A 72,089-nucleotide genomic window follows, 5' to 3' on the forward strand; every position below is an offset into this window, starting at 1 on the left:
AATAACTTAAAAAATTTGAGTGCTCATGATCAAACCTATATTTATCAGTATATATGTAACCTGGATGTCAGCTTCTGTGTAGAGGAAAGGATATCAGCCGCGGCATTTTCTGGACCTGCATGTGTTTGAAACATGTGATCTCAGTTCTGCACCAAAGAGTCAGGTGCTAATTTTAGTAATGAGTGTTCCAAACTCAAGACTGTTAAAGGACCGAAATTCCCTCAATAAAACAATGTCTCTAGTTTGTTCACTTACTATTATGATAGGCTCTCAAAAGATTCTATTTCCTGCATTATAACTTACATTATTAACCAATCCTGGTCAGCCTAACCCATATATATTCTATTTTAGGGTCACCCATTTCCAAGCTGGTTCCCATTTTTCCATACCATTAGTACCGTGTGTCCTTCAGGACTGTTTCCGCAGAAACAGACGAAAAAGTATTGTTATGTATATTTGATTGAATTTAATTTTTTGTGAGTTTTAAGATCTTTTTATTTTTATATCATTATATGTTAAGTAATGTGATTTTGTGTACTGGAATTAAATACTTTCCAGAAATTAGTATGATTTTATTATGTTGGAAACACCGAACTTTGCATCTAAAATTTGACCTAGTTCCTGCCCTTGATTGAGAATCAAGTAAACAACTTCTTTTTTTTATTGTGTGATCCATAGAGTGACCTTAGACATGTAAATAGCTTCTAAACTGTTCTGGAAGGTGATCACCTGACCCTCATACGGGTATCTATTTTGCGTCCTTTTTGACTGTATAACCTTTGTCTATAGAGAAAATATTCAGTTGACTTTTTACTTTGGACACTGGAAAGTGTTTCGTTGTGACTAGATGAGTCCAGATTTTATTTTTTGGAATTATTGATACTTTTTCCTGGAAATATTTGAGTGCTCATACAGAATTCTTGGACAAAGACATTTCTTGACATTTTGTTCGGAAATTCAAACATCGGAATATTGTTTGTGGATCAACAAAGAACTGTTAACACATCCGTATTATAAAGGTTACAGTATACGTCATCGCCTTCCATTTTGGATTTTTCCGTCGGAACTCGAACTTGAATTCATTAGAACATTTCATTACTAGGACTTCTAAAATTTAATTCATGGATTTTTCTTGGATTGTTTCTGGATTTGATTTTTTTTTTTCATTTTTACATAGTTTTTCCAGAGATATAAATTATTTGTTAAAAGTTTCACTCTTTCTTTGTTACTGTTTATTAGAGCCTAAACACGTAACTGTATAAACACATTACCGTTTTAACTGTTTCCGGTCATAACAGTTTTACGAATTTTCCTGTCGTCGATGAACGTATCAAGAAGAAAAAGCACAGACATACAAATTACTATAAATCACCATTTTTACTACATTATTTTAGATGCATCGGAATACATATTAAGCAGCTGCTAAGTGGGTAGATTTATTATTCCTCAAAGTAAATAAATTAAATTCAATTAACACTGATCCGTTGTTTGAACGTGAGTTACAATTATAACGTACATTTACCGATTCTAAAGATGTAAAATATATTTAGGAGGTTGATCTCTAGTTGCAAAGAAAATTAGAGATAACTAAACTTTTGATATGGTCTCTAAGAAAAGATAACGAATATGACAAATCTAAGTTATCCGCGTCGTGTTGGAAAAGAGGCGTTGGCCAAGCATAGTATGAAACGATTAACACTGAGTAAAACACTAGGCTTTATTTCTTTACAAGAAAATCACAGTCACTGCAATTACATATGCACTACAGTTGCAAACTTAACTAATTAGGCCATATTACTTTGCTGTATTTAGAGATTAAAAAATGTTTCTTGTATACTAATTTGTCACCTTCAACTTATCAATAAGCGATTGCGACTTAGGTTTTCTTTTGTTTTGTTGGTTTATAATGTCACTTTCAAACAATTATTGGCAATATCATGCTAAGGAAATGGGAGCTAAGTGCCCTTCCCATTAACACGCCAAAGTGACTGACCCTGGCTGATATTGGGTGGATATCGAACATGCAACCACTGGATTACGAACGCGACGATCTACCAATTGAGCCACCACGGTTTCTTATTGTAATGGCCACATTGTTAGCAAATACATCTCTGTACAACACGACAGGAAACAAAGGGATTTAAAGTTTATGTAACTTCTTCATGCTGTTTGGAATGGCATGTCTGAATCACTCATTTATGAAGTCCCATTTAACAGTCAGATCAGATGGAGACTAAGGAAGTGTAGAATACCTCTAGACATCATATTCTTGGATATTGTTTCATACCTTGCATGTGTGTTTCGCGCCCATCTGTAGGTAAAACTAAAAGAACAAAACAAAAAGTACATTTTCTACCTCGTAAGCTGCGTACTGACTAAAGGCAATTGAAAGAGCATTATTGGGAACAAAAACTAACTACTTCTTAACATCGCATCATTACGTGTTTGTGTTGCTTACTGTCAACAGTTCGAATTTGTGAAAATGCAAGGAGGCAGAATTCATTTCATAATGTGTCCCGAAATCACCAGTATCCAGTTCCAAACAATAGCCCAGGTTTGTTTAGAGTTCCTCTTTAGATGATCTTCATTTGTAATTCCCAAAATTCTAATTCTTTCGATGTTTTTAAAGAAGAGACAAAATTAAAGGACTCGATCCGTAAAATGTTGCTAATGCACGACGTGATAACTAGTGAAGTAATACATGCTTTGATTCCAAAATCTCGTCACCACTATTCACTTTGCCGCGTAAAGAAGGAAGATTGCAGAGGTTATGACAGGTATATGGTCATCCCTGCTCAAAGACTCCTGATATATCTTTATGATATTAAAGCTTCTATTTCTCCTGAAAAAGAATAAAAACGGGTATTAGACCTTTTGAAACTAATCTTTTTCCTGGTACTTTCTCAGCACTACAGTAAACCTCAAGCAGTCAGAGATGAAATCTAAAAATTGTGACGGGATTAGGAAGACAACAGTTGGTGAAAAGTAAAATACGTGGATCAAATGAAGAGAATGAAACATCATACCCTGGATAGATATGAGAGGTGTTTGTTTAAATACAGGCGACCGTTATCGTTGATTACACTATATTATTTCTCGAATAGTTAGCGAATCCTGAAAAATCATCTATTCTCGTCTACTAATACGATTGATTGATTGACTGATTGGTTGATTGATTGATTTTATTTATTTATTTATTTATTTCAACACAAGAGGAGGATGGATATATTTTTTTAATATATTATTCAAGATGACCAGGATATTTAACACCAATTCCATGAATCATTTGTAATCGTAGGACGTGTAGTAGCATATATAAAAAGTCCAATCTCATGGCTTTACATGTCACAAGCTGTGCAAATTGTATCAGATTAATTGTTATATGATATAAATGTTTTCTAAGCGGATGAAGAGTCTATTATATATTGGGTTGCTAAAATATTCTTTTCTTTTCATGAATGACTGTGTGAAAAGTGGAAAATGAAATGCTTGATTTGGAAGAATAAGACACGAAAGTCAAGCTCTTACTTGATAAAACATCAAATCTAGATTTTTTCAGTACACTGGCAAGTTCTGTAATGGATGCGTTTTCTCCCCGTTTGTCCTTCCACATCTCCAAGGTAATATAGCATTTCTCCTGGCCCGAGGCTGCCTTCTCGTTTACCACCCGTATGTCGTCTGCAGATAGTCCAAGAGATAGCGCGAGCTCCTTCCACTCGTTTACCACAGCAAGCGTCTTGGCAACCTTGATAAATGCTTGCCGGAGGTGGGTGGCTGGAAAAAATGTGTAGGAAACATAATAAGTATAATTAAGGAAAAGAATGTTTACGCAGACAGAAGGCTCGGTGTAAAGCCCATTACTCATCTTTGATGTAACAATAAAACAATATAAATATTTTGTACAATTGTCTGACTTATTAGGTACACACCGTTCAAATGTAAATACCTGATTTCAGTTATGTCGCTTTCACGATACAAATAAAGTCGATATTTTATTCACGACTAAAGGCTACGGAAATGTAACAGGGCACAACCGCCTATGTCAATACAATTTTGAATATGACCCAAGATAGAGTATCGGGGGGGGGGGGGGGGTCAAGCCTGGTAATGGGGATGTGTTATGCCGTCGAGAGTGAGAACTTACATCTTGAAATGACGATCTGCTGCTGACGAAAGTCCTCACTTTTATCTCTGATTTCTTCAGCCAAGTCGTTACGTCCTGCCGCGGCTAGGGCCTGGCACAGCAGAATAGACTGTAAGAAAGGCAAACATGGAATTTTGAATTCGTTTCCCTATCCTGAATAGTTAGTACAAACCGATCTGGTTAATTTTATATATATATATATATATATATATATATATATATATATATATATATATATATATATATATATATATATATATATATATATATATATATATATATATATATATATATATAAATTTATATATATATATAAAGTCGCTATTGACAGTCATTTAGCTTGGTGAAGTAAAAATTACTTATTACTGATTACCTTGTCTGTTGATCGTGGTTGTCTCTTAGCCCAGGCCATCAACATATCGTACCGAGTCTGTACGTTGTCGTTGTGGACATTTTGTCTTAAGATGGCCTGTATCCGCACCGGCCGCAAACTTAGAAACTGTGCCAGTTTTTTCCACTCATCCCCTAACTCTTGCGCAACATGGAGGAGAACGGTACTAGTAATGGGACCTTAAAATAGAGAGACACGTATATAATTTTATTAACATAATTATAGACTCTAATGATTTAAAACCAGAAACGTAAATGATGACTATAACTATGTTTTTTATTTTCCTTTGTCGTCTTCTTTGTTCGTATGGAATTTCATAATTTCTCTGTGACTTTCACTAGACAGCCAATGTAGGTAAATACCACTAAGGTAACATTCACGTGTGTTCTTTCTCTTCAGTGTTACACCTAGTCCTATAAAATAGGCTAGACGTCAGTCATCGGCGTCAACGTTCAGCATGTTACCTTTTGACGTTTATATTTCCTACGATTTAGAAGTTTGTATTCCCTAATCAAGTGAAATGAGAATAGCTTATAAATTTATATAACGCTCTGGAATGAAAAATATCATGGACCATATTACACTCAATACAACTGAGTATTATGCATTATATTTCAATGGAAGCTATTAAAAATCGTTTCACAGTAAGAATATGTCTAACATGGATTTCGGTTACGATGGAACATTAAATGTTAAAAAGACAACTAAGATTTTTAATACCATGGGTCAGATTTACCTGGAATTTCGTCGCTTATATAACAATTTGGGAACTACTGCAAAAAAAGATTCTTCATGGATTCAGTTTACCTGCAATATGGCTTTCATCAAATCAGTCATTTACTATACATCAATACATGTGAAATATGTACGTAAATAAACAGAGCTCGCGAGTCCGTTTCGGAAAGTAATCAGGTAAACTATGTGGCTTCAGGTGTACTAATCAATCGCCTTGGAAACGGCACATGTTGCCAATAAACTAATGTATATAATTAGGGGTAGTACAATGTTCTGTTTGACAGTAATATTGACTGTTTACGAATTTCAACTTACCAGAATATAAAAGAACACAACTTTATTTATTTAATATTTCTCAGGCCCACCACCCCAAGGCTTTGCTTCTTGGTCACCTGAGGTTGCCTGTACTAAGATTTCCAATTTTTCATGAGCATGCATAAACCATAGCATATCACGAACAACATAATATAACGATCAATGAACATGTTGGTTTTATAGCTCGCCAAGTGGTTTTACTTGTAATAAAAACTTGTATTGGCCCACTCACACAGCAAAGAGAATTATGCAAGGTCACGCTAGCAAAAAAGCTTACTCGCGCTGGCAGAGATTGGTTAAATAATAGTATGCATACTAAAAGAGGATGGATGATACAGGTGCGTAGCGAATTGTTTTCCGTGCCCAGTGACCACATGGCTAGTATTGTTGCTTAAAATTTACATATTGTTATGGAAATTTAATTTACATTGTTGTATAGTTAGTTTTTTTTTATTTAAAAAAAATGTTTTTCAATATATGCTGTTGATAATGTAACATTGTATTATTGACTTAACCTTGTCAAAAATCAAGTTCATTTTCTACTTTATCCTGAATCATTGATTTATTTTTAATTCTGTAAACAACTAATACATAGCTAAAATATTCTCTAAGTGTATGGTTTGATATTTGGATCATTTTTAACAGAAGTAAATATATTTATTTGGGTCTAAGTCTACGTTATTGGAATCCCCCTATAACTATACATGGCCTACTTGATATATAACACATTTTATGTTACAATTTTAGTAATAGACCTTCTAATTATAACTAAGATTTTATTTTGTAAACATTACTAAGCTTCTAGAAGGTTATATTCCATTAGGTAATAGTTTCTTTTAGAAAATTATCATTTTGAACTGCGGTAGACTTAAGGACTGTATACTCTTGTTTGTCTAGAAATTATTCATTTGTACATTAAGATCTTAGCAAAATCAGTTATATTATTGTTGTGTCCAGTAATTCATTGGACTGGAATTTTATTATTCAAAATATTTATTCACTGGAAATACGAATTGCTCTTCCTAAATAACATTCTTGGAAAAAGAGATTTGAATTTATAGAGAATGTTTGGATTGTTTTATTGTGATCCACCAAAAGACTGTTGGTACAGAATCAGTCCACGGGCCATCACAGGCACATCAATACTCCCAGCGTTCGATTGGATTTCCACTAAAGTTTAATAATTAGGATTTGTGTCTGTAATTTTATGATTATTTGGGGTTTAATTCGCAACACCATACGTTGATCATTTATTTACATTTTCACTTCATATTTTTGGGATATAAATCATTTATTGAATTTTACTACGCTTGTTGCTCCTTTTGTTTTATTTGTTTAAGACCAAAGAATCATATTACTGTAAGGCAAAAATATACTATATATAATATTTCAAGGGGGGACGCTTCTTCCACTTCTCCTGCGATCTAGTTAAGAATGATCACAGCTATTCCAGACTATACTTTGCGTAGTGTAATAACTTTAGACTGTTGTTTAGCTCAGAAATTCATCCTTTTAGGCTTACATAACAATATCCTCACTTCCTCACCTTTAAGGAATGATAGCCCATATTCCAATGTTACCCTTGGTCACAGCCATGATCGCGCCTGCTTAATATGCAAGTGCACTGCACTGAATGTAATATCGCTATCTCATTGGTCGACCATGAATAAGATACTGAGCCTACTGATAACTTCATTTTCTGTACACAGCTGAAATAAATCTGGCATATATCTATGTTACTTTCATGCAGTGTGACTGAAATTTATTTATTTGAAGTAAGTATATAAACTATGCACCATCTTAAGTAGGCTGCTGATCAAAATGACTTGTGCGCGAAAACTGAGCCTTTACTAGTCTAAAGTACAGTAACCTAACCTTAGCAGTTACGGAAATAGGAAGATGGATTTTGTTAGAGTAGACAAAAAGTGCAATAATTGTATTATAGAATATATAAAAAGTAAACAAAGTTATCGGCTCTTTCTTATTTCTTCTAATTTACCTTTGAAGAAAATGAAGTAAAAATGGCGCAGCGAAGCATAACAGTCCTTTGAGACATGTACATCTACGTAAGACCAATCTGTATACACTCCAAACCCAAATTACACCAGCCAATCATAAACAATTAAGAGAGTTAAAAATTATTTTAACAGTCTATAAGATATGCAAGTTCGTTTGTATTTTAAAAAAAATCCAGGATAACCAGCGAGGAAAATCGAGGAATTTACGTTACTTTAAAAAAAATAAAAAATAAAAAAATAAAACCTTACGCAAAACACGAATTTGTAAAGTGGGAACTAACCAAACGTAAAATACGCATAGTTACCTCCCATTATTATCAGCTTTTGTTACTGTTTTGTAGGTTTTTGTTTATTTACTTTATTTTCTTTATTATTATTTTTTTCAATTTTTATTCTAGCACCTATAAATGGGCTTTTAAAAGTCTCATCCAAATGAAAATCGAGGAAATTACATCAAACCTTATGCAAAGCCCGATTTGTAAAGCGGGACCTAACCAAAGGTAACTTTAGCAGAGTTACCTCCCATAAAAAACAACAGTTTTTGTTGCTGTTTTGTAGTTGGTTTGGCTGTTTTATTTTTTGCGGGGGGGGGGGGGGGCGGGGTTATTTTGTTTTTTAATCTGGCATCCTTACATTAGCTTTTAAATGATTACAGAACCTACATACATAAACTTTCAAAAATCTCATCCTGTAAATGAGTATGCAATTTGATTATGTGCAAAACGATATATTTTACATGACGCCAAAGATACACATAATTACTCAGTAAAAACAGAGCCAGCTAGCTTATCATACCTATAGCAGTGAGCTTCACTGGAGCGGTAGGAAGCGGTTTTGGGGGCTCTGGTTCAGGCTGTGGAAAAAAGGAAGGAAAATAAAAACAATACAGTTCTTTATTACAAATTGAGCCTAGCTATCAACTGCAAGCAATATATATATATATATATATATATATATATATATATATATATATATATATATATATATATATATATATATATATATATATATATATATATATATATATATAAAGACGTGAAAAGCAAATCTTGACAAACAATAAATAATATATATGTGTGTGTATGTATACATATAGATGCAAGTCTAATTCTCGAAGAAGGTCAAATGATGGAGGTCGGTCAATGACTTTATTCAATGACACACCTAATTTGGGTGTATCTTCTTTATTTCTTTTTTTATTTCTGTGTGTGTGTGTGTGTGTGTGTGTGTGTGTGTGTGTGTGTGTTAGCTTTGAGGTATGGAACCATTACCCTACCTTAGGTATGCTGATCAAGAGTTCAGCCAGCAAAACCTCCGCTTCAACCATTTCCACCTTGTCACCTGGTTTAGGTTGAGTCTGCGACGGTCTTGGAATCAACGATTTTGTTGTTATCTTAGCGAATCCCCGATAACTGTCGAAACTCTTCTGTGCAAACTTGTCATTTTCCTGCACTTCAAACGCACATTTTGAGATCATATGACTATTAAAAACAAATTTCAGCTCTTTGTTGTCGGAAGAACAGTGGATATTTCCTCTAAATCCGATCTCCAGAATTTGACCTTCTTTGAGAATCAGATCCTTTGAAAGGGGTGGTCCCTCGACGAACCCGTCTTTAGCAAATGACTGAAGTGCGGCCTCCACTCGGCTGGACGTTGCGCATGATACTACTACGGTATTTGGATCGTCATGACGTTGACGGAGGAAGACTTGCACGTTTCGCTGAAGAAGTGACGTTTCTAAGAAACCTGCAATCTTCTCGGATGTCGTTTCACGTGCACCTTGCTTCAGTCGAAGAACAAGGAACCTTGTACACATGAAAACACATCAGGTAATATATATATATATATATATATATATATATATATATATATATATATATATATATATATATATATATATATATATATATATATATATATCAGGGCTCGAAATTAGCGGTAGTTCGCTATCCCGAGGCTAGCAAATTTCATGTCGGACTAGTAACTTTCAAAATGTTAATATTCCGATGGGCTAGTAAGTTTCGGTTATCAATAGTCAGCGTTTATTTACGCCATTCCCTAATAAAGACTTGACTTCAGCAGATGTTCTGTAGAATCAAAGCAGTGGCCATTGTAAATAGTCATAAAATATTAGCATGAGAAGATAAAGTCAATTTCTGCCTCGGAAAGGTGCGTTTCTATAACAAGAATCGATTCGATTTTGTGCATTTCACTTAACAGCGCAAATTATGGTCCCGTCATTAACAAAGGAAGTTTGCTAATTGATCCTATTTAATCTGACAACAAATTAAATGAAAAAAATGACGTGGTATCATACTTTCTTCACTCGACCACAGTAACAAACTAAAAAGCGGTATACCACGCAAAAGAACACGGCAAAAAGTATTCAAATAATTCGTTCGCACGTTTTTTTTTTTTTGTTTTAGTTTTTTTTTTTTTTTTGCCCGCTACCCAAACGCTCCAACAGTCACAAACAGAAAACTACATATTTTATATTTCCATCGAAATAATTATAAGAATCAGATCAACTTATTACAATTACGTTATTGACACGTCCTATCGATAAAACTATTTTTCTATGATAAGAATATTTTTTTATATTTTTCCTTTAGAAGAATGAACAAATAATTGAATACACGTGGAAATATCCAAGCAGAATGCCGTACATTTGTTGGGAATTAAAATATCTGAGCATGGGCATCTAAGATTTGAAAATTTTCTGCCTTATTATTAATTTCAACAATACATTGAGGTTCGATTAATTAGGAACAATTACCAAACTTACGACTTGATACCATAATTGGAGCTGTTAAATACAACGCGCCGAGTGTCAGATAGCTTCGTTTGATGGGAACACACCTTTTCCAAGCTGAAACTAACAGTATGTTCTGATGCTAATATTTTATTACAGTGTTTACAATGGCCACTGCTTTGATCATGCAGAACATGCGCTGACGTTAAGTCTTTGTTAGGGAGGGGCCATTTAATTGTGGAAGGGGGCAAAGACACGTGTTGTGAAACGTGTTTCTTGCTCTGACTTTTTTATATAAAGGACACTGTGCCATTCCCTTTTTTGCTTTAAATAATTCACGTCAACTATACTATAACATTTCGTATTTGAAAACAAGGCGCAATTCCCTCCTTCTAAGACAGGCAAAATGTGGCATTTGATAGAAGGTGTTCAGCCACCGGGGAAAAAAAAGCAAAAGTTGAAGAGAATGATGAGGAATAATTCTTATGATAGGAAAAGCGTAATGGAAAATTTCAGAAGAAATGGACAAAAGACGGGGAATGGCTGAATTGTGACGATGAAAGGAATGTTATGTGGTGTAACTGGTGTACGCAATTCACAAAAACAAACACAGAGAAGACATCCAGTTTTGTTGCGGGTTGTTCGAACTTTAAAATTGAATCGGTAAACATACATGAAAGTTGTGTGACATTGTTTTGTGAACAGGACTAGTAAAGATCTGGCAGGACTAATAAATTTCTCAATATACTAGTCCTCCTGGCTACAAAGAAATTCGTGTTAAATTCTAGCCCTGTATACACAGAATGAAAGTGAAACTGAGACAGAGACAGAAAAAGATAGAGAGACAGAGATGGGAGGTAGAGACAGAGACAGGGAGAAATAGCTTTACAGTTCCAATTATGACTAAGATTGACTATGGCAATCTATGTACCGACGGATTGACGGATGAAGAAAAAAACGCTTTACATTCGTACCGAATGCGTCCGCTACAAAATACATTTCTTCAATTAATACTGATCTTGCTGTAAATTTGTAATTTACTCCTTTTGAAGAACTTCTTTTTTTTTACATCGGTTGAATAAAAAAAAATACGCTTGAGATTTCAAAGTGAAAGTTGATTTAAACAAAGACAGTATAAACAATGAAACTGCAGCAAATTGTATCATTCCGCAGCCAAGCAGCGAATAGGCAAAGCAAAATTTAGAAGAAAACAGGATGAGCTGAGACAATTATAAAACAATTTAAATTGTAGTTTTTTAATCTTGTTATATGTTTTTAAACAAAACGACATAGATTGCAGTTGGTGTATGCCACTTGGCCAAGAATGACGGTATGGTCCTTCTCACTTAGTATCGTGTAAGAAATATACTTAACAGACTTGTACCACTGGCATCCTTTTTTAAAAATACACAAAGAACGCATCTCTCTCTCTCTCTCTCTCTCTCTCTCTCTCTCTCTCTCTCTCTCTCTATATATATATATATATATATATATATATATATATATATATATATATATATATATATATATATATATATGTGTGTGTGTGTGTGTGTGTGTGTGTGTGTGTGTAAAGACGTGAAAAGCAAATCTTGACAAACAATAAATTAATGAGGAAGAAATAAAGAAAATACACCTAAATTAGGTGTGTCGGTGATTAAAATCATTTGCCACATTTCTAGCTAGTTATAAAATTCATGTTACTTCATCAAAAGGCTTGTTAAGAAACCAGACGCATATATGACGCGGTATAAATCAGTTGCTACAATTTCAGTAAGCCATGCTGTAGATAATTAAAAATGGCTATGTTGTTCACGAAAGTCATACTGAAACCTGAAACCATTAATTGCGAGTGATCTTCTGCGAAAAGGAATAATTAATTATACTTACTATAATAATTATTAATTAATAATTAATAATTATTATAGTAAGTATTTTAATACCTATGCTATAATTTGCCCCATTGTATCGATCGCATATTGATTGCAGACATGCTTAAGGACCGACCATGTAGTTTAGTTTCCATTGGGCTGGGGGGGGGGGGTGTACTTAATTCTTTGGAAGAAATTTAGCCCCCCCCCCCCCCCATAGCTTGAGAAAATATTCTAGCTCTGATTTGTAGAAAAAATTATATTGTTTTAAATTTTTATCTTGAGGTAAAACAAATAGCCGGGTTCAAAACAAGCATATAGATACTGCCCCTTCCATTTTAGATTGCAAATAAGTCATCAGAGCAGGATTTTTTTTTTAACTACATGGCGTTGCCCATGGCGAGTGTTAAGACTTAAGATGGATCGAATAACAGTTTACTTTAGATTTAATCAACGCTAATATTCACTTTATCGGAACCTGCGCATCTTGGATGTAATATTACCGGTAGATATGTGCAACATTTTTTCCGGTGTTAATAACAATCTGTAGGAAAAAAAGCAACAAAGAAATCGCACAAACTTAGCTAAAATAAGGCAAATTAGGCGCACGGTGTACTACCGCACAGATTACAGGCGCATAGCTCACCGGAAAATGAAAAATTACAGGTGGGAAGATATGGATCCTGTGAACGATGCTGTTGCTGTTTCTAGGTCTAACGATAATGCTGATGACGATTTGACTGCTCATGTATTAGATGACGATGACGAGAATAATAATAACCATCGTCGTCATCTTCATCATCTCGCGACGAAGATAAAAATAACGATGGAGTTAATTGCCGCTGTGGTGTGGTCGATAATCCTTTTAGTTAATGTTAATAAAAGAGCTCAGCATAAGAAAATTACAATGAAAATTTTATATAAAAAAATGAGAGTAAACAAATTACAATAAATAAAATTGCAATCAAAATTAAACAATGAAACTACTCAAATTTTTTGCTGTTGTTGGGGTTTAACGCCATTTTTCAGCACACGATAGGTTATACATGGCGACCAGTATTAATGGTGGAGGAAGAACCCGGGAAAACCCCAGAAAGAACCACCGACCCACGATAAGATGCTGGCAAGCTTTCTCACATACCCACATTAGCCGAATCCGAGACTCGAACACACGCAGACAGAAGTGAGATGGCATTGATCCGTAACGGAGAGCGCTTTAGACCACTCAGCCACTCGGGGCCCCTTCTATTAATCATGTATGCAAACGACTAACATCAATCACAAATAGATAATAAGCAGATAAGAATAATGATTCTTAAAATGAGTTACCCACAAGGATTTAGTTATTAATTCGCCTTAAAATCTGGCTCTTTTATATGGTACAAAGACTTCAGATTAGCCCATTGTCAACCCTAATCTGTGTCTGCGCGCGTGTCAAATAACATTTGGACCTCACGTGCACTTGGGAAAATGTGCGGGTCTTTATGTCATATAATTAGCCCACTAAAGTACTTGCTAACCGTAATTAATCTGTTACAGCGAGTATATGGAATTTAGCAGCTAAAATATATTTCCAAGTTTGGGTTAAGTTTCTAAGCAAGCAAGCGCGTGGGTGGGTGGGTGGGTGGGTGTGTGTGTGTGATTTGGATTTTTTAACGTAGTTTCAACAATTTTTCAGTCATATCGCTACGATGTCTGCAGTGTGCCAGTTTATAATGATGTCTAGCACTGGGGCATCATTGCCGCAGACATGTAGCATGATGTCCGACCCAGTCACATTATCCTGACACCAGGCCGACCAGTCTAAATACTAACTTCTTAATGCTGAGCGCCAAGCGAGGAAGCTGTTAGTACCATTTTTATAAGTCTTTGGTATGACTCGGCCGTGGATCGAACCCACGACCTCCCGCATCCGAGGCGGACACTCTAACCAATAGGCCACCGGAAGTTTGAGGGGATTTTTTTAATAAAAATTAAAAATTTGAGGATAGAAATTTGTTTCGGTATTCGGGGTTAAGGAGTTTCGAATTACAAGGGAAAACATTATATTAAAGAAGCAAACAGTCGGGATAAGAGAAGAGTTAGGTCCTGAGGAGATTGCGGTAAACCGAGTTTCACTGTACAAAATTAAAAAATTACACAAAAGAAATTACAGTTCAAAAGCTGTGTAAGAAAATTACAATAAAGAAATGACAATAAAGTAAATTGTCATTAAAAAGAACAATATAAAATTTCTTCTGTCGACAAAACAGAGGATTTGCCAGATAATTCTCCTAAATGTTCATACAATACAGCTACCTTTCAAATGGTTCCTCCATCTCGAACATGACGATGTCTTTATTTTTTATGTATGTCACATCCTGTGTTTTTGCTTTGGTCCAACCATTGGAAGCATCATGTTGGAGTAAATAGAAACACTCCTCCGGCTCGTCTAAATAAAGACAGAAATCAGCTACATGTGTACAAGATATCTTCAAATTACACATCTAAAACAAATTAATTACGATAAATACTGTATGATTCGTGTCTCTGTTACCTGTTCAATTACATCTTTATATCGAATATATGTACTCGAAGTAATATTATAAATTAACGAACGCCGAGCACGGTGTATATTTACTGTATTTTCATGACATGTAATCAATCTGCATTTTTTTAAATAAAGAAAGGGCACTCTTTTCCTGCGACACCAAAACTTATGTCAAAGATATTTCTGCCGTAACGATGGGAAATACAGTTTCTCAATTGTGTATACCGGAAAAGTATAAAGTTCGTAAGACCAGGTTGAAATTCAAAAGGTGGGACTTTAAAGTTGGGGGCACAATTATTACTTGTTGATGAAATTGCCGCCATCTTACATTTAAATACTGATTTACAATTGCGTATAATATAATCGACGACTGGGTATAATAAAATTACACTAGGCACAAGATACTGTCCATTTTAACTCCCAGTGTGTACATTTGCATAATTATTAATTACTTATACTGGCAATCACTTAAAAACAAGAAAAAGTGGTGACCTTCTTTTGTCGGCGCAAAACTTGTCAGGGGTCGTTCAGAAACGGGGAGCTTCTCTATATCTTTCGGATCACCTCCCCGCGGGGTGCCGGTCGTGCTGGGTCTTTTGGGTCGCGCGGCCACAGGGGGGAGAGGCAAAGTAACCTGTATAGGTTTCTTGCAGGCTTTGTTGGTAATGGAGAAACGGACAATAGGACTGCAGGACAGAACACACTCGCACTCCTTCGGTCTCCGGTGTTTCAGATCACTAATGGATGTCATGTCAACTGATAGATACTAATGGGAAGAAGAAAAAAAATAATTGTAACTTAAAATGTTTGGCGCATATTATCCACCCACCTACTCACCCAAATACACAGACAACATATATATATATATATATATATATATATATATATATATATATATATATATATATATATATATATATATATATATATATATATATGGTAGCATAAAAGATTTCATTACGAATAATATCTTGACATGTTTATGTATTTGTTAGGGTTTATTCATTAGCAGTAAATTAATGTGTGTTACGCAAGATTATCCAGTTTTTGTTCAATATAAGCGACACAAAAATATCTTCCCAAATCACCTTCGGTTATACCATATTTTCTGAAACTAATTGCTCTTGGATGAAATGGACTCTATTTTCAAATAAAAGTGAACCAGCCAAATTACTTCTGACAACTATATCCTCCTGCGCAAACAAACGGGCGCATTACAATTCACGACCCTTCTATCAGATCGGAACCCTAACTAGTTTATAGCTGTTGGACAAGACGAAACAAAACAAACAGTTCAGCGCAAGTACATGGGAACAATCCAGAATATAGAGGGGGGAAATTAAATTAAAATGAACCAAATAACGTATTGATAAATTTTTACGCTTTATAGACAAATGAATCCAATAACACGTTTACATTTTACTTTCTTCACGAATGTAGATGGTTAGTGAGATTTACACATTGCCATATTTCCATGTTTTAAAGTTTGAATCCGAGTCAACGAGCTGATAGCTGATAGCTAGTTTAAACGGTTATCTTATTCAAACAGAAATAGTAAATACACAACTGCCTGCAGAAATCGATTTTGTTGAAGTTTAATGGTTTAGTTATACTTAATTACCTGTAACTACGTGACGAACATGTAAGGAATTTCTCTTTGAAGTAAAGATATGTACCTACGATCTAGAATTTTCCACTTTGAAATTCAAAGGTGGACGCAGAAACTAACAAGATTTGTTGTAGTCCTTTGTTTAAAACGTCCAATGTTTATAATCATTTGGATGTGTACAAGTTTAAAAATTATATCTGTTAAACTTACTAACTTTGACAGTAATTTAATTTTCGCGAATCTTGCAGTCTTGATGCGAAACACAAGCATTTATAGCAAAATAAAATCCAATTATAAAATTTTTAAGATGGCATTCTTCGCAAAATCCCATGATTTAAAGATTGTATCATTTTGTTATAGTTTGCAAATGACCGCTATATAAGGTTGGGCTGGTGGGGCAAGATAATACGTTTTAAGGATCTTTAGCCACACAAAAATTTCTTAGCTAATACGCTTTTCTCTATATTAAGAAACGATATATTTGGTCCAAACTTAATCGAACTGATTCCCATAACGGTTACAATATCGTTTCATTTAAAATACTTTCATAGGAATTAAAATCATATCTGATAACTGGAAGAAACAATATGTTTGTCATAAATAATAATACTCTGCGAAGGTATAGAGCGGGCTACCTCAAGATGAAAACTGGTATTGACTTTGAAAGTCCCTGGTTTACACGTGAAGGAGATCCTGGAATCAGAGGATGCCGACACTTTGTTTCCGTTCCTGTTGAATGTTAACGTGTCTCTCTTGTTCCTCAGAACTACAGCGAACATGCCGAATGACTTGGTTCGAGTCTCAAACAATTTTGTTTCCTGTAAACAAAATGATTATTTGTCTGAATGTTAAAGGGTTAAAACCATGACATAATTGTGATGATTAGAGGAAAAGCACTGTCTATAATATTTGCTGGATTTACTCCATAATCTGTTTAAAAAAGGTGCGTCCTATCTTGTACCTATAACAGTGTATTCTGAGAAATGCAAATATGCTAAAGTTGTGAGACATAAAAACATAATTTAATTGGACATTTAATGTAAGATATAGGGCATATCTGCCACAGGTCTATAAATATTGTAGGTTTGAAAAGTGCCACCGTAGAACATAAAACAAAATGTGTATTCCCCACTTGATAATAATAAGCAGGTATTACATAAAGGAAATCCATTCAAGAAGGCGTATACTTCTGGCAGAAGTACTTATTACAATGTAATTAACCTATTTCACTGTCTATGAAAATCATCCTGATACTAATAACATCCTGATACTCAATATATATATATATATATATATATATATATATATATATATATATATATATATATATATATATATATATATATATATATATATATATATATATATATATATATATATGCAGTTGCATTTCATTGATCCTAATGAAAAGTAATGAAAAATTCACAATAGAATCAGACAGCCTAAGCCAAACTAATTTTCCCCACCCCAACCCCCATTCTCCAGTACAGTAGCTCCACACGCATAAATTGAAACGATTTATGATTTATGCATCCAATTAGTTATTCGTAAATACTTCTATGTCTGAAAAAGAAATCCTTGCTTCATGAAATTTAGAGATTTTCACACTGTCGTGTTTAGGTAAAGATAGTTATAAAATGTCAGTGGAATATTAAAGGGCAAATAAATTTTCGCAGTCATTTCTTCAAAAAATCAATGCAATGTGTCTGCTGGACAGAGCAGTCCAGTTGCAGCTTTCACATATTTTACTTCAGCGTGAACTGGGTGATTAAAATTTGGCAGACATAGTTTGTAAGGTAAGATTATAAGAAATGAACGAACAAAAACAATCTTGCCATTTTATCAAGGTCAGGGTCATAAATCCAAATTGAAGTTCAAGCAAAACTTTAAAGGATATAAACTGTATTTCATGAGCTTTCATGTTGTTGTAAACAACTCCATATATTCACAACATCTAATTTTGTACTAAGTAACCCGAAGTACTGTAAGAAAAGGTAAATAACATATTACTCAATTATCAATTCACCCGTTTTGGTTGGATGCATGATATTACGTCTTTGCTGTCAGTAAAAATTAAAATCTAATCCATACATTTTAAGTTGTTTGATTTTTTTTTATCTGAAAGTAGAATGTGACTTTAATTTTCCTAACAGTTTCCATGACCATTGCTTAGTATACACAACGCGGACTATGTTGCACTTGTGCTGGTTTTGAGAGCACCTAAGTGTAGTTGAACGTAGTTCACCGGCTGTACTACACTCACCAGACTAAAATCATAGCGCAACATGCACAAGTTGCAGCTACCTTGCTAATGTATGGATTACCTTGTAAAATAGCTTATAATCCCCATTCTCGTACAATCATAGACCTAATCCATGTACCTCGAACACAGTCATCCGAGGTAAGAGGATTAAGTTAAAATTTTAACGGGAATGATCTCAAGGACATGCAGTAGGAAGTAACTCCATGGTTTGAGAATCAATCGAAGACTATCAGCAAAAGCATAGTGTAACTTGGGCCTGACTTAACTTGTAAAGCCCTGTTATTGTAAAGAGTAATGGGGTGCAAATAGGTGGCAACTACGCTTGCGTGGGTGGCAAATAGTCAATATACTCGGTGCGCCCTATGTCGCTATGTATATGCAGCACTTAGCAATAAATACATTATTGCAAGGACTGTTATTTACTCCACCAATAAATACATTATTGCAAGGACTGTTATTTACTCCAGCTAAAACTGCATTATTTGACCTCTCACATTATCAGTGCTGCAATGATGTTCTCACTCTTTAAACAAATATAGAATAGTAAGTTCTAAAAGAACAATCATGTACAGCTTAGTAGAAATTCGTACAATATCATGGGCGCCCGCACATTGAAACTTAGTGTTTAAAGTTTGTCATATATATCATTTTTTGTAAGCTAGGATTATAAGGATTTCACCTTTCAACATGGTTTGGCCTATATCTGTAAAACGTAACAGCTGACCACTACATTTTGGCGTCCCCACAACCCCCTCCTCCCGAAAAAATTATTTAGTTACCCCTGTACAGTAGTGCGAATCTTACAGTGATATGCATACATTTTACATTGAATACTTAGATTTTACTTTGAAACTTGACCTTAACCTTGAGGTAAAGATGGAAACATTTTTTTACATTTCTTATTCCTTAGGGTTTCGAATAATATATACCGCCATCTATCCTCGCAAACAAAATAGTAAAACTGATCCAGAACTGTAGAAGTCTTCTATGGTGATTATCAATAATAACTTGTCCTAGTTCAGGTTAATGACAAGAATTAGTCCTATAATCTTCTTCAGGATTCTAGAATCAATCTTAGTAAACTTACTTTGATATCCTCAAAGAGGACATCGTTTGCAGAATGTTCTTTCCAGGTTCCCAAACTGAAGGTCTTGATAACAGCTTCACGTCCAAATGGTACTCGGTTCAGACAACAGGGGATGGCAATGCACATGGGTTCTTCAAACTGACAAGAGAGATAGAGAGAGGGAAAAAACATATATTTAAATATGCGATGAAAAATTAAAATACATGAAGTAGGTTTCCCCAAAGTTCGCAATAAAATGTATTATGCCAAAACACTGGAAATGTCGATAACCATACATGAAATAACCGGACGAAAGAGATATGTGACACCAGATATACCTCAACAGACGAAAGAGATATGTGACACCAGATATACCTCAACAGACGAAAGAGATATGTGACACCAGACATACCTCAACAGACGAAAGAGATATGTGACACCAGATATACCTCAACAGACGAAAGAGATATCTGACACCAGATATACCTCAACAGACGAAAGAGATATGTGACACCAGATATACCTCACCAGACGAAAGAGATACGTGACACCAGATATACATCAACAGACGAAAGAGATATGTGACACCAGATATACCTCAACAGACGAAAGAGATATCTGACACCAGATATACCTCAACAGACGAAAGAGATATCTGACACCAGATATACCTCAACAGACGAAAGAGATATCTGACACCAGATATACCTCAACAGACGAAAGAGATATGTGACACCAGATATACCTCAACAGACGAAAGAGATATGTGACACCAGATATACCTCAACAGACGAAAAAGATATCTGACACCAGATATACCTCAACAGACAAAAGAGATATGTGACACCAGATATACCTCACCAGACGAAAGAGATATGTGACACCAGACATACCTCAACAGACGAAAGAGATATCTGACACCAGATATACCTCAACAGACGAAAGAGATATGTGACACCAGATATACCTCAACAGACGAAAGAGATATCTAACACACCAGATGTACCTCAACATAGGCTGATATGAAGAACATACCTTTCTTATACGTTTAAATATTATGGGCTTGGGCAAATATCTACTGCTATGCAACAAATTATTTTGATGGTGGTGTGGACGGAACCTAAAAAGCATTGCTATGCATTTAAATTGACACATGTGACAATGAAGAAATATCGCCATGACAGACTACCTATTACAAGAAAGCACTCACGCAGAAACACATTAAAAAAAAACTGTGATGTGAAGTTATTTGAAATACAGTTTCATAGTTCCACAAGTATTTATACGAATACCCCAATGAAAAGGATACATAATAATCACTCTAGCCATCTGAACACATTATTTGTTAATTTCAGTTTAGTTTGATCTTGTTTTATAAATATATGTGACACGGTGAGAAACGTATAGAATAGATGTCATCGATAATCTGTTATTGACACCTGTTGACACGATATAGTGCAGATGTAAATGAAATATTTAAAATGGTGACAATCAAAGTATTAAGTGGGTGGGAACCGAACAATTTAGTTTTCAAAAATGGTGTTCTCAATTAATCAAAACTTTTTGTTGAAAAAGCCTACCTTAATTATTTTGTTGAGGCTACTTTGCTTGACCTCTATTATGTTACTAATCAGCTCTTCATTGTCCAGCAACTCCAGGACCCCGGTCAGCTGATTAATGCGCGTGCATTCGACATAATCTTTCTTCATACTTCCCTCAATTACCCGGATGACACACCCTATACAGTTGTCAAAGTCTCCACCGCTCTGGATACTGTATCTAAATTAGCAAAGAAGTAAGACCAAGCAAAATAAAATTAATTAAATGCAGCAACTCATTAGTGATAAGTTTATTTAATTAATCCAATAATATCGTGACATTTTACGGAGAAGATTTTAATTGATTTAATTGTGCGAGGTTTCTTTGAATGTTCATCGTGTTCGTAAAGTTTGAAGTCGCCCATATTTATTCTGAAGGTCTATCGGATTTCTTTGCTTTGAAACAAATCACGTATAAAGTTTTGAAGAGAATCGTAGTATAAGGGTACAATTTATAGACAGGTAGCATGTGAAATGAAGTCCTGAAGGAAGTATATCTTTTACCATTATAGAGACAGCAGCTCATGTTCAAAGGCCAGCTACAAAAGTGATAAATGATACCAACTACTCATTCTGTATCATCTACCAAATGGAGACGTGTAAGGTATTGGTGGGGAAACCAATACCTGGTGCTCTTGAGAAAGCACTGAACATTATTAAACAGCGTGTTCACCATGATGATAAGAATCATCCTGAGAAAACCAGAACAATCTTTTTGAGAACAGTCTTTTTGATGTCTCTTGCCATGATCTTGAATCAAGTGATCAGCCACATAGCACAGGAGGTACTATCAAGAAACAGTCCATTGCAAGTGGGCAGCAGAGCCAAACAACGGTATAACATGCGAATGGCTTCCAATAGTACCAGATCAGGAACGTCTTCCAGTCATTCATCCGGTATTGTCACTTTCATTCACTCGAATTCAGCCCCTTACAGCAAGAATCTGTAACTCATCGGTGAAAATGGGACTTCATAAAAGAATAATTGCTACAGAAAATGCTAGTATTTCTCTCTAAGGAGCCATCGAGAAAAGTGGATGCGAAAAGCTGTATAGTCAAGCTCTGCACAAGCTCTCCAACACGATGCACATGCAATTACATCAGATTCCACAAGCGGTACTGGTCACTGCACGTGACAAAAATGTAACATTAGTGTTACGTGTTAATAAATGTTATATTATTTGTGTAGTTTGAGATGTTCGTCTTCGATCTTTCGGTGATTATCGTCCCTCCTAAACATTCACTCTCCCTTATCGTTAGTATCTAATTGAGTGTTTGGGAGTTACACCCATGAGAGTAAAGAATACCACTGAGGAGAGGAGCTTGTGAAGAGAGGAGTCAAGGCACATATAGTTCGTTCCAGTGTAGGTCCTGTTCATTATATACCAGGACGTCTTCTTCCAGAAGCATCCAGATCTGATAAGAAGGCTTACTAACGCAGCGTAAGATCTTGATCGATCATGTGTGAAGAGATACAGCAACCACACTTGGAAATGTTGAAGGCGATTGAGTCTTGAAAGTGATGGAAAAGATGACTCGCCTCGACTCCCAGCCACTGCCAGTCAGGATGTGTCAGCGTATGCAGATGGTTATGGAAATGATACTCTTCGTCAGATCTGTCAGATCAGGTGACTGTAAACTAAAGTTGATGGCACTCGGCGGATTCCCAATCACTTACTCGCTTATGACAAGCTTGTCTATGTACTGATGATTCCACTGTACTTTGCAGAGCTGGAATGACTGAAGGAGTCGGACAGTGGCATCTACGAGGAGTTTCTGCATGGCAACTGGGTTTGTACACTAGAATCCAGGTATACCACTTGAGCTGCTAATGCATCAAATTATATCAACCGGTCAATGAAAGTAGCTGGTGGACTCATAGGTATCACCCCGAATTTAATTGCTCACAGAATGTTCTTTCTAATCTCGTCAGAACGAGCGATTCTTTGCTCGCTCGAGAAGCTCAACAGATTGCTGACATTTTACCAGCTACGCAAATACATCATCATGCATTCTGAACTCTGTATTCTTGCGGCAAGAGAATAACATGGACAGTGAACATCTGAGACAATAAATACTCTACTTGGTGAAGTGTGGTTGCACCAAAAACAGATGCTAAACAGCGAAGTGCATCTGTTGGAAAGCAGGGATCAGCTACACTGACATATGTGACTGTTCCGACATTGAGGAGACGCCTAACAACGTGGAACAGGCGAATCCAGTACATGGCGCAGGAGTATGGAGAAGTTGATGACATGTCCCTCTGAACTTGCCGGTGCGCTTGCAGGCGTGAACATTGCTTGTGTGGTAGCATTACAGTCGTAAACATTAAGCCCTCATTAAATATACGTTTTCCTGTAACACTGAAACAACTTTCAACAAAGAATTAGATGCAGATCGGTCAGAATTTAAGTCAATCAATGCACGAAGTTTATATGACGGGTGATAGCCATACTCAGAATAATTGCTTGACATATTGTTATATTTAACATCTTTGATAAGCCTTTCAAATGTGATAATTTTTTTCTTCATGAAAGTTAAAATTTGTTTCTCACAAACTATTGTAATAAAGGCATAGTCAGTGTTATGTTGTCACCTCTGATTGCTGTAGTTTCATTTGGAATACATACTGTCATATTTAGTGTAAAAAAGAGAGTCAGATTTATATATTTACAGCTGTTTATCTCTTTGACTAAAGTGGCCTTCAGACTGGTATCTTGGATTTATTTTATCAGCAATTCACAGATGATACTAGAGCAAAGTCCCAGACTTCCAACAAATGTTTTATTGTTATTTGGGGTCCACCTAATATATCTAGACACGTGGTTTGCTTTCGTCACAAAATTCCTATGGGACTCTCTTAGACTACACGCTGGATAGCTTTCATTGAAATTGATAATCAATATAGCAGGTTTAAATGTGCTAGAACTCTACAAACTAAAATTATAACGCTTTAAAATCCAAACCATCACTTTTGTTAACATTACCTATGAAAAAGAAAATTGAATTTCGTCAAATTTCGTTAACCTAATTAACAATCATTCGAATGTCCCCTCTCCATTCAAATGACTCCGTAAGGGTCGATTAGTTCTATGAATCTGCCCCAAAATCTGCATTTGTATTTTGGTGGTCAAGATGCCAGTGAAGTCTGTGGGTTGATTATCGGCCTAAGTTCTGATAATACAGTTTCTTGTCTACCACCTTTGAATTGCTCGAAAGAACCGAAAACTCGAATATAATATTTTGGTCCCAGCACTTGAAGTTTTCGATGTTTTACTTTTTGAGGTCATCCTAGAATACTGGTCCTGATTATATACTTTTTTCAAGAATAGATTGTACACTGTAAAGCCAGACTGATAAATTTGATATATGTAATTACTAAGAACAACAAACAAGTGCATCCTATTTTGCAAAGATCATGTCAATATGAAAAACAAGGTATTGCCTTCGCTTTAAAATCACAAAATGTTAAACATGAGCACTCTTTATTGCAAAATAAATGTTTGTTTATTGGTTCATTATGGATATATTGGTAGATTGGAAAGTGGACTCTGTTTAACAATGTCTATGTTTTAGGACTTTAAAGCGCCGTACAGCTTAGTATCTTTGTGACCTGTTGACAGTGAGAAATAAAATATAAGGTCGATTGTTTACAAAGAAATCTTCAACCATGAGCAAGAAACGAAACAAACATTTTATCCAAACATTATAGATTTACAATGTTAGGTACTATATAACATGTATTCACCATTTCTCTTAGGAATGATCGTAAAATCAGAATACTTTCAGGACAGCTTCAATAGACGTTATTTATTGAGTAGACAGTGACATGTTTTTTTATGACGATGACTTCGATCGGCCAAAATAAACCCTAAAAAACTATTTTCAATTACTGACAAATGATTAGAAGAAAATCCTTATTATGATCGGGTTGCAATTAACAACAAATGGAAAGAGCCATATAAATATCCAGCAAAGATGATTAATAATTAACAAAAAAATTGATAACAATAATATCAATAATTCTAGAGAGTTTCCTTAAAACGGCAATTTTCTCAAAACTCAATACATACATGTATCTGGGCCAGTTCTTGGGATTTTTACGTTCCTTCTCTGTCCAAGCTTTTTCCTCTGCAAAATGTTTTCTTTCGTCTGCCAATGATATTCCTTTTGTTCTGGCTGCCTCTGCGATTCGTTTCTCCTCATCTTCTTTCTTCTTTCTGTCCTCCGCAGCTTTTTGTCTCGCTTTCTCTTCTTCTTTCTTTCGTGCTATTTCCTCCGCTTTCCGTTTTTCCTCGGCAGCAATTCGGGCCTCTTCGGCTGCTTTCAAAGCGGCCTTAGCGTCGGCACGTGCCTTCTTCGCCTCAACCTCGGCCTCGGCTGCGTCTGCCTCTGTCCGTGCTACCAGCTCTTGCGCTTGCGCGATCCCGGAAACTGTTTTGGCAACAGCGGTACGTGCATCGGCTGCTCTCTTCGCAGCAACTCTTTGAGCGGCAATGGCTTCCTCCTTCAGTTGTATCTTTTCTGTAAATTTGTATATGCAACAATTTTTAACGGATGCATTCCTTAATGATGTGATTCAGGATTCAGGATGATGTGATTCAGGATTACAAGCTTTGACCGACATTCAAAGTTTGTTTTATGAAGAATAGGAAAAAGTATTTTGTAAAAGCACTAAACTACATAAGTGAATTTTCCCATGGTTTATATAGAAACCTTGTAGAGAATCCGATGATTCTAAAGCTGAGCTTCGATTTTGCAAATAATCTGATTTTGTAAGATCATATATTCACCGATTAAACATGTGTTTCATAAAGGTCAGTACCGGTAAGGTTTTTGCCCGATTTTTGCAGAATATTACGGCGTTGTAATTGTAATTATGTGTAGTATGTATACTTAATTACTAGGATCGTTTAGTACGTAGAATTACGTTTGTAGTGTTCATTAGAGGGGTATTTGAGTATTATGTAGAGAATTGTGTAGATTGGTAGCTTGTGGTCAGAATTAATTTTGTAATTCGCTATTAGATTACTCGTAGTAAACTAGTGCACTCATTCATGTGATAGGTTAGAATTTACACATGCTTGGATTGTGAATTTGGAAAATGGTTAAAGTGTATAAGATTAGTTAATATGGATGCATGGATATTTGTATGTTTGTGTACTCGGTATGAGTTGTAATGTATAGAAATGCGTCTGATTGATGTAATAATGTTTAGTATAATGGGATTAGGAATATGTACTGATGTGATGCAATTTATTGATGTATGTATTAGAAGTAATTGATACCGTGCTTTTACTGCGAAGTTGTTTTACCAAACAAGAACGTATGAGTATTTCGATGTGAATGAGTGCGTGACTGAAGAAATTTTATAGCCGTTATCTGTTGATAGGCTGGGTGTACTGTGAGATGAGAGTGCTAAGGAAAATATTGTACCGTCCTTGTGTTTTCACAGGAAGCTTTTGGGGGGACAGAACTTCCGGTTCAGTTGAGTCCTGAGTCTCTAAGAGGGGAGACGGAAGTGAGACTAGCAGCGCAGTTGGAGTCGACAAGTCTAGTCGGTGGAGAGAGTCGAGGAGGAGGAGGAAAAGGAGTCGATGAGGAGAGAGGGGAGAAGGAGGAAAAATATAGAGAAGTCGAGGAGGAGAAGGAATTTGGAGAACGTCGGGAGGAAGATGAAAAGGAATTGGAGGAATAGGAGAGAAGAATACTGAGATGAGTAGAATACAAGGACAGGTGGAAAGCTGTCTCACACTGCTAATCAAACGATAGAATAGGCTATCACATGGTCGAGCGGAAGGAGAGTACTGGGGAAATTTTAAACATTTGACTAATGAATTGTCGTTAAATTGTTATTCGTTGGATTTCACTTTTTTGTATATTCAATAATTCAACCGTCGGCATTGCTGGATGGGGGCTAGGAGCTTTACATCTATCTTTCTCTAATTTAACTTCCAACCAAAATCGAACCTGGATGTGACTTCTATAATAATTGAAATAAAGTATTGGGAGCACACACACACCCCCAACCATAATACACCTACCACAGTGGCGGCATAACAACCCGTCACGCCACACACAACACAAATATTTAGAAAAAAATTATCCAATTAGGAAAATAAAATTCCAATAGCATGATTGTGCTGCAAAAATATCATAATTGCTGTTCAGTTTGCAACAATTAGCATATTTAAATGACTGAAAACAAATGTAATTCACCAAAACACAAAGGTATCAGCAACTTATTTCAGGCGTTTTTTTTTTCTTGTTTTTTTTTTTTTTGTCTGTGTGAATTTGATTATTTCAAACACTTCAATCAATTTGCAGAGAGTTCACGCAAATGCAGAAAAGCCCGATCTAATCGAAATGACCTTAACGTAGGGCGGTAAAACTGTATATATGTACAAGGTAACACGTAACAAAATTTAGACGACATTTTCAAAACTAATCAGAGAATAGCGACACTAAATCAGTAATATAATAGGCATGTCAAGGCTAATTATTTTATGATTAAACCCCCTCCCCCCATTTAGCGTCAAACTAACCCCTCTCTCCAAGCATGACGTAAATTTCCCTAAAACTTGCGTTTTTCTACTCAACACTGAACTGATAATTACCAAATTCGGAAATATTTCAGATATAAGTTGGTAGCAATTGCGTTCCAGATATTAATTTCACGATGAACATGCCTACTTCCTATAAAATCACTCACTATGAAATTTATATTGCGTGTAGAAACAGAGCTTTAAATAGACAGTCGCTCATGCCCGTTGTAGGTCAAAACTTATATATGAATCCAACTAGTAACAGTGTATTTTTGTACTAGAATAGTCACCTTATACATACAACACGAAAGCTTGCATTCTTACCACGACTGTAAATAACGAAGGGAAACACGGAAATTAAGTACGAATGTCTCTTCAATCCAAAACTTACTCCCATTATCATTCATAAAGATAATTGTTTAGTGCTACCTTAAGAAACCGTTTGCCAAATCTCACTTTCCCTACTACACGATAATGCAGTTGAAAATGAGTAATATGTACCTTCGTACAAGCATTCGGCCTTTGGGCTAATCTAAAATACCTTATATTCGATCGATTTCACGAATGAATTAAAATCCGAAGAAGTATGTCTGAATTGAATGTATAATGCTCATTAAGGTAGCATTAAACAGGCTTCGGTCGCCATCGAGCATGTTTCCTCAAGTTTATCGCTATCAAAATAAACCTCAATAACCATCAACATATATACATTTTGAAATTGATCGGTGAATAGAAAAACCGAATCAGCATGAAATTTGCATGGCAATGCCAATCCATTGCTGATTTCAGGGTCACATCAATGCCCTCTCCGCAAGTCGTGAAAAAGCCATACTCAATACAATGCGTTACCTCCCCCGGGAGAATAATACAACGCTGTAAATTTGGTGGTCAAAAGACCACCTATCGAAAAGCGTACGCTGTGATAATTGTATCACACTCACGTTAGCCTGTATTTCTACATATTTTCATTACACTGGCTGTAGTGCAAAGTGTGATGATTTTACTTACTTTGTAGGAGAAACAAGACAGAAATTCTCTACTTGAAAAGTTACACAGTAACACGCGGCAGACACAATATCTGAGCCGTCCTACGGAATCTGGTTTTCTAAACATCGATTTTTGATTATATATTATTTTGTGATTGGAGAAGTAAGGTAGGAACTTGTCAACATGTTTGTGTCCTAATACGCAGAGACTATCGACTAAGACTTTCATGACCAGGGTTCAAACAATCTTTTGGCACTGATATATTCTAAAAGAGTATTAACCGTAAAGAATGTTGCAAATATCCCTGAACCTGTACTGAATCAAATATATTACATTGGTGAACATTAAAGTGGACCGATTTCCTACAAAATCACTCACTAGGAAACTAATATCCGTAAACGCATAAAACAGATCTACGAGAAAATATACCGCCGTTAATGCATATTTAAAGACCAAAATTTAATATCGAACACGGATAACACAAACGCGTTCCTGAAGTAGAATCCTCGTCCACACAAAATAACATCAACATTTCTTTTATATTAGCTGAGAAATACGAAGGAGACAGAAGGCTAAAATTACTGCTGTCTCCTCAGTCAACTGTTTAGTGACTCCTACGCAACCAGTAACTATTACTGTTAATCATAATGACATGGAGGGTCTACCAGGAATATGGCCAACACCTATTCCGAGGGAGTCAAGATAAGTGAAATGGACCCGGTTTCATTCAATTTCTGAACATTTTGAGGTTTGATATTTTCCTACCTCTAACAGTGATATAGGCAATATCGATAACACTGGACAACAAATTTTTACAAAAGTCATGTTACTGAAATAAAATTAGTCAATTCTTATCAATTTTTATGTGCTGAACACGAATATGACAGTCAGATTGCAAAATTGGCTCTAGTTTTTTTGTAATCTGCAAGAAATTAATGTTTACATACCGAAATGCATTCCAATAGTAAAAGGTCAACTGTAATAGCCTACCTATAAAAAATCAAGTCATTGACTACATCTTAGATTTCTTCGCCTGTCTCTTGTACAGCTGTTCGGGAGCATCTCTGAGGAGTGTCCAGCAGTAGTCAGCCAGCATTGTAGTGGACCATTTTCCCTGGTATCTTTGTTCCATTGTTGCGATATCTTGATGAAAACGTTCGCCGTGTTCATCACTAACAATACCACAGTTGCTAGGAAAGAAATCCAAATGGGAATGAAGGAAGTGAATCTTTAGAGACATATTGCAGCCAAGTTTCTTATACTTCATCAACATGTCTTCTACTAGTTCCTTATAGTTTTCTGCCCTAACATTTCCGAGGAAGTTTGTAGAAACTAGGCGAAAAGCATTCCATGCTTGTTTCGCGTCACCTTCCAGCAAGTTGTTGAACCGGTCATCTTTGAAAAGCTCTCGAATCTGAGGACCCACAAAAACTCCCTCTTTAATCTTTGCTTCGCTGAGTCGAGGGAATTTTTCATGCAGGTATCGGAATGCTGGCAAAGTCCGGTCAATGGCTTTCACGAAGTTCTTCATCAAACCTAGTTTGATGTGAAGGGGTGGTAGCAAGATTTTCTGAGCCTCAACCAGAGCTGGGTGTTGGATATTCTTCTCTCCAATGGCTACATTCTGCCTGTGAGTCCATTCCTTCCTCATGTAGTGCATTTCCCTTGCTCGGCTATCCCACTCGCATAAGAAACACATGTATTTTGTATATCCTTGCTGCAGTCCCATTAAAAGGGCAACTACCTTCAAATCACCACAGAGGTGCCAGCTGTACTTGTTATACTCAATGGAATTCAGTAGCTGCCTTAAGTTATCGTATGTCTCTTTCATGTGGACAGCATATGCTACTGGAATAGATGGAAGAATGTTTTCATTGTGCAAAAGCACAGCCTTGAGACTCAGTTTCGAAGAGTCCACAAATAGTCTCCATTCTTGTGGGTCATGAGTGATTTTTAAAGCATTCATGAGGCCCTCAATATCGGAACAGAATATCAGATTACTTTCCTTTCTGAAGAAAGGCTCCAATTGCTGGTGGCGCTTTCGATATGCAGTAATTGTGACATCTTCTTCTAGAAGATTCCATTGTTGGAGTCTTGATCCTAGCAATTCTGCCTTGTTCTTTGATAAGTCCAAATCACGAATCAGGTCATTTAGTTCTTCCTGTGTTATTCTGTGTGGGGTTGATGATGCACCACAGTGAAAATCTGGATCACTGCATGCTGATGGACCAGGAGAAGAACAGGTCGACTCACCTTTGTCTTCGTCAGATGAATCAAGAGAATATTCTGCTGGAGGTTCTGGAATAGGAAGTCCCTCACCATGTGGAACTGGTCTCAATGCAGACGGAATGTTTGGGTAGACTATTCTCGACTTCTTTCGCTTCGTTATTCCGCCGGAAAGAGGAGGAACCAAGCAGAAGTAACAGTCATTTAGGTGGTTGCTTGGCTCTCTCCACACCATTGGGACTGCAAACGGCATTGATGACCTTTTGCAATTCAACCACTGTGAAAGCTGTGTTGTACATGTAGCACAGCATATATGCGGAGCCCAAGGCTTGTCTTGGTCACCAACCTTGCATCCGAAGTAAAGATGATATGCCTTCTTCACTTGAGAATTGATACTTTTCTTCTGGTTGGCAAATGTCACTTCCCCACAAATATAGCAAAAATTGTCCGCGGTATTAACACACTTTCGAGGCATTACTGTTCTTTATTGTACGTAAATGGATAAAATAATAAGTTTTATGTAACAGTAGCTTGAACTGTCTCGCACAACGTCTAAAATATTTTAAATGCTGAACCTATCTGATTGGGCTTTATATAGTACACTGCTTACGTCAGCTTCAGCAGCCGCCTGGCATTAGTATAATAGGCCTACACATGTATAGTACACTGCTGACGTCAACTTACTTCAGCAGCCGCATGGCATTAGTATTGCATTGCATCAGAAAATGATGCAATCAACTGTGGATGATGTGAGCATGATGGTATTATGCAATGTTACATCATTATTCCGGATGTTGCTGCAGTCCTACTGGAGAAATTTACACAGTGAAACATAGAAAATGAGGTATATGAATATCTTCAAAACGAGAGCCAATACAAATTTTTCACGGTTATATTCGTGTTCGGCACACCAAAATACTACAGATTAGGGCCTTTTCAAGTCAGTAATGATTTCACTGTTGACCAGTGTAATGTAGGTAATAATATAACAATACTATAGGCAAACATAAGAGAAAAGCAAAACTGGATTTTTAGTCTTTGAGTTATTCCCCTATGCGTCTTTACAATTTTCAACAAAGAAAAAAATAGAGGAATTTTTCAATATTCCTTTGCAATAAAACAAGACATTATTCAGGTGGATTCAATAGATACAGACGTTTCGGTGAAAAAATACATTATTGCCTACCAAGCATATTTATAAAACAAATCTTAATTTCAAGAAGAAAATTTAAGATGCTGGTGCAAATGTATGGAACCTAAAATGGGTCTTAAATACCAACCACTCGATAGATTTACAGCTGAAGTAATTACAAGGGGAATATGATGTAGAATAAAATCAAAGCTTAAAAATAATTTAATCGTAATATGGTTGACACCATGGACACATAGTAACTCGCAACGAAAACAAGAAACTGTTATTAAGTTCTGGGGTGAATCACTTTTATCATCAATATTATCTTCTTCTTCTTCTTCTTCTTCATTAAATTGATGCAAGTCTGTTATTTGTTGCTTAAAATCTCTCTCGTCTAATTGTGGGAACAACAACGTAATTTATCTGCTGCGACAGTTGCTTAAGCCCCTTTTAAGAGAACGAATAGCTAAGAATAAAACTGATGGATTTGAATTAAATACGATAATTCGGTGCTGTAGCGACGACATAGAGGATTATTGATCCGGCAGTTCTACCTGGAAGAGAAACATTTTGCCTTATTGATTATCAGCTTTTCTTGCAATTAATTTCAACAAACTTGTACATGTATGCATCGATGCCCATAATTAAATAAATCTCTATACAATCGATGACGTATGATTCTGCTTACTAAGGTTTAAAATCAGAATGGTTGAAAATAGTTTAGGTCGATTTTTTCCTTATCAAGCAAAGACTCGCTGATACAGAATTTTTTCCGCGTAGTTAAAATCTTTGCTGTCTAAAATATAGGAATCTCCTATTCCGCCCCATCCATACTACAAAACAAACAAAAATAAAATACATTTTTAAAATGAGAATAAATTAATTATTAATACGCTTTAAGTATATTTCAATTTTTAAGGATATGGGTTCATATAAAGTTAATAATTAAAATCGTTTGTCGCGGGAAAACAAATCCGTCACGCCTAATGTATTGGTTTCTTGCTTTTTTTGGTATGTTTTTTGAACAACCACGTGGTGTGACTGGGTAATGATTTTCATTCTTCAACATCGTAATTGCATTCACCGTTAATTATATTTTCACAGAGAAGTTTCATATTTTAACTTCTAGATCTAGCTATTAGGTAACAAATAGAAATCACATCATTAAAAAGTATATAAATGAAACAGATCTCGTGAGAACCATTCCAGACCTGCAGGCAATTTTATTTAAGCAGCATAAAGCATTTAGCTCTCTTGTTAGATTGGTTGTCGAACTACATGTACAATCTACTGACTCATTCTGTGTCCCCAAAAAATAAAAAAATACAAATACGCCACACAAGTTAAATATTTGAACTGGTGGGTAATGCAGTATTTTTTTAATCAGTATCTTAGTCCTTGCTTAAGTGACAAAGAAAATATTCGCGTACCAGACAAAAATGAACGCGTTTTCAACTAAGTCACTGTTATTGTCAAGCACACATTTAGAATATTGCAAATACAAAGTTGGCAATGGTTCAAGGACTATCAACCACTTCAAGGTTATAGGTGGAGGTAAAACGTGATAAAACATTCATCACAACGAGAAGATATACAAATTAAGAGAATGACGAATAAAGGAAAAATTAATTGGTAGTTATTGCAATAAACAAGCTAGGTCCACATTTTATACTGAGTGCATATATAGCCGTAATCGTAATCGTAATGATACAATTTTACAACACTACAGTGTGTGGTAATAAATCTGTTTCATTTTCACTGATTATAGATCTAGAGTAGTCTGCAAATTTTAAAATGGATGTGTACACAGTAAAAGTTGTAAAGTCATAGAGAAAGAAAATGTCAAATATTTAGCCCTTAATTAATTTTGCCGTAAGTTCGTGGATAAAATCACTTTGTTAAAAAGACTCATGACTACAAGAGGCCTAAGGCCGACTGAACTTTCAAGATTTCGTTATTTACACCTTTTCGAGCAGTAAACTCAGATATTCGAAATATTGCCTAATTTCTTAAAATATTAAAATTTGCCAACAAAATGATAATAACTGTGTCATCTTTCATAGCGATACTTAATAAACATTTATTAATTTGCATTAACAACAAAAGTCAATTGGATTTTATTTTATTTTTTTAAATCTTAAAAGAAAGAAAAATGGATGAAATGGTTTTGGAGGGTTACTATCAAGAGTCTATACAAATTCCATATCAACCAGGCAGAAATGTGTGACTGATCAAAGAAACAAGAAGACAATCATCGTCAATACATAATTTAATGTTTACTCCATTAACGGCAGAAACTGAAACAATTGACATGATGGTCATGTGACGTTTGATTACCATAATGGTATGTAAATCGGCAAAAGTAGTGGCACTGATAGTGGCTGTAGAATCGGTATGAATGAGTAATAGCAGTAGCAGTAGTCGCAGTATAATTAGTGGTAAATATGAAGATGTGTTTGCAGTAGTAGTAGTAGTAGTAATCATTCTTGTTGTAGCTGTAGTAATTATAGTCGGTTATCTTTCGTCGTCGTCAAAGCAGTCAGTGCCGGATCACCAATTAGGCACACTGAGTACGTGCACCAGCCCAACAAGGGCATCAGAAAAAATTTAAATTAATCGTTGATGATAAAATTGTATTAATTATATCTAACCATTTCGATCTGCATTTACGAGTGTTTTGATTGGGAATGATTTTCCAACCCTTTTTGATTTTAATATTGTTTTTGGTTATTTTTAGTTTCAGATTTGGTAGGAAGGGAAAGGGGCACTAGTTTCAGTACTTAGGGCCCCGGAAGCCTTAATCCAGCACTGACAACTGTAATAACATTAGTTGCATCATTATCAGTAGTAGTAGTAGTAGTAGTCTTTGGATTTTCCAGTACCATTTGAAAGATATCTTACGGCACTACTTTTTCAAATGAAGAAAGGAAAGAAGAAGTACAAGAGTGGGATGAAAGTCGTTGTCGTACATACCTGATTCATGTTCAGGAGTAATATCTACCCAAGTTGATAGATCCTCCGTCTCAAACTTCCAATCTATTTTGGTCCTTACAGCCTCCGTTAAAGCCCTCAGCTCCTTTAGTGCAAGACCAATATTTGTGAACAAGGTATCGCACTTTTCATACGCTTTGTTTATCGAGGTAAAATCTCCATGGAATTTTCCTAAGTCAACTGTGAAATCTTTCAAATGTTGTAGGTCTAACCGTTGTTTATAATGATTTGTCACTTGTTTCATACTTTCCAATAACTTTGTGACACCAGACTCTAATTCTGATATAGAATCTACATGTCCATCAATTTCAACGTTCTTCTCAAGAAGAATTTTTAATAGCTCTTCTTCGGGTTCTGATTCAGGCTGTGCTTCTGGTTGAGATTGTGGTTTTGCTTCTTCCGGCTCCAGTACAACTTCAGAAGGACTTTGTTTTAGATCTTTTTCACCACCTTCTGCACCTTCATCTGATTCTCTTGTCTCAGCTTTCCTCGCCTCACCTTCCGTAAACCTCTTACTCACGCCCTTTTCTGCGTTTTCTATCCTCGCCTGTAGGTTCTCTGGGAGAGGCTTTGGAGTGGCACTATCAGTTTGTATATCCCTTGCTCTTTCTGCAGGAGTTAATGGTTCTGCTATTCGCACCTTTCTCTCCTTGTTATGCTCTGCTTTTGCGTCATGGCTGGCATTCTCTCCATGAACAGTCTTAACCACTTTTAAATTATTATCAGGAGCTTTGCTCTGATTTTGATCATCATTGTGGTGGCTCATCTGAGCATTATTCTGTTCAGCTTTTTCTTCTTCTAATGTGTGTTTAGTATTCTCTTTATGCTTTGCGACATTTTTCTTGAAATCAGTTGCTTCATTGTCACCCAATTGCTTTGGCTTATCGAAGGTATCAGACTCCTCATTCTCTACTGCGACTCCTCTTTCCTTTTCCACTCTGATTTGTTCTGGTTCATTTTGATTACAAGTGTGTGTATCCTGTTCACGATCATGATTCTCGTTTTTCATATTCACAATATCTTCCACTCCATCTTCTTTGGTTTCTGGGCCTCCTTTTGGTGTATCAGCCTCTTCCACTTCTGTGACTGGTGGGATCTCAATAGTTTCCGTATTTTCTGTTTGAATGATTTCTTCATTATCTCTCTCTTCTGTTATCTTCGTCTCTTCTCCATAACTTTCCGTCCTCACTTCGTCTTCTTTGTCGGTATTCTTTATTACCTTTTCATCATGATCTGAATTTATTAGAATATGATCGGAATACGTGTGCTCTGTTCCCTCATTGGTACCAACCTCAACTGACACAGACATATCACCATGGTCTTCAGACTTGGGTATCCCTGGTGTATGCAGAATATCTTCTTGGGATTTTTCAGTAACTTTTAAGTCCTTTTCTTCATCTCCAGTATCTTGATGAACTTCGTTTTCGCAGGATTCTCTATTAGATTCTTCTTTTTGGCCATCGTTGTCTCTCAAGTCAATGTCCTGAAGAGGTTTTGAGTGATCCTCATTTCTCTCATTTGGCTGCATGCCTTCATTTGTGTATACCCCTTCTTGATAATGTTCCTGCGTCTCAACTGATTCATCGTTCTTTTGCTCCAAAGACGCGATAGTTTTCTCGCCTACCTCATCACCTTTCTCATCTGTTTCTCCCTCATTTATTTTATCACTTGTTGTTGTTTCCTGCACTTCATCTTTTAAAGAAATATATGAGGCTTTCGTGTTTTCATCATTACGAGGTGTCATGCTTGAAATGTTTTCCTGCTGAGAAGAGTCCTCTTTTGTCTTCTCAAATGTTGTCTCTGGCTGATTCTCGGGATTAGCATTAATTTCACCAGTCGCACTACTATCGTTGCTGTTTTTGCTTTCGTCTTCTTCGGCTTCATTGAGTTTGTAAGGCTCTGAATTAGTTGCATCTGTTGTTATCTGTTCCATCTCTTTTTCTGAAGTATCCACTATTTTATAGGCTGCTTCACCTTCCCCGCTTTCGATCATCATATTCTTGTCAGATGTGCCTTCTTCTGAACCGGACTGTTTTACACTATCATACATCTTCGCATTACTATCATTGTTGTTTTTTATTTCATTTTCTTCACCCTCTTGGAGTTTGTAAGGTTTTGAATTCGTTTCATCTGTTATTATGTGTTCCTTCCCTTTTTCTGAATGATCAGCAATTTTAGAGGCTGCAACACCTTCCCCGCTTTCGGTCATCATCTTCCGGTCAGATGTGGCTTCTTCTGAACCGGACCGTTTTACACTATCGTCCTGCTTAATTGTCTCGACCTGTTTCTCACCATCATCTCTGACCGTATCTCCGTATGCTTTGGTCTTCTGCCCATCATTATCTGTCACAACTTGCTCTTTTTCCAGTGTTTGTCCGCCATTATTTGACGGTCTCTCTTCAGCAGGAACAGTTTGCTTTTCGTTTGCATTCTCGCTCTCATTGTCAAGCGATGAGAGTAGCTCTCCCACCCCTCTATCACTCACAACATATTTTGCCTCCTTTTCGAAAATATTATCCTCCTCGCCATTTGGCTTGCTGACATCTCCATTCAGGCACAAATCCGTCTGAGGTATGTTATTATTACTAATCTCTATTTGTGTTGTATTTATAATTTTTTCCATCTGTGCTGTCTCCGTGCTATATTGCTCAACGCCATTCCGCTCCATGTGTGTTTCCCCCACGGATTCCATATTTAGACACTTTTATTCTCTTAACTCAAAACCTAGGAATTTATATTTAAAACTTATGTTTTATTTGAAATATTTTGCTCAGTACTAGATCTCACAATAGTGTAAAATTTCCCACGTTTGTTTATTACAAAGGTCGCAGTACTACAAAGTCGTGTATGTCATTTAAGACTACATTAGTCAAAGACACCCTCATTACGTTTCTAATTGTACAAATTCCTTTCATTTAATCTGTGTAAATTTGATTACCTCTTGTGAAATTCCAGGTTGATCAATAAATACATCGTTCTATTCCTTTAAGTTTCGTTTTACACACTGCAAGCTCATATGTCAGGACGGCCTCCGAACCTAACGTATTCCGACATTTTTCGCATCACATTCTTTCCGTCGCAGTTACCAGCATTCTAAACCTTGAATGCCAATCTTTTCTTATTTCAGGTTATAACTCATTACTTTAAGTCCATGCTCTCTGGTAACAAAACATTGTTTGGCGTGAACTTTCCGTCACCATTGCCACTCGATATGTACACGTCCATTCAACATTAGAACAGGGTTATCTGCAAACGATAAGTGATTATTAATTATCCCTTTCTTGGAGCTTGTGTCGCCTTCTTTATATCGATCCAAAGGGAGACTATTGATGTAACAGTCTCTTTGTTGATGTCCGACGCTGTCAAATAAGTTTTGTTATCAAAATTAATTAAAGAGTTGATATTAAAGTTACTGGTCACTTCATGCAAAGCTTATGTAGCAGTGACTTTAACAAATCCTGATATGTGTGGTTGTATTCATTGTAAATGACCTGATTATGTATGTTCCCAATTGAAAGAAATCCTACGCTATCTGATCTACAGATTTATCACAGGCTCTTTGTTGAATGTATAGCGATTGTTGTAGTAATATAAATTCTGATCAAGCAATAGGTAATGAGCGACTTTACTGATTTAAACAAAGTATGAATGATATTTTACCTTTTTTGTGCCCGATTATCTTTTTTTTCTCTTTTTCACATTCATGCATGGTATGACCAATTAAGTAATTTAACTGTAACTTGAAATGCTCATGAAGTAATGGCTATTTTTAAAAATTAAAACAAACGAAACAGTAACATTTGTATAATATATTTGAATGGCGTATATTGAGTTACACAAGATTTAAATAGAAAAATTGTCGTTGAGGCTTATCCCCGATAAACTGGCAGGAAGCGGGAGAACTGAGACTGATTGTGAAAATATATTAGACCGCATAATATTAATCAAAGATAATTTGCTGGTAAGCGATAATGATTAGTTGGCTTTAATTTGATTAAGAAAGTGTGGGTTAATTTAAGGAAAAGCATGTTGATGAATACATCAAGATTGGTGTGTATTCTCGGCGTATTGAGAACAATCCCTGAGTTTCCAGTTTCAATGTATACATGTACCATTTTATGCTAAAGAAAAAGACGATACTACATATAATGGACATAGAATTAAGAGGTCAGTGCAAAGCAACATTATAAACAGGACCAGCCCAACCATGTTGGCGGTCGCCTTGTACGCCAGGATTTAAGCATTAGGGGTGTCAAATTAGCCGGATTTTTTTTTTTCGGGTGGGGGGAGGCCAAGCCATAGTTCGCCCGAGTCGCTAAAAACTCGCGGGCCAACCCTAAATGTAAACATTATTATCAGCGTGATTTTTTATACGTTGACTGAATGTTGTATGTTAATACCAATAGTACGGCTTCATTTAACATATTTAAGATATACACATATAATAATAAGCGTAATGTTCATGAAGTTTATAAGTACATAGTAGTTTTACAGAGTTATTCTAAAGGTCTTATACTATACCAATTAGTACCTGAAGAACTAGTACCAGTAGTATGCTTCTTGTACCTCATCTAAAGTACTTGGTTTATGTTATATCAGACATATGCCGACTTAGTGAATGGTTGCCGTTTGACCCCTGTGTGGCATCGAGGGGCTTGGCAAATATCTTATTGATGACAACGGGAAGCACTATTATTTCGAAGTGGTATTTGCTATAATTTCTGTTTGGTAAGTTTTGTATTCATCAACTCCGTGACAAAAGAAATATGCTGTTGCACTTCTCTGCCTGCACATACGGATCACCGTATTTGTTTTAGCTAAATAGAATCAGTTCTTATTTTGTTCCCAAATTCCCTGTCAAACATTATAATTGGAATTGTAGCGATTTAAAATGTAGAGAAATACAGGTAGATTATACGAGGTGGAGATGAGTTCATTAATCGCTATTATCGCCATATCAACACTTGAAAGGTAAGGTCATTTTACAATTACTGGGTCAAACGTGTAACTTAAATGACATTTATTAATTATCAATTGGCCTACTCTATTTTTTATATCTTATCTGTGTTTATATTCTGGGTAGTCTTGATTTAACACTAGCAGTGCTGGTGTGTTTTACATTAGAAAATATCAATATCTTAGTGGGGTTTTTTTTCAGCTTTTCATCCTTTCATTCATTTTCCGGTGAGTTCAACATTTCTGATCTCTAAACAAAATTATGACCAAACCCGCCTAGTCCAGTTATATGAGTTAAATTCTTTCTTACAAGGGGTTTGTTCTTCATCTCTAGGGATAATCATGTTTTGTATCCTGATATCCTGACCCGAGACATCAAAAACTCCCTGTCTCCGTATTCTGCATCGTAATATTCAGCGTTTGAAATTTTGATTTATGAAGGAGTTGGTGCTTGTTAAGATTCCGGAAAGATGGTTACTGAGATGTTTTTCAATAATCTTTGAAAGAACAGATAGAACATATGTGGGTTGATAGTTGGATGTGCCATTCTTTTCATTTCCCTTATGAATTGCGAAACATTTTGCCAATTTCAATGACTCTGTGTATTTACAGGAAGTAATAGTATGGTTAATTACTTCTTTCAATGACACAGACAGTCATAAAGCCAACATTTTCGGAGTTTAGTGGCGAATTCCATCTAGACCCGCTGATGTTGTAATGTCTATTTTATTGATAATGTCATCAGTGTCAGTTATTGTTATAAGGGAAACCAACATGATCGGGTACCCTATCATTCACGAAGGCAACAATTTCGGATATATTAGACTCAGTAAAAGTGGATCTGTCAAGTATTTGTGATATAATAGTGTCTGTGTGCGTGTGTGTGTGTGTGTGACGCCCCTTCTCTTTGCAAAGGGTGTGGGTTGATTGGCGGATTGTACCTTCTTGCAAAGTGTCCGCTTAATTCGGTTCTCGTTATCTAGGAGATACTCGCTCTCGGTGTTATTGCCCGGATTGAGTAAACTTATAGGTAGAATAAATGGAGATCTCAGCAGATATATAGAACAGTATGACTCTAACCCACGTACATTAAAATAAAAAATTTAATTAATTACATAAACAATGGTGATAATACAATAAATTAGGAAGACACGCTTCTTTTTGGAATAAATCTTTCGCCGAATTTAAAAACACAAATATATTTATAAAAATAGCCTATCTGTTTTACTGATAGAATTAGTTCATCATACGATCGAGTGAACAATCGAAGCCATTGCCTTATACAATTGCATAACCTGTTTATCTCTGGTTCACTCCAATTTCACTGTAGCTGTTCTCTGTCCTGTCGTCTTTTTCCTTTCTTTTTCTCTCCCAACGTCCCTACTGTCTCGCCTCCTTTCGGCCTTCAAATTTTGTGCGGGTAGGTGGATATGTAAGCATGTAGATACACAGATACTTGGATAGGTCAGTGCGTAGGTACATCTGAGGATACGTCTAGGAATACGTCTGATGAGCTATTTTCTCTTTTTAAAACAAACAGAGAACAACCTAAATTTTTTGTCGGTTATCCTACTGGTGATAGATCATTACTCTCCTCTCGTTATCATATCTTAATATCTGTATTGAAACAGATACCAAATGCTATTTAATAGGACCAAGCCTGGCAGACCAAAACAATCATAGATTCGTAAAATTAAAGTATTTCATAATGGCTAATTCATAACTTCGCATTAACACACGAGACACAACAGTTCCATTCTAGTCTCAATTATACAAATGAATGAATGAAATTCATTATATGGTTGAACTACGCTATCTCAGTGAATAAAGACATTCAAGTCTTTATTATACGTGAAATCATCTCAGATCGGTGAATGCAAAACGGATTCTCGTAACTCATATTAACTAAAGTAGTGGATGAAATTCTTCGAACATAATTCCTATACAAACAAGACGACTAATTCAAACAATTCGACAACCTTATATAAAGAAGATTACACTGGTCAACAGTGAAATCATTACTGACTTGAAAAGGCCCTAATCTGTAGTATTTTGGTGTGCCGAACACGAATATAACCGTGAAAAATTTGTATTGGCTCTCGTTTTGAAGATATTCATATACCTCATTTTCTATGTTTCACTGTGTAAATTTCTCCAGTAGGACTGCAGCAACATCCGGAATAATGATGTAACATTGCATAATACCATCATGCTCACATCATCCACAGTTGATTGCATCATTTTCTGATGCAATGCAATACTAATGCCATGCGGCTGCTGAAGTAAGTTGACGTCAGCAGTGTACTATACATGTGTAGGCCTATTATACTAATGCCAGGCGGCTGCTGAAGCTGACGTAAGCAGTGTACTATATAAAGCCCAATCAGATAGGTTCAGCATTTAAAATATTTTAGACGTTGTGCGAGACAGTTCAAGCTACTGTTACATAAAACTTATTATTTTATCCATTTACGTACAATAAAGAACAGTAATGCCTCGAAAGTGTGTTAATACCGCGGACAATTTTTGCTATATTTGTGGGGAAGTGACATTTGCCAACCAGAAGAAAAGTATCAATTCTCAAGTGAAGAAGGCTTATCATCTTTACTTCGGATGCAAGGTTGGTGACCAAGACAAGCCTTGGGCTCCGCATATATGCTGTGCTACATGTACAACACAGCTTTCACAGTGGTTGAATTGCAAAAGGTCATCAATGCCGTTTGCAGTCCCAATGGTGTGGAGAGAGCCAAGCAACCACCTAAATGACTGTTACTTCTGCTTGGTTCCTCCTCTTTCCGGCGGAATAACGAAGCGAAAGAAGTCGAGAATAGTCTACCCAAACATTCCGTCTGCATTGAGACCAGTTCCACATGGTGAGGGACTTCCTATTCCAGAACCTCCAGCAGAATATTCTCTTGATTCATCTGACGAAGACAAAGGTGAGTCGACCTGTTCTTCTCCTGGTCCATCAGCATGCAGTGATCCAGATTTTCACTGTGGTGCATCATCAACCCCACACAGAATAACACAGGAAGAACTAAATGACCTGATTCGTGATTTGGACTTATCAAAGAACAAGGCAGAATTGCTAGGATCAAGACTCCAACAATGGAATCTTCTAGAAGAAGATGTCACAATTACTGCATATCGAAAGCGCCACCAGCAATTGGAGCCTTTCTTCAGAAAGGAAAGTAATCTGATATTCTGTTCCGATATTGAGGGCCTCATGAATGCTTTAAAAATCACTCATGACCCACAAGAATGGAGACTATTTGTGGACTCTTCGAAACTGAGTCTCAAGGCTGTGCTTTTGCACAATGGAAACATTCTTCCATCTATTCCAGTAGCGTATGCTGTCCACATGAAAGAGACATACGATAACTTAAGGCAGCTACTGAATTCCATTGAGTATAACAAGTACAGCTGGCACCTCTGTGGTGATTTGAAGGTAGTTGCCCTTTTAATGGGACTGCAGCAAGGATATACAAAATACATGTGTTTCTTATGCGAGTGGGATAGCCGAGCAAGGGAAATGCACTACATGAGGAAGGAATGGACTCACAGGCAGAATGTAGCCATTGGAGAGAAGAATATCCAACACCCAGCTCTGGTTGAGGCTCAGAAAATCTTGCTACCACCCCTTCACATCAAACTAGGTTTGATGAAGAACTTCGTGAAAGCCATTGACCGGACTTTGCCAGCATTCCGATACCTGCATGAAAAATTCCCTCGACTCAGCGAAGCAAAGATTAAAGAGGGAGTTTTTGTGGGTCCTCAGATTCGAGAGCTTTTCAAAGATGACCGGTTCAACAACTTGCTGGAAGGTGACGCGAAACAAGCATGGAATGCTTTTCGCCTAGTTTCTACAAACTTCCTCGGAAATGTTAGGGCAGAAAACTATAAGGAACTAGTAGAAGACATGTTGATGAAGTATAAGAAACTTGGCTGCAATATGTCTCTAAAGATTCACTTCCTTCATTCCCATTTGGATTTCTTTCCTAGCAACTGTGGTATTGTTAGTGATGAACACGGCGAACGTTTTCATCAAGATATCGCAACAATGGAACAAAGATACCAGGGAAAATGGTCCACTACAATGCTGGCTGACTACTGCTGGACACTCCTCAGAGATGCTCCCGAACAGCTGTACAAGAGACAGGCGAAGAAATCTAAGATGTAGTCAATGACTTGATTTTTTATAGGTAGGCTATTACAGTTGACCTTTTACTATTGGAATGCATTTCGTTATGTAAACATTAATTTCTTGCAGATTACAAAAAAACTAGAGCCAATTTTGCAATTTGACTGTCATATTCGTGTTCAGCACATAAAAATTGATAAGAATTGACTAATTTTATTTCAGTAACATGACTTTTGTAAAAATTTGTTGTCCAGTGTTATTGTACGAATATATATATATATATATATATATATATATATATATATATATATATATATATATATATATATATATATATATATATATATATATATATATATATATATTATAAATTTCAACATAGTTATACTCTTGTCAAGATAATTGATATACGAATTTAAACAAATAAATTCATGCACATATAAACAAATAAACTCAAGTAAGTCATAATATTTGTATCAACAAATTACGTGATAATTAATGCAAATACCTCGTGCTTCGAGCTTTGTTCGTTTATACCGCCAAATTGTGTCCGTCGGCTTTTCATACATTCGGTCCCTTCTTCCAAATTCACTCTCAGTTCCCCTGTACCTTTACTCTTGCAGCAAAGTTTAGACTAATTAGATTTTTAGATGGGTGGGGGGTGGGGAATATTTACAGAGGATAAATTTCGTGTGGGAAACACGCCCCTATTTAGCGTAACCAATCAGGATGAAATATATTTACCGCCTTTTACAACTCGGCGCCAAAAATGCGGTCAGCTTGCCCTAGGTTTTCGAATAACTTCTGGAATTTCTCAATTTTGACAGTTCCACTATGAAATCGAAGTTTAACCGTGTCCCTAATAGTAAGTCTGTCTGCTAGATAAACGAAAGATTAATTAAGAAACACCACCTCCACCTGATCAGACATTAGCAATCATTCCAGTAGAGTGATTTAACAAGCACCTGTCTCCATAAATCTAATTATTTGTTCTCTGGCCCCAGACTAATGTGCTAATGTGTTTATGTTTAACGTAGCTTTCACAATTTGCTTCATATTGTATTATACATGTTGCATATATCTGGGTATGATATCACTCGTACAAACATACTTAATATTCCATATATTTAGGTATATATAACTCGTACAAACATGTCTGATATTACATACTTATGGGTTTACTATAACTCGTACAAACATGCATAATACTGCATCTTTGTAGATATATAACTCGTACAAACATGTCTAATATTACCCCAATTTGGGTATGATATAACTCGTCCAAACATGTCTAACATTGCATCTTTTTAGGTATATAACTCGTACAAACATGTATAATATTAGATCTTTCTGGACATGATATAACTCGTACCAACGTGCTTTGTATTACCTCTATCGGGTCGACCGCTCCGGTGGCCTAGTGGTTAGAGAGTCCGCCTCGGAAGCGGGAGGTCGTCGGTTCGAACCCCGTCCGAGTAATACCAAAGACTTGTAATTTTCCCCCTTATTAGTTTACCTGCACTTACTTGCTGATTTACTATCCTGTATACTTTACAAAAAGTAAAGAGGTGTCCAGGTTAGTACACTGATATATATCTGGTTGTGATTGAATACGATTAAGATGAAGAAAACAGTACTAAATCCTCTTAGCAGGTGCTCTCGTAATATATTGGCGAAGACAATTTAAATTAAAGCTAAACATACCCTTTTAAGATAATTATGAGGGCAGATGTTCCTTACCCGCAAACTATGGTCACAGGGAAGTTAACTGCTTGCGGATTGTTCTAAGGGACATAACTCTGTGCGACAGTGTTTCAATAACAGTACTGTGTAGCCTGTTTGTTGAGAGAGAGAGAGAGAGAGAGATATTTCCATAGTAAATGAAATTTTTCATTTGTCAGTGGGGAATGAACTGATGTCAAACTTGATTTTTTATTAGGCTCTTAAAGCATGCTTGGTTTTTGTAGGAAAAAAGAGTTTTGGTCTAGATGTTCAAATTATGCGTAATATAAAAGAGAACACTAGATATTGAGAGTTGAGCCTTAACTTCGTTTCCATTACATGATCAATGATTAAACTTCTTTTTTGTTATATGCCTCTTTGGATTTTCTTTTCCTTAATAATGAGTGCAAGGACTAAATTATTTCAAATGTCCGACATAAAGTATATACTGCATAATCAAGTTTACCAAAAAAAATCATGATAACTTTAGCATTGTAAGATCTTCGCTATATTTAGCTGATGTCCATTGTTATTTCAAATTTATTTCTCATATCATTGCGCTGTTACAGTTCAAAATTGTATCGGTATTCATTTTAAAACACATGTACCAATGAAGCCGCTACTTTCGTTTGAGAGCTTATTTGTGGACAGGAGGTGTTCAGTAGACAGCTGATGTCTGGGCGTAAGATGTTCGCTAGACATCTCACATATGAGCACGACTTGTTCGCTCGACAGCTCGTATGTAGGAATGATGTGTTCACTTGAGAGTTCGTATATGGGCGTGAGATGTCCATTTGACGTCTCATTTGTGGGCGTGCGGTGTTCATTCGAGAGCCCATACGTGGGCGTGAAATGTTCGCTGCACATCTCATATGTGTGTGTGAGCTATTCATTAGGCATTTGATATGTGGGCGTGAGATGTTCATTCGAGAGCTCATATGTGGGCGTGAAATATTCATTGGACATCCCATACGTGGGTGTGAGATATTCTTTGTGGAAGTTGATATATGTACGTTGGTGTTCAATGGGCAGCTCATATGTCGGTATGATCTGTTAGCTTATATGCGAGCGTGATGTATGTGATCGTGAAGATGTTTCTTTGACAACCCACATGTGGGCGTGTTTACACAACGACAATTCTTATGTGGACGTTATGTGTTCTTTGAGAAAGACGAAATTAGAAAATCCGGAGAAAAATACCAACATTGAATGGACACCCTTGTGTGGTGCCATAAATCACGGCTATCAACTCTCATGCACCGCAAACATTTGTCACGAGAAAGCGCCACATCTATTACTGCAGTAAGATTACAAAACTATAGTGGGGTTAAAAATAACTAAAATCAGTATTGACCTCTATAGCTTCGGTCTCCAGTGCATTCTCATCATATACACAACCACCAGTTTCTGTAATGCATCACTAAAGACTGAACAGCGAAAGGAAACGGTTTTAGGTATGCGTGTGTGGGAGCTAGAATGCAAACGAAACATTTGTTTTGACCTACATTGGGCATCTCTCTTTTAGAGCATAATGTGTCGTCAATCTAAGAATGTGGTTTGACCTATTTGTCACAATTCTTTTGTATTCTTCGAACAAAAATTGGTAAATATGAAGATTTTGAGCCGATGTATCATGTTAATCAAAGTTACATCTGATATGGATAAGAGCTGACGTGTTATATATGCATGACTGTTAACCCTCATTCTACTTCCTGCAGATTCGGCCGCACCGGTGGCTTAGGTGGTTAGAGCGTCCCTCTCGGATGCGGGAGGTGGCGGGTTCGAACCCCGGCCGAGTCATACCAAAGACTTACAAAAATGGTACTAGCAGCTGCCTCGCTAGGCGCTCAGCATTAAGAGGTTAGTGTTAGGACTGCAGACATCGTTGCGATATGACTGGAAAGTTGTTAAAGCTACGTTTAAAAATCCAATTATATATATATATATATCTCTCTCTCTCTCCGAAAATGTTACTCGAATCTCGGGTAGATGTTCGAGGCCCGCGCTACAATGGGAGACAACTCCGCAGAGCTTAGTTCATTGCCCGATTACTGGCAGATATATGTTCGTAAAATACATACCAAGAAAAAAATTGTTCTGTTCCGAGTAAGTGGAAAGAACGAGTGGATATGGAATAAAGGATATGTCGAGTCCCAATCAGGGTAAAATTCAGGTCAAGTGTCGGGGAGCGGGGAGAAAATTTCAAAGGACCCCGACTTTCCCCGAAACTGCACCAAAGCAAAAGTTTTTGTCTATTTACTCAAAGTGTGCATAATAAAAAATAAATGTGCGCAAGAATAAACGATGGTCAAATTTCAAGTGACAAGTGAATGTACATTTGTGACTGTGTGTGAGTTTGTACATTGTTTATTTTTTTTTCCTTCAGCCATGGGGGGTCCGGAAAACGCGGACAACACACACACATCCGATCCGGCCCTGCCAACTCGGACATTCTGTTTCTTTCCAAACCGAGTCTAATAACTTCGTCTCTCATTAAAAAAAAAAAAAGACTCGGTCATCTCGTGCCCCCAAGACATCTCATGTGGTTCGGTGAGATCTCCAATAAACTAAGGTCTTGTAAAAAAAAAAAAAAAAAAAAAATCCGATAGAAAACGCTTCGATACAATATTGTTGAAGCGAAACTATAAAAACGTCTCTTCGTAATAAGTTTTGTTTTACATACTTTCGGCGATCTAAATAAATGGAAAGCTTAAAATTAGAACATTTATAATTATTTTGTAAGCAGACGTTCCTGTGTCCCTGTCAGCCAATAACTATGTTCACGTGTGCACAAAGAATTGCTTCATCTCGTATTCACAGTGACACATTACTCTACTTCATCTCATCAGCCAATCAAATCACTTTCGAAATTTTGGGATAGCCTCGTTTTGACGCCGCAAGGCACTCTCTTTGAATTATCTTATTATCTTATACACGATCAAGGATCCACGGTACTAATTATATGGACAAACAACAACCAGTCTAGATGAAAATAAAATAGAGTATATATGGGTTTGTCTATCCATGAGTTGTTGATAATAAAAAGTACAACTTTAGTTAAAATAATCTATTGAGAACTTATCCTATCCTGAAACAAAATAGAGACAATGCTTATTTATTCGCGGAATTTCAGTCCCTTTACAGATTACAATTTGGAACACACATTAATAAAATCAGCAAATAACTTTTTAGGTGCGATGTTGGAAACACGTGTTTCATTGTAATATAGATCCAAAACAATACCGTGGGAAATATGGTTTTCTCTACACGGAAGGTTGCATCAAGCATGGATCATACTGAGAAATATTGGTTTGATCATGAGCGTTCAGAATGTTAAAGTTACTGGTTTTTAATATCTTGGCGTTTATATGGGCTTACTTTGGGAGCGGCATTAGTACCGTGAGTCCTGAATCTGTTCGACGGTAACCTAAGTTAACAATCGGAACATCGCTCGACCTTTTTGTCAGGTCGTTAAATAACCTCGGAAAAAGTTGTATAAACACACATCGATTTGATGCGTTTGCTGATTCACCTCTGGCAATCTCATTAAAATCAGATCTTCGCTGTCCTAAGCGGTCTTAGTCAGATCTTCATGTGAAGATCTGAGGACGACCACTTAAGGGTCTTGCTCTGGTAACCTATGTTTTTACCATAATCGCTAATTGTATCAATCAATCGGATGAAGTCTTATATCATCGCGTTTGGAGACTGAGAAGTGTGGATCAAGAACCTGAATGTGTATCGAACGATTTTATTCACTTTGATATTTTTGAAAGATGCATTTCCGTTGGCTGGTCAAAGGTCACCAGAACATGACCCATAAGCGGTCTTAGTTAGATCTTCATGTAGGACAGCGGAGATCTAATTTTAATCAGATTGTCACCTCTGGTAAAATGCATTACATATATTACGACAGCAAAGGCTCAGAATATTGTGGCTTTGTCTCATTCCGCTGGCATAATGTTCCTTGTGAACAAAAGTAGTTTAGAATCGATGTTTCTTTCGTGACTTGACAGAAAAGACGGATAATGTTCCGATTGGAAGGTAAACAACGGTAAGGGTGCATAAAGCTATTGTCCGAGTTGGAAATTTGCTGATTCGGAAAAGCAATGTTTGCAAGGTTACTTGTCCGTGGATAGGTAAACGTTGGCATGTATCTTTAAAGGACAGTAATTCCCGTTTTATCTAAGTAATATTTACACAAGCACAATTCATACTTAACAGTGAGTACCATACGGATCTGTTGTATATGTACATAGTCTATGCTGAAATTCATCGATTAGGACTGATACTAGCCACAGCTTCTATGGATACAAACAGTGGAAGAAAACAGTACTAATTTAGGCAATATCATTGTATGGTTACATCAGAATGAATTTCATTGGCTAGATGATATGTCTTCCCCTTGGAATCTGTTATTTTCAACCAATCACTGGACTCTTTGAAGCCATTATTCTAGACGACTATGATTTATGTTCCCCGGAAAAGCATCTGGATTGATCATTTCCTTATCAAGACAGGGCGGAATGGTAAAACGTTGATCAAGAAGTCAATAAAATGAGATAAAAATAATCATGACTATTACAGGGAATACGATTTTTAAAAAAAAAACAAACAAACGGGAGTTCAAGGAGTCTTTGCTGCAGGAGCTTTTTGGCTCAAGAGCAACGTAAATCGAACAGTCACATCTTTTAATAAATGTAAGGGATACCCTTCAACTACAGATCAAACCAGTGGATTGTTTGTAGGACAGATTATCACGATGAATAACACACAACACAATAGCCTTCACTTTGTGTCAACACGGATGGCGCAAGTGTAAACATGGGAGTAAAGAATGGTGTTCCTAAAAGGCTTTCAGACACTGTTGATAATCCTGTCATCACAATACACTGTATAACACAGAGACTAAAACTTTATTTTTTTAGATGCAGCCAAGAATTTCTCTTAGCTCTCTCTCTCTCTCTCTCTCTCTCTCTCACACACACACACACACACACACACACACACACACAACAAACTATGACAAGTAATGTTTTCCACATTTATTGTTTAGATATTTAGATGGCAGAAATGCATTGCGTTTCAATGTCAATAAGTTGACAACGTAATAAGAAAATACAGCTCAAGGAAGGCTTTGTCTTAATGGTCTGTAGTCTTGTTTTCTCATGTGCCTTTGCGGTGTTAAATATCAGTGTCGTAGTTTTAATTTATATTGATAACCAGTGGCGGGTACGTTGCACGCGTCTTAATGAGACCTTGGTATCACCACCTGACAACTGTAGATCTTCCAAACTAATCCAGCTCTCCCACCTTGTTTCCAAATACCAGGCTAAACCTGAAAAGATAACATGTTTCACGAAAACTAATAGATCAGTAAGATGTAGGTAAATGAAGTGAAAAAGTGTTGGATATTAAGGGTGCAATGATAGGGAAAAATATTAAACCTGATATGGTGACATTCAGAAATTTGAAATAATGGTCAAATATTCAAAGTGACTATTCGTCCTAAGAATATATGAGGTTTCAAGAAGTATATTTTTCAGATTAGGCTAAATAACTAATGAGGTACAATGAGGTACACTAGCTATCATAAGGTTTAAGGCAGTGTGGAGATACTGAGGCTTGAGCATTTGTCAACAAGAAGTACATACCAGTATACAGTGAAGTTAAGTGACGATCTACTAAATTACAGATTACCTTAAGTTAGCTAATTATTGATGGAGATTATATTTATTTATTTTTCCAGTGAAAACAGCCATTTGCGTGCATCGCAGATCACATGTCGATACCAAGAGCTCCTGTATCTTCAACTCGATGTGAAATTCTGATCCTCAAAACTTGTAAACAAGGATGGACATTTGCATATGTGGGATATGCACCATGTACATATTAAGATTAACTGTGCATATTTAATTCAAATTATCTGTTTGAACATTTTCAGTGTATTTTAAGAGTATCGGTTTACAATTATTAAGTAAAATGGTTCAGTAGAATGTCATAACAGTTGATGCTATACTCGGTCAAAGTACTAACTTAAAATATATTATCATACATAAGTAAAGAAAGTTTGGGATATTAAATGTACATACAGTCGAATACGTGGATAGCTGTTCAAATATGGGTACAATGAGATTCTTTATGATGTACTGAATGCAAAATACTGATCCCAAACATTCTAAAACATATGACCATGTGCTCATGTGAGATATATAATCATGTTACGATCGGAAGCACAAACTTAATTCAAATGATCTGTTTGAACAAGTCTGGTGTGATATTTAGAGCGATAGTAAACAGTTATTATTAGTAATTAATACTGCATAATGCACAATGGTTTATTAGAATGGGATATCAGGTTATTGCACAATGCCGCACTTAGTCAATCAATGTTTTAACCAAAATAAACAATAAAAAGGAATCCATTTTGCGTTAGACATGCCTCATTTTGCTGTTTCCTTAAGTAATAAACCTGGGGAAAGTATATTTTATCTCTTTGACCTATATTTTTTGGCATTTTACATCTGTGACAGTTTTAAAATGATGTAGTAAACAAACTGAGTATGCCCTGCTATAGAGTTTTCATCTCGATCCTGTCATTAAGTATCATAAAACTATATTTATAAACAAGTACGGAAAGCCACTCAAGCAGATATGTCTTACTCATGTAATCACCCCATCATAAACACATCAATTACCTGCTTGGACCCTTAATAAATAGTCGGAATGACCTAAGGGCACAATATCAAGTGGAAAGAGGTCATCCTGTGCTTTTAATTAAAGGCCGTGTTCTTACCTTAAGAGATATTTTCTTTTACAGAAGTTGAACATTATCGGCAGTTTGAACTTTTACATGGCGTAGAAATACATGATGTTGATTATGAATATTAACCCTATAGAGACTATAAATACAAACATATTTGCCAAATTTTAAAAATGTAAATTTTGCGATTATAAAATTTTAACATTTTCAACAACAAAAAGTCGGTATACGCAAACTGTCAAACTTTCGTGTGTCTACCTTTAGTAGTAAGCCTAAGATTTTCTATCTAAACTGTTATGCCCAAGTCAATTATATGTTTCAGATCACGTTATATTTCCTATATGGTTCCTATATTTGTTTGTCAGTACTGAACTCGTCGGTGTGTCCAAATCTTAATAAACCATAACTTAATCTAAAATACCTTAGAAGATGCACTCACGGTGAAGTTCTTGTCATAGGTTTAACCTGCATTATTTTGAGAGGCTGGACTGTAAAGAAAACAACGTGCGTTGGGTCACAGGTTTCCCTACTATGCTTTATTACTCACTGTGCAGTGTCGAGAAAATACACACAAACACAGCATGATGCTCATTTTCTAGAGAATAAACTTTTTCTTTAAATGAATCACAATAATGCCCAAATCTAAAGCATGCATAACCATCAAAATCAGAGGAAAAATGATATATAATACACTGGGACGACATTCGTTGGTACTAAACCGGAAGTATTAATTGTGATCTGAGTCCACACAATAGCACTCACACATTGAATAGTGGTGACTGACTGGGTTGCTTTACATCAGCGAGGAGTATGCTGGATAAAAAAAAGGGTACGAAATATTATATTTTGTTCAAAGATGGCAAATAACAGTTAACTACGGTCTCATGTCTACCTTTTCTGACTGTTGCGTCACACTTACAGTGAGATCCCATAGTGAAAATACAGAATTTCTGTACTTCTTTCCCGTGACGCACCGCGCTCATTAGTATAGTTCCATGCTTCGTATGCTCTCTGCTACTTACTCCGCTGCACAAATTTTACTAGTTGCTGGCTTAAGATATTGGCCTGCTAAATCCGGCCGTGCACGAGCGAAACGGCTAGTAGAAATATGACGCTTAAGTCAGCGAAGCAGATCAGGGTCTCGCTGTTAGATCTATGTATGTTTTCATGACAACAATGACAGCTCTGACCGGCCAGCGCATAACGGGTCTTATTTATCGCCAAATAGTATCATCACTGTGGCCGAGTGGTCTAAAGCGTTCTCCGTTACGGATCACTGCCATCTCACCTCTGTCTGCGCCGGTTCGAGTCTCGGATTCAGCCAATGTGGGTATGTGAGAAAGCTTGCCAGTAGCTTCTCGTGGGTCGTGGTTCTTTTCGGGTCTTCCCGAGTTCTTCCTCCACCAATAATACTGGCCGCCATGTATATATCGTGTGCTGAAAAATGGCGTTAAACCCCACAACAACAACTTCAGTAAATTTGGACCGATGCACTTGATATGCATTAATCTCTGACAAAACAAGTATTGAAGTATCGTCATTTCACCTAAACACCAGCGTGCAGTTATTACTCCACAGGACAGGACACTTGTTAGAGTACCTGAAATTCTATCCGCTCAGCATGTATTAATTGTACCCTATATAAAAACCCTACTAGTATAGAATATTTTGCTGAATCATGTAATCTATCCTCAAAGGTGGCAAGTTCGTGTTGGTACTCTACACTCTCCAGACCTCCTATGTTCGCTGAACTCAGTTTTAATAGGCTGGAAAAAAGTGAACCGTTTTATTAGCATTATAAAATCTTTGTGTGGGGGAAAGCTAGAGAAAGAAGATATTTTATTAATAAATTTGTAATTTGTGGATATAACTGAGTTTGAGTAATTGTTAGGGAAGTATGCACGACGTAGGAGGTAACGGGGAAATATAAACAGTGTCGAAACAAATGAATCTGTACAACGTGCAAAACAAGTTCAAAGATATTACTTTTAAAAGTAAGTAAATATTGTTTGTACGAGTTTGTTTTTAACTCTTTTTTTCCATTTTTAAATGACTGAAATTGTAATGGTAGTATAGTTATACTTTTGCTCCTCATAATAGCAACTGATGTCATCCAAGGTCCATTCATCAAGTGTAGTAAATGTGTTGAAAAAGCTAAAATATGCTTCAGCTTTCTTAATATAAAAGTTTCTGAATAGTCAATTAAACTGACACACATTTGCTTTCCAAGTTTGGTACAAGAAGCATACCTATCAATGTTTTAAATATTTATTTCTATGTTCGTACCCTTATTATTATTATTATTATTATTATTATTATTATTATTATTATTATCAGTAGTAGAAGTAGTAGTAGTAGTAGTATTTAAAACTTTGTTTGACCATTTAACATGAACAGTTCATGCTTGTTTAATATTTCCTTTTAAAACTGGTTCATCCCCAGCTTATTCTAATGAACCCAGAACATATAATAATAATAATAATAATAATAATAATAATAATAATAGCTGTATCGTTTCCTGGAGCGTTAATCAAAACCTGTGGCTGTTATTAAACGCATTTTCATATGAATTTACTGCGCATATTAAATTATTAAATTTTATCAGAAATGATTAGAGCAGAACATCCCTTGAAATTTCACGAAGCCTTTTCTTCCCGTTGCGAAATAAGACTTGGCAAGATTCAAATTTTATTAAATGTCTGTTAGCCCATTTTAAATTTTATATTTCAATATTGTTTGTACACATCTGTTTGAATAAAATGATACATGTGCTTAATAGGTAGCAGTCGAAGAATTCCAAAATGTTCGAGATGAAAAATGAAGAAGCATTATAGACAATACTGAAATATAGACATATACATTAATTGTGGACAGAAATATAAACATATACACTAGTTATTGACAAACAAACAAAAATTTAATATGACCAGATTTTAAGTGAGTTGTAATGGGATCATGCCGTCCAATCTGGAGGGGTGTGGAAATAGGTGGCAAATCAACCTGAGTGATGATCTAGCAAGGAAGGTATGAACCTTATGAAGGTGTTATATCCCTTTTAAACACACCGACCCCATCCCCATATACCTAGTTATTCCGCCTATGCAAAGACACAATGTGAATTAATAATAAGAAAAATATAACTATTCCATTATGTCAAAGAAGGAAAGCAATGTGAAGTAAAACCGTATTTAATAACATTTTGTATGGCTTTGTTTTGTAATCGACATTCATCACGTTCGAGATAAAAAATAAGAACTTGTTTAATTCATATTTTAAAATAGTTCGAAAAGTATGTTCCACCAATATTCTTTGAGTCTTCCTTTCTTAGTTTAGCAGTTATAACGTTCACAGCAAGAAAAGTAACATGGACATTTTTCTACAAAGGTTTTCAGGACTTGGACTGTGTATACAAAACAAATTTCACCTCACTCACTCACACACACACACACACACACACACAGATATATATATATATATATATATATATATATATATATATATATATATATATATATATATATATATATATATATATATATATATATATATATATATATATATATATATATATATATATATATATATATATATATATATATATATATATATATAAACGCAACTCCACCTAAGCTCCTGGCCATATCCTTTTGCGGTTAATTGTTTTGTTTTCCTTCATGCCATAATAATATACAATTATTTAATTTGTATTCGCACACTTTAGCATCAAGAGTGGGGATGTTGTTTTACTCTTGATCCGTCCGTCCGTGACCTCCCAAACCGCGGGGTATATTCAATTTTTGTTTTCTCTTGCTCTTAAAGTAACCATCTTTGAAAGGGGGGTTAAATTTTGACTCCCTGGAAGATGTCAGATGTACAGAACATTCATTGTAACGAGATTTTTTAAAAATATTCCTTAGTTTTTGAGTTATGATCACTCGGGCCATTGCCTCGATGCTGGGGGGGGGGGGAGAATTGTGGAGATTGGGCTGGCTATTCGAGCATATTCGAGATGCTTCGCGTTGGCAAGCCATCGAATTTTGTTATAGCTGATTAACCATTAAGAAAGGCATTGATAACATCGAAAAAGTTAGGTATCATTTAGTTCATATTCCTTTGTTCAAGATATTTTGCAGTGCAAATAGATACCTCATTCAATTATCAATAATTTAGTTTTAAACAGTACTTTCACACAAGAAATCTATTCAGTTAATTTTTATAAAGTTTCATTTTTGCATACATATATATGCACACACACACACACACACACCCATAAAAACATACATACATGTATAAGGAAACTTCTACCTATATAAGAAGATACCTACTGAGCCACACCCGAGGTGGAGAAACAAACGTAAGACACATATTGAGGATGCAATATTGGAGCCTACAGTTGAAAAGACTTGGAAAATCTGTTTAAATGACAAAATCTAAACTGACTACTTCTGCTTCTAAAAATAGCTAAAGATTTTATATTTTTTTCAAAAAGCACCAACAGTTTTTCCGAGTAACACAAATAATAGCACGTGAAAAAAAAAGAAGAAAAACATATGCCTTAGTGAGGAAACTCGGCCTCTCTTTTGAGTACGTAAAGGTGCCACAGGTAAAATAGTGAATAATCAAAAGGTGGTGTGCTTCTCACCTAGCTTGACAGTAAGTAAATATAACAATGGATCCCTCACTTGAAGTAAATGGAGCTAACCACAAGATTATAGCAAGGGTTAAATCATGCCAGCTTGATTTGATTTTCATGCCGATAGATGAAATATATACGGAATACTGAGTAAGACAAGTATGGATTTGTGCACTTTGAAAAAGTTTTTATAAAAACAAAACCATATATATTTCCTTGATGTACTGAACTCCTAGCTAAACAATAAGAAGTCCCTACTATGTGATTTATTCCAATGGGAAACATGTTAGGGTAAAAAATAAATAGATTTGTGACATAAGTGTGTATGTGTGTCTGTATTTACAATGACCTTGATCATGAGGTCTTAATATACCAGGGGTTTATTTCCATTAGAATACAGAATAAAGGTCAATCAGTATCATTTTAAAACGAAACTCCGATGATATAACATTCAATATAGTGTGTTGAGTGGCAGGCACCTCACACACTAATGGTACATTTATCTACAATGTACGCTGTTATCTTGCAATAGTATTTTAAGTCGATGCTGGGGGTAGACGGATATCATCTCTGTGCATCTTTATCTCTCTTATCTTGTCAACCTGTGTAAAACTCAAGTTTTTATCACATCCCTTCCCTTTGGTAAGGAGTACGAAGGTATCGTACACATCATCCCACCCTTCAAAATTCAGAGAAAGAGATTGAACACGCTGACAGAAATAAAGCAGTAATACATTTTAACATCAATACTTCATATTTGCTTGCAGATTTCAGAAATCAGAATCTCTCTCTCTCTCTCTCTCTCTCTCTCTCTCCCCCCCCCCCCCAATGTGGGATGATTAAGATTACATTACAACCTAAAGAGATTGTTGATAAACCCAGGATGTGCTGACACAGAAGACTACAACTGGATGGCTACATTATTGATATAATAGGCAGTAAAACTTGGAGTAGAATGTCAACACCCGGGCAAATATTTATCAGAGAAGGTCAGTAAACATAAAACACTTACTTGACAAACAATACAACATTTAGTGCAGTTCAGAATATACGCAATATTCAAACTGAAAACAACTCCTAGCCTAAAACTTTTAGTATGGTTAGAATTCTTTCAAAAGAATAGCACGAAATGTTTCGAGAAAAAGAGAATTTTTCCCGAATATTTTTCACAACATGCCATTTGTCCACTACACTGCGTGACCATTGTTAACGTGTGATTAACGAATCATAACTATTTATATATTATTGTGAGGCCTGCATCTTTGTTAAATATACAAATGTCTTTTTTAACGATATGATGTATTTAAAAACCGAAACACAATTATCTAAACTATAATGGAATTGCGATCACAGTTTACTAAGCAATACGGAAGAAAAAGAAACGCACACTCAGTCTATGAGCCACGATATTTGCACACAAAAAATGCTAATTTATAGCATATAATTAATTAGTATCACTTTCACAAATGATCTGCATAAATTGGAATTAAAAGAAAAATACCCGTGGAGGAAAACAATGGGCAGGCAAGTTACAGGCAAATAGATAATTTATACTCTTACCATTATATGCAACTGCGATCAAGAAATCTGCATATATTACCCCTTCGAAGGTGAGGTCCGCCATGTAATAGTTGCCGAGGCTTGTGCATGTAAGTGATAAGCGATAAAGGTATATTACAAACAATTTATCAATGTTTAATCTTAAAGCAAATTAGCTGAACATCAGCCTGGTTTTATTTCATTAAAAGACTCATTTGAACCCTACATAGCGTGACACTTTGACTCATACAAAACTGTATGATGATGATACCAATGTGCCCCATGTCACTCGCACCTACTTAGGGTCACAAGATTCAACGATCTCCACGAAATGGCGGATGTGATCGTATCTCGCGTGCGTGGTGTACCCCTTGCTTCGGAAGTAAAGATCTACCTTATTGACCCAGCTATTAGTTCACTCAAACTCCAGACAGAGTTAACTTCCCCCTGTTAAAATCGCAACAACAACAACAAAAACAACAACAACAACAACAAAAAAAAACAAAAAAAAAAAAAACAGCACCAACAACTACTACTACTATCACGGCTGCTGCTACTACTGCAACTTCAAGGAAACTTTATGACTACAGAAGCCATGATCATCAAGCGTATTACCTATATATTGAGTAACATAAATAGTTGTCAGCGCGGTTTCGATTCAATAGTTTTTATAGTATTTTGACATTCTGTGATTTTGGTTATGATATAAATAGGTTTCAATGAGCTACATTATCTAGGGTGAGTTAAGTCTCAAAGTCCCCAGCCCACCCACCCCTTCTACACCCGCTCCTAAAAAGAAAACAGAACAACAAAATAAATCTACGAAAGTGTGTGCCAGCCGATTTGTTTACTCTGTTGTCACCAGCATTAACGATGCATTCGATGATTTTGTAACGAGCATTCATGTCGTTGTCTATACATCATTTACACAAAACTTTTAAATGAGGAGGGTTTGGCGTTTATATTCCAACGTAATATGTTGCTTTAGATCTGGGTCGACTGGATTTCAGATCGGTAAAAAAAACATTCCTTTTCCATTTCTTTAGTCTCTGGTTCGATCAATAGCTGCTGTGTGTCACCTGTTTACATTCTGTGATTTTAGAAAAGTGAGCGTCCACTTTACGGACTACTGTTGGACAACTTTCGAACCACTGACAATAAAAAAATAAAGAGTGTGACAACTTGTCTTAGGGTAAGATGACACGAAATAAATACCGTACGTCCCCATGTTTCAATCAAATCCAACTTCATTGAGCTAGAATTGTTGTCGCATCATACGCCGGCAGAATTGGGTCTATGCAGTTTGTCAGTAGTAATCAATAGAACAAACAATATAGACCCCTATTTACCTGCGCGTTGTACGACATCTGATCAGCGTCTACGTTGATTTCAGTTGACTCGTCTTGTAAATGAATAAAGACTGCAAAACAAAAGTTTAAAAAGCGGTACAGATCGTATCAAGGTCAGTCAGACAAATAAGAATACACGGTGTATCCCCCGCGCGCTCAGTTATCTTTCAGCTTCCGGCATGACGCTGCAACCAGGAATAAAAAGTATGCAAGGAGTCACGAAATGTAATGTCCGGAACGACTTCAGTACACGATGAGGAAATGCGATATTAATTAATCATAAACATATATATATCGGTCTTTATAACGGCGAAGCTTGCTCTTGTAAATGTTTTCTGTTTTGTCTGCATATCACAGGGACTGAACAGCAACTTAAAGGAAATTAAAGAAAGTGGGCTCCAACAGGTTGGTATTAGAATTTTTATAGTAAATCTGATCTTGTCACAGAGTTTCAAGATTAGGCTCTGTATCACGCAACTCCCGAAGATGGGCGTGGAACCAAAACTCAACTTTTCTATGACTGATAGTGAATAAATTAATCTGCATTCTTTATTTAAAATGCTGACGTTGATTGAGTTTGTGAATATTGTCAAATTAAAACCATTTTTAAAAGGAAATATCATAAAAAATACATGTTTCATAGTTTTCCTTCCGCATATGAATCTCAGCATACATTGCATACGGTAATCTGCATTACTAAAACCTGCAAAAGCTGCATCTGAGACACACATCCATCCATCCGTCCGTCCGTCCGTACATACATACATCCATCCATCCATCCGTCCGTCCGTACATACATGCATGCATACATACATACATATATACATACGTACGTACGTACGTGCGTTCGTGCGTGCCTACCTACCTACCTACTTACATACATTCACACACAGACAGACTGACTGACTGACTGACTATTTTTCGTATTGACACGATGTGTCATTTCCTCGTTAGTGCCACTGAAAAAGATTCAGCTAGCCCCTACCAAAGTAGCAGTGGGTAAATAAATACGAGACTGAAATTACATGTCTAAATTGCTAATGTTTATTTTAGCTAAGTGTATTAAGTATACATGGCTTCATAATGTGAAATAGAAACAAATACCAGCCAGCTGATTATCTGGGCAAGAAATCATTCTCTCTCTCTCTCTCTCTCTCTCTCTCTCTCTCTCTCTCTCTCTCTCTCTATATATATATATATATATATATATATATATATATATATATATATATATATATATATATATATTGTTCCGTCAAAAAAATTCATTTAACAATTTTGACCGTGTTTGTAAGGTCGTCTACACTTAAATATATTTTACATCTGTTCTAGAAAAAAAAAGTTTTAAATTGGAAATAAGTAAAGAATGATTGTCACTAAGTCAAACACATTATTTCTGGTTAAAGTTTGCTGGAGCCATGATTACATAAACTCAAATACGACGGAATTCATTAAAACTCTAGTAAATCAAGCGCAGGGGTTATTTCAAAAAGCATACCAGCATTGCAACTAGTAATGTCTAAGCATGTACCCTTAGGGGACGTCTATTTAGTATGTACGCATGGAGGGGAGCGGACCAAATGCATACGCTTGCGAATGGGGTGTGTGTCTACCGATAATGTACGTACGCATAGGAAACGGGGTGGGGGGGGGACGGGTGAAACCTCGATAATAATTTGTCTAAAACGTAACCTGTTCGACTGGGATCAGTCGGCGTTTGAATTTTAGCGAACACTAGACAAACTGTTTACAGTTACGCAGTTTCTTTGATGCAGCCAGACATTCTACGTCGGTGGACAATGTTTTATTAAACACGTTAACATTATTAATCCTTATTGGTTTCTGCGTGGATTAAATATAGACCGTTCTATAGAATTGGGGGGGGGGGCATCAAGCGTGCATACGCAGGAGGGGTGGTAAAAAAGCACGTATGTGTACAGGGAGGGGAAGGGTCAAGCTTTGCCAGATTTTTGCATACGTACTAAATGAATGGCCCCTTACTGCAGGGATCGGGTGGTCTAAGTAGCTCGCCTTTACAGATCACTGACAGATCGGCCAAAAGCAACAATAACAACAACAACGTATATTATTCTAAGAATCAACTGTGCTTGAACTTTCGCTCTTCTCCTTATTACGGTAAATATTTTGTACATACTTCATTTTATGGAGGAAAATGTCTCAACACTTTACATGGTCCGTGTAAACTAAGACAAGTGCTTAATTGAGCGTAGTCATAAATCCTTGAAAGTACTTAGTGAAATTTTACTCTCCAAGGTGTGCATCAAGACGGTAATTAAGAAAATTGTTATTTTCAGATCAGCAGTCGATCCGTTGAGAGGTCAAGAGGTGTTTAGCGAAACAGACGACCACCTTTTTAAACCTAGTTGATATTTTATGCGCAGAGTGTATTGGTCCGTGCGCAGAGCGATTGTCAAACCACTGTATAAATACAGCGGCCGAGCTCGCGTTCCGCAATTCAGTTAAGCAGACGACAAAGAGAGTATACATACTCCCTGAAGATTTCAAAATGGAAGCTGTTGTAATTATCAACCCGGCCTCTGAATATCACGCGGCCTCAGAAAGAATTAACACAGCACTTAAAACTTTAAAGAAAGAACTGGTAAGTCATTTTTGACATATTTTTCTTAAAATTTTGCAGAAATATTTTTCAGGGTTTTTATAATCATCTTTTGAAATCATGCACCTGGACAAATTCATTCACATATCTCACACAAGATAGGTCTGTGATATTAATGAAGACGTGTTGTGGTTACCTCTAATGTAAGGTTCTTTGTACATTTATTTAATAATTAAACTGTCTGCTAGAATGAATATTTATTCCATATTATTTTTAAAGATAGTTTACATGGAAATTTAAGAGGAGCTATAGTCTAAATTATTCTGAAATTTGTTTAAAATCATGCCTGTCTTTTGCAAGTTGAAACCCTCTCTACTCTGCTATTTTATTATACGTAAATGATATCGAAATGAAAATGATAAACAGTTTTAATCAATCTCTGAATTAAGCGAATTATACACGTTTATTCTTATATGCTGATGGCACATTAATACTTTCGGTGTATATTTAAGGGCATCGGTTCACGGTAAATAATTGAGAAACTTAATGGAATTTAAAAGTTAATGTATATAAACAAAAAGTGTTGTCGTTGGAAGTGTCCAACAGTTAAAGGAAGATGACAATCGATAATATCGAAACAAATATAAATATTGTTGAAGAGCTTACCAAATTTGGTACTGGATTTGCTTTTAACAGTAAATTTAGCAAGGCACATAAGCAGTTAACCCTTTAAAGCCGCAATGTTCTGTTTATTAAAGCAAAAGTTGTGACGATTAATATTGAAACTGACCTTTATCTATCTGACACATATGTTCTTGAGAATATACTAAACTATCTCTGTATGTCGTTTGGGCTCAATAAAGGCGAAAGATACAGAAAATGCACATGTGGAACATTTGAAGAGAGTATTAAAATTCTCTAGGTACACAGTAAATATCATGGTTTATGTCCGACTTGAAAGAGTCATGCTTTATATAAAACGCATATTAAAATGATATATTGTTGTATCAAGCTGCGTTCGAATCCACACTTGTTATAGTCACTTAGAAGTGGCACAGGAGAAAACTGCTAGAATAATAAACTGGGTAAAGGAAATAAGCATACTTATGTTCAGCTGGTTTTTGGGTATATTGGATCATTCGATAGGACACCATGTAGATAAAGTAAGTTATTTATTAAGGGAGTTTAAACGAGGTATGTATGGTATTTTTGGAAAAAATAAGAGAACTGTTTCTGACTCTTCATCAACATGTAATAATGCATGTTTTGTATTAAATGGTTCGGTTTCACTTTCGTAAAATTGTATTCAAGCATATATATATATATAAGGAACTGAGACAACTGGGTTAGCACCTACAATTAGCATTTTAGCCTTGATATATTTATATGAATTATTTTAATTTTAACTTACACACTTATACACACTTATAAACTTGTATCTAATATAAAGAAAGTATGCTGACTAATTCTTAAATGTTGCAGTCTGTTCATTATGTTTGCGGTGCATTCTGTTTGATTTACATTGTCTTGTAATTTAGGTCCTTTTTAAAACCAATCTAGCGTTCAGTTGTTCCATCTATATATCTTACATTATGTTAAACAAACTAATTTTCTTGTTTTCACCTGTTTCTTTATATCGAGGAGTGCTCTCTTTTGTCTGCAACGTATCAACGTCTTTTTCATTTTGAATTGTCTCGTCAGGACGAAAACTGTGTAGTATAATGCATGTCCTTGTTGTGGTAGATGGTGTACCTCATAATATAAGTAAATTTCCTTTTAGAAATAAAGAATCCAATTGAATCGTGAAAACAATATATCACCTAACCATCATAAATCACGTTTGGTCACATTTTTCTCTTAAAATACTTAACTTTGATAAAACTCTTAACTATGGGGCTTCCTTTAAATGTACTCGCATCCTAGTTTCTTTCGTATTGATTTATCCTCATTTGTACCTATTAGTTCTAAAAATCAAATATTACATGGTGACTTGCAAGATTTGGATCAGGTTTGGATCATGTAAAATTTGTAGGGTAGAAACTAAATTATTTCGGCTTGTAATACCATACTGAAAAACATTAGTAAAAGAAAGGTTAAGGAAATAATAATTCTAACATTTTATTGTATTATTACTTCATAGTTTAAGAATGTTAAGATCAAAAGAAAAAGTAGTGCACGATGGATTATAATTAATTAATAACTTAAATGCCTGGAAGAATAAGTAAGTAAATTAGCTTTGAATAGTGCATGCCAGTCCCGATGTTCGCAAGTTGTGTTTTACTTTAACAGTTAAAATTAGTAATCAAAATGTAAACTTGATGTAATAAAAGTTTTGAATGAATAAATCGCGGCCAAATAATCTTTGATCTGAGATCAAAAGTAAAAGCGTGAATATAATAGCAACTTAATCGTCTATGCATATAATATGTTGAAATTAAGCAAATATGAATTGTCCCAAAGTGGAAATTGATTGAATAGAAAATTGAATTCTTTGATACTGACCTCCCTTTACGTTTTTGAATAAGAGACTAGAGAACAAACATTACGTCAAGAAAGTCGTTGAAACAGATCAGATTTTACTTTGTTCCAAGGGCATTGTTTTTCTTCTCACGAATAATTTGATACTCCCCATGAGGGAAATCTCTATGGCCTCCTGTCACTCGCACCCTGAAGGAACAATGAAACTGCAAACAACTCAATAGAAAAAAGGCGAGATTCGGTTAGGATATACACAGGAATTCTCTGAGGAGGTTTGATATGAGACACCCTGGGGAGAGTGACTTGGTGGAAGATACATTTACAAATTTCACAACATGAGTAGAGATATTGTTTTATTCAACTTTTAGTTATGTGTCACATTAACAGGATCATAATGTCAAATATCTTGTGACGTACTTGGATTTAAATGTTTGACCTTTTATTTTGCATTCTACGTGTAACACCACGTGCAAACTAAACAATTTAAATGACTCTTTAATGTTATTTAGATTTTTTAAAAACAAAGAAAATAGGCATGAATCACTTTTTTTGTCAGAGAAATTACGTAACTTCACTTGTAATATACATTATGCTAACCATTTATCACATAATTTAGAACTATTTGTTATAATTTTTAAAAGGAGCTTATCCTATTAAAAACGTATTTAAAAGATCCTGTGTTATTTTCTGGAAAATATTTCTTTTACATGAAAATGAACATAGCTTACAAAACTGTTATGCCCTTTTTATAACTTTTCACTGTAATTACCCATGTCTTTTTTTATTCAGTCTTAAAAAGATAACAATTTAATTTGGACAATAATTATTTTCACGGATATGAATTTTACTTTTCAATGCAATAACTAAAGAAGCATCCTTTGTTGAAACACACACACACAGATATATATATATATATATATATATATATATATATATATATATATATATATATATATATATATATATATATATGCCTGCTTGCGTGTGTAGTGTGAAGTCTTATTTGTATACTATTCGGCTTTGAAACTTATCATTAGACACAAGATCGTGACCTTCATATCATAACCTTGAATTTTAATTTAGAAATGTCCCAAAATAACTAAATCACTAGACTGTTGCACATTTTAAGTGAAATAATTTGTGAACGTAGGACTTAGATACGATTACGAACCTTTTCTGTGTATAGCTAAATCTTTTCGATGGCTTGTCACGTGACCTGACTGTGGGCAAAGTAAGAAACGATTTACAAACAATGACTTTTTCCCTCCCGCTATGCAAACGCATGCTTCCGACTTTATGGTATACAAACCACCCAGAGAAAGTTGATTTGTAATGTAAATTAAAATTTAATCGCCCCAATATTTAAACGTTTTGTAAAACCTACAGTTGCCCCTAGTAATCTCATTTTTGGCACGTGGACGTTCCACGGTCGCCAGGATATAGTGTTTAGGGACTTAACGCATTCAAGCACATAACTAATTGATTACCAGTATAATTAAGCTACTAAATAGACCCATGCACAGAGTCTCACGTACATTAATTCTTCAAAATTATATTAGTTGTACATCGGTTATTTTTAGCACCTGTTTAACTGCTAAATTACCTTCCATCGTGCATTAACTGTTGGGAAAATTGTCCCCTCGTGCGTTAAACCCAAGCAGAGATGCAAACAGGGATTATTGGTATCTTTATACATTGCCCCTATAACCAGTTAACATTCCACAAAGTGTGATTTTCTCTGATATTAAAACTCAGGATCCTACAAAATGGTGCAATTATGTTATTAGCTAGTTTTGATCCCTTCACTTACACATAAGAAAGCATACAGAAAAATGTAAACAATCCATTAAATTGAATTGAACAAGGTGTTGGTACTCAATCTCGTATGAAAAACCGACTCAACCCTTTATATCGAAAAATATTTTCATATGAAATAAAATGAATATGGCTCGGAAAATTAAAAATTATTTTTGTTTTATGATGTTTCCATATGGTAATACTACTACTACTACTATTACTACTACTACTACTACTACTACTACTACTAATAGTAATAATAATAATAATAATAGTAATAATGAAAACTAAAACATTATTATTATTATATTATTATTATTATTATTATTATTATTATTATTATTGGAAATTTAAAAGACTTTTCATTTTATTCTCTTTTTTCTTCTCATAATGGTGTCTCACCCCAGATAACAACAAATCTTTTTAATATTGGTTGTTATGATAGCTCAATTTTAATTCTTCAAAGAACTAATTTAAAAAACGACAATGAAATGTTGTTTCATTTTTCCAGCTTGTTAATTATGAATTTCATTCGAAAACTGATATGTCGGTAAGAAACACCGTTTTCCGCTATTCCGATTAAGGGGTGGGGTGGGGTTATATACTTTGCAACTCTGAAGACGGATAAATACAAAATATTTATTGTAACTACTTTGATGACGATGACGAAGAAGACTCCACTGTGGCTAAATGAGAAGAGAAGATGAACATAATAATTGCTTTACAGGATAACGTGCATTTATTAAAGCTACCTGGAATTTAATTGATAATATAACTTCAATGATTCAAACATATTTGTGACCATAATGTGGGTATGTGAGAAAGCTTGCCATTAGCTTCTCGTGGGTCGGTGGTTCTTTCCGGGGGTTTCCCGGGTTCTTCCTCCACCATTAATACTGGCCGCCATGTATGGCCTGTCGTGTGCTGAAAAATGGCGTTAAACCCTACAACAACAACACCATATCTGTGATCTCGGAAGTGTCACAAGAAAAACAAAACACTCCAAATAAGAGATCTGACCGACCCTAGGCATTGTGTAAACTGTGATTTATACTGGTTATCAAAACGGTCAACAGCTAGGTATCACTACTTATCTTCGGCTGTCAAGCGTGCAACCATTAACCGAACTTGAAATAGGTTATGTCTGGAACAATTATATCACATCCTAGTTGACCTTTTCCAAATATTTGGATTGTACTGTGTCAGATGTTTATATAAACAAAATGAAAAACAGCATAATGCAGGATTGTGTTTAAATGTTGCCTGCGGCAGTCTACAAAATTAGTAATTAAAATAGTACAAGGATTTAATAAAAAAATATTACCGGGAGATGAAACGTTAAAATAGAGGATATAGAGATGTGCTGCTAAAGTTTTATTTTTCACGCATGCGGCACGTGTTTTACATCTTGTAATCTCTGAAACCCAAAAGGCCCTGCTGTTGCAATAGTAGTTGTTGTTGTTGTTGTTGTGGGCTTTAACGCCATTTTTCAGCAAACGATAGGCTATGCATGGCGGCCAGTATTAATGGTGGAGGAAGAACCCGGGAAGACCCCGGGAAGAACCACCGACCCTCGAGAAGCAACTAGCAAACTTTCTCACATACCCACATTGGCCGAATCCTAGACTCGAACCCACGCAGACATAGGTGAGATGGTAGTGATCCGTAACGGAGAGTGCTTTAGACCACTCGGCTACTCGGGGCCCCCGTTGCAATAGTAAAAATAAATCCATTAACTCCTTCTGTACACACCTGTTCCTCATTTTCGAAACTGCTTTAAAGATAGCAAAACATATATCATTGCTGAAAAATAGGAATATAATAATTCTGAGGGATCGCGAAGACAGTTTAATAGTGTTCAAGTCATGTTATCAAGGCGTTTTGTAAAAACAGCTCCATTACAACATAGTAATGGCTATCAGGCAAGTTTCTGGACATGAATGGTCAAGATTTCCGCTGTTATTATTTTCAGATATCTCTCCGACTCCAGGATGTTGACATCCTGAAGCAGCTGATCTCCATTAACGAGACGATTAAAACCATGTCCATTGAAGAACGAACAAAGAGGAATTACCGACACAATTTCCAAAAACACGCGACCAATTTGTATGCGACTTATTCGGGTGGGCGACTTCCCATGACTCAACGACAGACACCTCTAGTCCGACAACAGAGTTTACCCAGATACTGTAACTTATTGCCACAGAGGCACGGTTCTAATAACACCGAGGAGTTCAACTCTAGCGAAGATGGTGAGTTATTATGTTTTAGTTTATGTTAGCTTCTGCATTACTGGGGTTTCCAATACAAATAATTTTAATAATTCATTGGAGTGTCCGATCAAAATATTTGCTAACTGCGGTTAACAGATATCGATAACATGTTAACCAAATTTTCATCCGCCGTATTCCCAATTGCTTCATATGGTGAGAAGCATGGCGACTTGTCTGGGCGGAGTATCAAGTCTGAATCTTGCAGTGTACTTTGTTCTGATAGTTCTTGGATGCCTTGAATTTGGAAAGACAATTATGTTAGGAATCATACTTTCTTGGCGAATATAAACAAAACACAGCAGGACATAAACGGTATTACCGTGAAAAATCTCTACTTCAACCCATTACACATTTTAGCTAGCTAATGTGTTTGAGCATTAAAAAAAATGTTTAAAGAAAATAAAATAATTAGTTGGTTCTAAGTGAATAAAGGACATATTTCACCTCCTGGGTGACAAACTTATGAATGTTTGCCCACTCTACGAAATATAGCAGTTATTCACTCGTTGCAAGCTAGTATAATCTAATTATTTATTATAAATTCCTATCCGGAGAGAATTTGTGAATTCAGCTACTTCGCATACTACCATCTATTCTCACAAGTTTTATAAGTCGCGTAATTTTAAAACAAATTAAAAAATCATTCTAGTTCGATGCACGATATGTTTTTTTTAATAAAAAACATTTAAATTTAAAACACTTCAAAATATTGCTGGTATGTATCCAGTTTCATATACAGTACCACATCATTTAAAACATTCTCATTACTAAGGAGGTGGGGTTTTTTTTCTTCTACAGAGACTGGAAGTTCCCTGGGCGGCTCTACAGAGAGTGTAAGCGAGTTGAATGACAGTGTATCCGACATTCCAGTCTTTTCACTGTCCACAACGACCACGCGGCCTCGCTCACTATCGGTCAGATTCAACCAGACTCAGACTGATGAAGAGGAAATCAAACGTGACGACTCAAAATATGAGGAAATTTTGAAAAGAAACATTTTATTATGGAAAGTTAAATCCAGGAAAGTCGATAGTGACTCTGTATTTCCATATTCAGAATGGGAAATAAATGAAACTGAATGCTGAATCATATGCAGTTATTTGACCACGTGGCACAATGAAAATTTGCCTGTCTCACAGCATTTCACTAAACTGTTTCATGTGCAATGTAGCTTCGTTAAATTGCATTTTTCGTTATCATCATCGTCAATGCCATCATCAACGAACCATCATCGCTATCATTAACATATTAAAACATGTGGTAGAAACTTACGTTAACTTTTTGAAGATGGTTTCATCATTGACGTACAAAGCATCTGTCTCATTCACAAAGCATCTGTCTCATGTTATTTTCAGTGCAGATGGTAATCCTTCCGTTGCTGACTAGCAGGGCCCAGCGCTCACCGAGGCCCCCCCCCCTTCCACCCCCCACTCCACCCCACCCCCCCGGCGTAAGTAATTTTTAAAATATATATCTACAGAGAGAAAGTACCTTTAAACCGATGGAAGAAAATTTTAAGTTCAGTATCATATAAAACTTGTTTAAAACGCAGTACTAACAGGGGGTCCCAGGCATAGATCAAAGAGGCCCCGCCAAAATGATCTAAACTGGGTCATACATTTGCTAAGTCTATTTGTGCTGACTATGCACCGCAACGAGATGTCATTCTTGAAAGGTTAGGTGTACTCGGTGTATACTATTGATAACCAAAGCGGTATGCATGTTGGATGAGTAGTATGGGTTTAGTCGAATCTTTTTCAAGATATCATCTTTGAGAAGTCAAAAACGGTCTCTGCTGATAGATGGTTCTAAAGTACATCTCTTTTAAACATTTAAAATATCAAATTTGAAATGCAGGTTCATGATCTCTTAAGACTGGTGGTCTCCTAGAGGAAGTGGTCTTAATCAGTGGTTAGACAGTAGTTTCCTCATCACTTCTGATTTTGAGCTTTTCTTTCAAAATAGTAACGAAATATTCAGGACCTGCTATGCACAGAACGACGAATCGAATCCGGGAAATAGATAATGCTTCACAGAAAGCTAGAAATATGACCAGAGGCACACATAAAAAAGATCTTACAAAAGGTTGTCGTTTTTAGATAGCATTTGGCACACTTAACAAGGTCAGCTATTTTCAATTATAAATTTATTTTACACCAGGCGAACAGAATAAAAGATTTACTTCATAAATTAAGTAAATAACTCTCATCCTTTATTAATAAGAAATTACAGCATATTATAATGCTATTAAAAATAATATATAATCTGTGAATATGTTTCTGTCATTATTTATATCAGCTTAAATTATCCTAGTTAATAAGTTGGAATAAACTCAGTGATTGGAATATATGTTGAAATGGTATAATGCGCTTAATTCAATATTGAAGTAATTGCCGTGCAATCAATTTAAACTGCTTATCTTTTAATGCAATTAAAGGGTCTTCCTTTCACAGCTTAAAATTACTAGTTGAATGTTTGAACACCTGTCTGATGGAGAGAATGTTGATTGACCCTTCTGCCTCATCGTGGAAGAATTTATAATTGTTGGAATCATAAAAACAATATTAATCTCGGTGTCTGTGTAGAGTACTTGAATTTAAACTTTCATAAATATAAGCTGAACTCATGTGAGAATTTTTAAAAATTTATTCAATATATTTTGTAATCTATTACGGCAATTAAATGATT

The 72,089-nt window shown here is 35.8% G+C and overlaps 2 protein-coding genes and 1 long non-coding RNA gene across 4 annotated transcripts in view; 1 reads left to right on the forward strand and 2 right to left on the reverse strand.

Moving 5' to 3' along the window:
• Nucleotides 1-1,703: 1,703 nt before the first annotated feature.
• On the reverse strand, nt 1,704-38,276 carry LOC149772454 (uncharacterized). Its single transcript, XM_089947792.1, has 13 exons — nt 35,155-38,276; nt 25,365-25,815; nt 21,275-21,473; nt 19,716-19,853; nt 17,001-17,183; nt 15,249-15,522; nt 14,525-14,657; nt 8,880-9,408; nt 8,399-8,456; nt 4,518-4,714; nt 4,145-4,253; nt 3,529-3,774; nt 1,704-2,842 (listed from the first exon to the last, which is right to left on the reverse strand). The coding sequence occupies exons 1-13, from the start codon at nt 37,862-37,864 to the stop codon at nt 2,817-2,819; spliced, it is 5,253 nt and encodes a 1,750-aa protein (XP_089803918.1). The 5' UTR covers nt 37,865-38,276; the 3' UTR covers nt 1,704-2,816.
• Nucleotides 38,277-51,021: 12,745 nt separating this feature from the next.
• On the reverse strand, nt 51,022-59,075 carry LOC149772455 (uncharacterized). Of its 2 annotated transcripts, XR_016417699.1 has the most exons (3): nt 58,948-59,075; nt 53,194-53,242; nt 51,022-51,329 (listed from the first exon to the last, which is right to left on the reverse strand). It is a non-coding gene; the product is annotated as an uncharacterized LOC149772455 (long non-coding RNA). The 2 variants fall into 2 exon arrangements; XR_016417698.1 differs by lacking the exon at nt 53,194-53,242.
• Nucleotides 59,076-60,554: 1,479 nt separating this feature from the next.
• Nucleotides 60,555-72,089, forward strand: part of LOC149772456 (uncharacterized) — a 13,199-nt gene continuing 1,664 nt past the window's right edge. The window contains exons 1-4 of the mRNA XM_089947791.1: nt 60,555-60,680; nt 62,591-62,895; nt 69,101-69,380; nt 70,200-72,089. The exon at nt 70,200-72,089 is cut by the window's right edge and continues 1,664 nt beyond it. Coding sequence (XP_089803917.1) covers nt 62,803-62,895; nt 69,101-69,380; nt 70,200-70,486 — 660 coding nt within the window. The 5' untranslated portion in view covers nt 60,555-60,680; nt 62,591-62,802 and the 3' untranslated portion in view covers nt 70,487-72,089. The remainder of the gene's footprint in view (nt 60,681-62,590; nt 62,896-69,100; nt 69,381-70,199) is intronic.

The sequence above is a fragment of the Sinohyriopsis cumingii genome, unplaced genomic scaffold (assembly GCF_028554795.1).
Source record: "Sinohyriopsis cumingii isolate HCF-2022 unplaced genomic scaffold, ASM2855479v2 utg001473l, whole genome shotgun sequence".
Classification (NCBI taxonomy): domain Eukaryota; kingdom Metazoa; phylum Mollusca; class Bivalvia; order Unionida; family Unionidae; genus Sinohyriopsis; species Sinohyriopsis cumingii.

Bases quoted from the DNA above. Each gene is read 5' to 3' on its own strand.
- LOC149772454 (XM_089947792.1), bottom strand. From the start codon at position 37,864: ATGGAATCCGTGGGGGAAACACACATGGAGCGGAATGGCGTTGAGCAA. The intron at 15,523-17,000 runs GTAGCCCGCTCT...TCTTCCCATTAG, and splicing joins ATACCAGTTTTCATCTTGAG to TATCTATCAGTTGACATGAC. The intron at 14,658-15,248 runs GTCACCACTTTT...GTCTTTATTTAG, and splicing joins TTTTGCGCCGACAAAAGAAG to ACGAGCCGGAGGAGTGTTTC.